At 36.4% G+C, this 72089-nt stretch overlaps 4 protein-coding genes across 5 annotated transcripts in view; 2 read left to right on the top strand and 2 right to left on the bottom strand.

The window, feature by feature from the left end:
- Positions 1 to 12002, bottom strand: part of LOC106651404 (matrix metalloproteinase-14-like) — a 28453-nt gene extending 16451 nt beyond the window's left edge. The window contains exons 1-3 of the mRNA XM_014369882.2: positions 11694 to 12002; positions 5213 to 5336; positions 4035 to 4142 (exon numbers count right to left, since the gene is read on the bottom strand). Coding sequence (XP_014225368.1) covers positions 4035 to 4142; positions 5213 to 5336; positions 11694 to 11795 — 334 coding nt within the window. The 5' untranslated portion in view covers positions 11796 to 12002. The remainder of the gene's footprint in view (positions 1 to 4034; positions 4143 to 5212; positions 5337 to 11693) is intronic.
- Positions 12003 to 18248: 6246 nt separating this feature from the next.
- LOC106651501 lies at positions 18249 to 21577 on the bottom strand. The gene is made up of 2 exons (XM_014370025.2): positions 21000 to 21577; positions 18249 to 18810 (listed from the first exon to the last, which is right to left on the bottom strand). Exons 1-2 carry the CDS (start codon positions 21274 to 21276, stop codon positions 18428 to 18430), a joined length of 660 nt encoding a protein of 219 aa, XP_014225511.1. The 5' UTR covers positions 21277 to 21577; the 3' UTR covers positions 18249 to 18427.
- Positions 21578 to 22884: 1307 nt separating this feature from the next.
- LOC106651474 (protein tyrosine phosphatase type IVA 1) lies at positions 22885 to 48055 on the top strand. 2 transcript variants are annotated; one of them, XM_014369992.2, is made up of 7 exons: positions 22885 to 23083; positions 27734 to 27787; positions 30456 to 30563; positions 35696 to 35834; positions 36829 to 36960; positions 42978 to 43144; positions 47694 to 48055. In XM_014369992.2, exons 4-7 carry the CDS (start codon positions 35718 to 35720, stop codon positions 47803 to 47805), a joined length of 528 nt encoding a protein of 175 aa, XP_014225478.1. In that variant the 5' UTR covers positions 22885 to 23083; positions 27734 to 27787; positions 30456 to 30563; positions 35696 to 35717; the 3' UTR covers positions 47806 to 48055. The 2 variants fall into 2 exon arrangements, with proteins under 2 accessions (XP_014225478.1, XP_023317954.1); XM_023462186.1 differs by lacking the exon at positions 27734 to 27787.
- An 11213-nt stretch (positions 48056 to 59268) lies between these two features.
- The window catches only part of LOC106651337 (protein argonaute-2), a 99641-nt gene continuing 86820 nt past the window's right edge, over positions 59269 to 72089 (top strand). Inside the window, exons 1-2 of the mRNA XM_014369780.2 lie at positions 59269 to 59550; positions 68867 to 69001. Of these exons, the coding sequence (XP_014225266.1) occupies positions 59532 to 59550; positions 68867 to 69001 (154 nt within the window). The 5' untranslated portion in view covers positions 59269 to 59531. The remainder of the gene's footprint in view (positions 59551 to 68866; positions 69002 to 72089) is intronic.

Consider the following 72089-nt stretch of genomic DNA (forward strand, 5'->3'; position numbering starts at 1 on the left):
TGCAATCGGCTGATAAGAGTAAGAACTGCACCATACAAATCCCTCAAATATCGGTGCAACTTAGAAAAATTCATAAACTATAAGACAATTTGTGCGGAAACGAAAAGAAAATTGAAAATTATTAAAAAAAAAAACCTTCCAAAACTTCTACCAATCACTCTCAAAGTTCACTCCGATATCAAGGGTTTTGAACAAGATAAAAATATTCAAGAATGGTCTGAACAGAAAAAACTTCCAGAACGGAAATAGGCAATTTTTTATAGATGCTGAAAATACTTTCATAGAGCTAGGCTCACAGACGGACAAACGGGTTAACACTTTCTACTTGCAACAATACAGTGTTTTGATAAATAGAAACAAAGTATTTCAAACAGATCTCATCAGTTTTGAAGAATTAACCTTAGTCTTAGACGCTGTAAAAGTAACATCCGCACCCCGGATAGATGAAATGAGATATGAGATAATTTGCAGTCTTCCAGAATTTTTACTAAGAACGCTATCAGATGTCTATAGTAATTGTCTGCATACAGGAGTATTCTCACAGACCTGGAGTAATACCTAATAACATTCATACCTAAAGTCAACAACAATTGCAAAGCGAGACCTATCGCTCTATCGTCGTGCTTTCTTAAAGTGTTTGAAAAAATAATCGATAATAGGGTTCTCTGGTATGTCGAAAACCAAATCCTACTATCAGAGTTGGTTTTAGAAAAGGAAAGTCCTGTATTGACAAACTAAGTATTTTAGTGAATCGTGTATAAGAAGCTTTCTCCGAGGGACAGCATATCGACGTCTGCTATTCATACGATGCATGTCCATAGACGCGCACAAAAACATGACGATTAGAAACGGTTTCTTGACAATGAAAGCTCAGAACTCAGTGCAACAAAATGCGATTTCAGCTTTCGGTGCTACAAGATTCGATTCCAGCTTTCGGTGTTACACGATGAAATTTAAGAGTTCGGTGCAACACGATAAGACTTCAGCTTTCGGTGCTACACGCTGAGATTTTAGAATTCGGTCTAATGAGATGCGTTGGAAACGTAGATCAAGAAGATGCTACCTTGAAGTAGCATCGAACTGATCGAAAGTTAATCGATGGGATGCGAGGAAGCGGGATACTTGAATTACAGACGTTTTATGGGCGCGGGCCAGAAGTGAAGCTCGAGATCGATCATCGGCCAAGGAGAGTCCCATACGTCGCTGTTATCGTTGCAACATTCTCGGCAATATGGCACGAGGATGACCCAGCATTGGATATAAACCAAACTGCCAGAGAGCGAACCAACTGAAAGCGCTGATTATCGAGTGACCTCGGGCCTTGGTTGCCTGTGAACTTGTGGAGTTACCACCCAGCGGTAGTAAGAATGAATGGCTAATCGTTTTCATCGATCTGTTCACTCACGGAGTTGGGCTCAAAGTTATGCAGAGCGACACCAGAGAGGCAATTGTAAGCGCGCTCTAAGAGCTTGTGCTGTCTCGTTGCGAGAAGCGTGACTTTTATATAATATAAAAGTGCACGTTTGAGTCATCAGCAAGTAAAAATTCAGTCCTATCGTGCGGCCTAGTTGTAGACGCGCGCGCGCGCGCGTGTGTGTGTGTGTGTCGGTTTCTGTGCGAGAATCGGAGTAGCGACAATAGATCAGATACGGTATGAGTACGTAGAGTTTGGAGCTGTTGCAAGCTTATTATATTATTATGATTAATAATATAAATAGTATCTTTATTTTTAAATGCATAAATAAAGAACGTTATAAATTATCGAATTGAACTCAGTTACACGCGAGCTTGCATAAGTATATAACTAGAAAATAACAAAGTCAATGCCTGCAAGCTTGCAACACTGCATACTAATTGAACAACATTGATTATACATATGGGTCAAAATAATACTTTTTTAGAAAACCGTGCGCACGTATGTCACCGATCTTGACGCGCTTTTGGTATGTTATAGTACATGGTAAAAAGGTCCCAAAAAAAAATTTTTAGACCCCCTCCCCCCTCCTACCCCCCACTTCCGGTATAAACGTCCATTTTCGATCTATATTTTTTTGGAGGACATGAAGCAAGTAAAAAATCTGAAAAAATTCATAAAAATACTTTTCCACAATCCAAACAACCTTGAATTTTTTCAGATTTTTTGAGTGCTTCAGGCCTTCAGATAAAATGATTGAAAATTTCTAAAATCGAGATACGGCGGTATGAGCCGATGTAGTACTCGGAAATTTTTTCAGTTATTTTTCGCATTAAAAAACAGAACCTCAATTTTTTTCAGATTTTTTCAGATTACCTAACGCACCTTTTGAAGCCAAAAACCGATTTTTTTGACGAAAATAATTTTTTTAGGATAGTACGGAGCCTCGAAAAATCTGAAAAAAATTTTTTCTTGTTTTTTTCATCAAAATACGTAATCTCAAATTTTTTCAGATTTTTTAATTGAAGGCGATAGCTTCTAAAGCCGAAAAATGCTATTTTTAACAAAAAATGGTTCCTAGAACGCGATGGTTCCGGTGAAAAAATTTGAAAATATTTTTTTTGAATTCCTTGTCAAATTTTAATAAATTTTGACCGTTTCAAAAGTTCGATTGAAGCTTCCTAGCTCATTTTAGAGCAGGACAAAGATTAGTGCAAAATATCTGAAGACGTTTCCGAAGACATTAAGGAATGATAAAACTCGTTTGATGCTCTAAAATGAGCTAGGAAGCTTCAATCGAACTTTTGAAACGGTCAAAATTTATTAAAATTTGACAAGGAATTCAAAAAAAATATTTTCAAATTTTTTTACCGGAACCATCGGGTTCTAGGAACCATTTTTTGTTAAAAATAGCGTTTTTCGGCCCTAGAAGCTATCGCCTTCAATTAAAAAATCTGAAAAAATTTGAGATTACGTATTTTGATGAAAAAAACAAGAAAAATTTTTTTTCAGATTATTCGAGGCTCCGTACTGTCCTAAAAAAATTATTTTCGTCAAAAAAATCGGTTTTTGGCTTCAAAAGGTGCGTTAGGTAATCTGAAAAAATCTGAAAAAAATTGAGGTTATGTTTTTTAATGCGAAAAATAACTGAAAAAATTTTCGAGTACTACATCGGCTCATACCGCCGTATCTCGATTTTTGAAATTTTCAATGATTTTATCTGAAGGCCTGAAGCACTCAAAAAATCTGAAAAAATTCAAGGTTGTTTGGATTGTGGAAAAGTATTTTTATGAATTTTTTCAGATTTTTTACTTGCTTCAAGTCCTCAGAAAAAATATAGATCGAAAATGGACGTTTATACCGGAAGTGGGGGGTAGGAGGGGGGAGGGGGTCTAAAAATTTTTTTTTGGGACCTTTATACCATGTACTATAACATACCAAAAGCGCGTCAAGATCGGTGACATACGTGCGCACGGTTTTGTAAAAAAGTATTATTTTGACCCATACATATAGTAAAATGTTTGTAGGTAAAAACTAGTTATAGCGCTAACTGGACTTTTTTACTTAAGATATATTTGTAATTTATAACTTATAAATCAAAATTTAATTAGCATGTTAGCCAATTATGTAAAATCTTCTTTATAACTATAGCCTGTTATGTATCTTTTCTTTATTTAAAAAAAAACTTGACAAGTGGATGACGAATCTTCATCCATGAAAATACGATAACAGAATGAAATCTAATTGTATTGATTTCATTCAATTTTATAGCACATGTTTAATTATCTACAGTTGTGTTAAATTTGTCAAGTATACAGTTTTATTATTTCATTTGTTGCAAATTATTGCATATGTAACAATTCCGGATTTTTTACTGAAGGCTATTTTTATTTTGTCAAAAGACAGTCAATTTTGTAATAGATCTATGGACCCTCCCCTCCCGTTCTTTCCACAAAACTCACCGAAAATGAAAACATTGCTTATTTATATTAATATGTTACTAAAGAAAATAAACAACGAAAATTATTTAAAAGGTTAAAAAAACATCGTTCTTATTTTTCAAAAGCAACATTGTTCTTGAAATAATCACTTTATAAGAGAAAATACTTTTAAATTTTACCTTGAAGAGCATAACGCTTGTGTACATGTCCAGAAGTTCGAACAATTTTATCTTTCACGCCACATCTTGGCATTGACATGTACAATGCAGTTTCATCGTCAAGAATACCTAGAAAATGTAATATACATAATTTTCTGATACTAGAATTAATATCTATATTAATGAATTTAAATTCAGCTTTTGTAGCTAAGTTTTTGCCAGCACTCTACCATTAGATCAACTTATTGGCGATCAGAGCTGAAGATCATACAACTGGCGACACAATTAGAAGCCAGCAATGTGATACAGAGATAATTATTAAAGAGTGGCAAGATTAATTAAACCACATGACGAAGAGTAAGTAGACTCACCGATTATTTCCGAAAATTAACTAGTAGAAAGAAAACACAGAGGAGTGAATTACCACGTCACATAATTTCTGACTGTTTAAAGTTATTTCAGGTCATATCCCAGTCAGAGAAAATTTCATGAATTCCACGTGGAAAGCGCATAGATTCCATGTGGAATCTGTGTGGACCATTTTTGTAAAAATCTGCTATGATTTTACGATTATTCCTTGCAGAGGTACATGAACGTGGAATTAAGTTTTAATCCACGTTGATCCCACATGGAATATGTGCACTTTCTACGTGGAATCTATGTACTTTCCAAGCAGAATCTACACGGAATCTGCTGGCGATTTTCGGGTAGTAACTTTTTAACTCAGCATTGAATCTCAAATTCAAGCCTGGATTCTGAAAGGGAAATTCAATTTTACATAAAATTATGTGTATTTAAACATGAAAAAATATCGTTTCGATCGCAAACAAAAAATTTCGTCACTTTGAGCGTTAGTGGATTAACGCATGAAAAATCGAAAAAAAACTTTTCAAAAACTGATCGTAACTATTGCTTCTTATTGTACACATAAAAACCAACCTTCTTTGTATATAAAGTTTTTTTCCACATCCCCTTGAACGCTGTGTACACGCGAATGAACAAAAAGGTCGTTTTCGAGGTACCCGTTGTCAAAAACAATTTATATAGCTTTAAAGTACTTGCAAAAACCTTTCGAATGGCGTATCCCAAATTTCGATCCGACCGACTTTTTTGACTGAGCTACGATACTTTGAAGTTTACTCATTTTTCGCTCAGGTATGGCAAAAGTAATTGACGGGCAGTGTATATTGATACATTACCTGTTACTTTAATTCCAGCAAACGACTGAAAATCGATGATAGCTTGGTTTATGGTATCCTTAGCTATTAAGCCACCACTAACAGAAGTAGCTGACGATAAATATCCATAGCGAGATAAATAATTCTGAAACATGACAAAAGATTTTAAATTATACTTCAAGTAGAATACATTGTCATAAATGCATGCTATTGAATTTTAGATGTGAATATAATACTCGTGTATGAAGTGACGCTCGTAAATCACCTTCATCAATAAAGATCGTCTGAAAAAATCAGAAGTCGATTTACCGCAATAAAATTAATAAAACTAAGCACCCGGTATTAATTAATATCATTTGTCGTCACGTTCTTACAAATAAGTGTAACGTAAATAGTTGTCGGTAAACAATTATTTCGTTTAGTTGGCCTTGATATACCGATCATTTTGACTCTGCCAAATTAAGGGGCTATTCTACTTTGTCGGCCATAAAAAAAGATATTTTCCGCAAATTTTTTTTTAAGCAATCTATGACAGGTATCATTCTAAATCTTTTTGGGGTTGATAAAGGTAGTATTGAAGTATATAAAAAAATTTTTTTTATTAGTTTTACTATACATATATGTGTATAATGCAGTCATGTGTGCAGGCACGAAAAAAAACAGGTGCGCACTGTCCTACTGATTCAGCAATAATGAAACATCTGAAACACAAAATGAAAAAAGCCTTTTATTCAGTGCATGGTTGGCTATAGTTGGGACCAAAATTTTCATTTTTGGGTCAAAAATAACAAAATGGCGGCCGTTTGAGCAAATGGAATAAAAAACGACCTTTTTTTTCTCGGTTTTTCCTTATAAAAAAATAGAAAAAATTTGAATTTTGACAAAATTTTGGTTCCAACCATACGTATATATGTAACAAATAAGTGTTTAAAATTTCAGACGAATCGATCCAGTAGTTTTTGAGAAATCACTGGGACCATATCGAAAAACATCATTTTGAGAAAAATGCGTTCAAAGTTTTTTTTTCGAATAGTTAAAAATTTGATACTTACGATTAATCAGCGATACCGGCGCCATACAGACGACCTTCAGATTCTTCATGAAATTGATTTTCATACATTCTGGTGTCTCTGCGGCTTGCTCTATCTTTCTGAGACAAGTCAGTGCTACGGCGGTTCGCTAAACGTATGCGCTGCTCGTCGCGCTTCTAAGCGTAAGTAGAGGCATAGGCTCTGATTTTTAAGTTTAGCTCATCCATCATTTTTAGCACGGTGCAAAATCCTTCATTGAAGATACAAGCAACTATGTGGGTTGCAATTTCAACAATTACACCACCGGAAAAAATATGTTTTGGTGCCATCATCCACACGCAATGGTTGAAGCTCTCGTTATTATTTTGCGTGTGGCCACCTAAACATCTTTGCAGCTAAACTTTGATTAAAGTTCAAAATCATCTACAAGCACGTGCTCAGCGCTTATAATAAGCCTATACAGTACGTTACAACATCTGATTATATGTATATAATGAGCCAAGATTCGAAAAAAGAGGTGTAGCTGCCAGGCGTATTATACTGGTACAAGCGTACACGCGCACTAAGAGATGCGTGCCGTTGCAAAGAGTATACTTAGAAGGCTTTGATCATTCTGAAATTTTGACACAATATTTTCAAAGACATTTACTTTCGAAAAATGAAATAAAAAAAAAATCGATTTTTTGAAATGGATAAAGTAGAATAGCCCCTTAAGGCACAATAACTCAGGAATTGTTGGTTAGTTCATTATTCTCTTTCATGTGCTTTATAGTAGAGTTGGTAATAGGAATCATTTCATCAGAGGCAAGATTAGAATGTTCATTGCCTCTGAAAGCATGACGAACATTGTGACGAACATTTTATATACAGGGTGCGGCAAAAGTATGGATACACCTGGAAATTTCGCTGAATAAGCGTAGGAAAAAAATCAAAAACCCCATATCCGACGTATTTTTTGATAAGAAATCCAATGGTGACCTTGAATTTGACCTTGAACATAACCTTCAAGCTCCAGTGACCCAAAAATCGATTTTTCGAATAGAACCCTCATTTTTTATTGCAGATTTGAAAAGAGCACAAAATTTTACGTTGAAACATGTATTTTATTTTTTTTTTTCAAGGTCATTTTAAGGGCGTTGTAGACGCAAATAAAACCCCAATTTAACCTAAAATTAAGTTCGAGTAAGGGCTTTTTTTCTAATTGTACTGCCTCCAAAATGACCTTAAAAAAATAATAAAATACATATTTTTACGTAAAATTTTACGCTCTTTTCAATGGTGACCTTTTATTTGACTTTGAACATAACCTATACGCTAGGGTGAACCAAAAATCGATTATTCGCGCGGTGACCTCCATTTTTTATAACAGATTTGAAAAGAGCAAAAAATTTCACGTTCGACTATGTATTTGTTTTTTTTTTTTTTAAGACCATTAAGGAGGCGGTACAATGAGAAAAAAAGCCTTTACTTGAACTCAATTTTAGGTTAAATTAGGGTTTTATTTGCGTCTACAACGCCCTTTAAATAACCTTGAAAAAAAAAACAATATTTACCTTAACTGCTGGTGCTGCGGTGTGGCAGAAAAAAGCGTTTTTCGGAGAGAATAGGCGTACCTTGTACTAAAAACTATGAGTGTAAAATTATTCAAACACTCGAGTTGAGCAGTATCGCGGCAACTGTGAAACAGTCTCGCTTCACCGTGACATGATATTTATTCCTCGAATCGATATTATCAATAATTTGTCCGTCATTCTTTTCGAGTTGACAATCATTATGAAAGTAACATTTAACCAGGAATCTAATGGTGCTATTATTTTTCTGAAATTTTGGATATTAACAGAAATATGTTTGAAAAACAGTAGAACTTCATATAAGCTAACGCTTTACAGTCTCCGAGCGCTTTAGATACCTTGGGGTGCATTTTTCTCCCCTTGGTATCCGGAAGCCCGGGGGTACTTTAGTTCGGGAGTTGGCTAACATCGCCTCGGCTCCTCTAAAGCCCCAGCAGCGTTTAAAGATCTTACGCTGCTTCCTCGTGCCGCGATTTTACCATCAGTTAGTCTTGTCGAGATGCCATCTTCAAACTCTTAAGAGTCTTGACCGGCAAGTACGCGCTGCGGTTCGCAAGTGGTTACGGCTACCAAAAGATGATCCCATTGGATACTTCCAGTTCCACGCACAGTGTTTAGACGGGGGACTCGGAATTTCATCTTTCCGAACAGCTATTCCGGCCTTGGTTCATTCAAGGCTTTCGGATATGGCTGAGTCTTCCTGTGCCGCCGTTAGAGGTGTCTTTTGTCATCGCTCGGTGCAGGCTTCAATCCGATGGGCCGAAACGGCGCTGTCCTTTCATGGGCGGCCCCTTATCGACCAGGAGGCTCGTGGCAAGTACTGGGCTTCGCTACTTCATCAAGCGAATGATGGCAAGAAACTCTCCGAGTGTGCTCGTGTTCGTGCGAGCCACTCGTGGGTAGACCGTAACAGCGCGGCCCTCTCCGGACGAGACTACGTACAATTCCATCACGTACGGGTCAATACTCTCCCAACTCCCGTTCGAACATCATCGCGTGGCAGACGCGTAGTCGGTGGCCCGCCTATCGAGTGTCGAGCGGGCTGTGGTACTACTTAAACCGCAGCTCACGTCATTCAGGGCTGTCACCGCACTCATGGAGGCCGAATACTGCGACACGATGCAATTTGCCATATCGCAGTCAGTAGCCTCCGGCAGTTGGGATGGAGCGTCCGGCAGGAGCCGCACTTTCATAACAGAGAGGGCTTGCGGAAGCCAGGTATCGTCGCTGTAAAGGATCAGGTTGTCAAGGTCATCGATGCGCAAGTCATCAGCGCTTCATCGTCCCTTGACGACTCGCACCGTCGGAAAGTCGCCAAGTATGATACCCCTGACATTCGTCATCAGGTCACCAGTGAGTATGGGGTCGAGAACGATAACATCTCGTTCTCTTCGATCACGATTTCCTGGCGGGATATCTGGTCCGCTGCTTCCGCCGCGAGTCTGTGCAAACTCGGATTGAGCAAATGTTTGGATTCCATCACGTTTAGAGCTCTCCGTGGTTCGTACATGAATTGGCTCCGGTGGAATAAAATGACCACGCACATCAGTGGTTATACAGGTATTAACTCTGCAGGTCAAAGAGAAGGCATAGGGTAGCCTTGACATCATCTCGCGCACATCTTTTGGAGAACGTGGTCTCCCACCATCTAAGACAACACTACGAAATAAAGCCGCGTCCGAGCACTTCCATCGCTTGGGCAGATAAAGTTTTAGTGGGTATTCCCTCACCGACGCAAATCGGTTGAGGGCGAGTCCCACACACGGGGAGGTTCGGGGTTGATTTCAACTCAAACCTCCTTACGGTGCGTAACGCATTTCTCTATCTATAAAAAAAAAAAAAAAAAAATATGCACAGAATAATTGTTGTTCCCATCAATAATATCATCCGCCAACTGACAACACCTGACGTTGTAAACACAAACAACTATCTTCCTTACCGACAGGTGTGCTTGTACCAGCCGATAATCCTCGAGTAGGACAATAATGCCCACGCTGCCGCCGCTCTAGCACGCTTAACTCTACACTTATAACCAAGATAACTCGAAGGTGATCTAAGAGGCTATTGGTTATTGGGCAGTGCCTAGGCCATAAGAAAAAGAGATCCAACGACGTCATTACACTCCTAAAAACGATTTGCCGAAAGGGCTTCGGTCGTTTCCCGCTTTCTTCCCTTGACTGACGCAGATAGCGAATAGAGACACTTTTCGGCCCAGCTATTAGGACCATCGCTGCGCTCGGGCCCTAAACTACGTCGTGCCAAAAAGTGTTACTTATGGCACTCGTATCGTAAATTACTATTATGCGACGGGTGTGAATATGCTTTTTCTACAAAATGAGGAGTTGCAGCACGAGCAAAAGGCCAGAAAGTTTTGCTAAAATAGTTTACTCATACAAGTTGCGTACAATATTTTATAGCACAAGAGCCTAAAACTAACGGCACAGTTGGGATTTATAGTGAATGTATTTGTCATTGCACTGAAACTGTAAATGTGCAGATAATTATCGTAGAGATCTCCTTGGCGTTGTAAAGAGGGCGGCACTTCGCGATAAAGCCGTCTCTGCACCAGCGGCGCGGCTATCTGTGCGAAGGGCCCGTGGCTATCACTACTAGCTTGACGCTCGTGCGACACTGTTTAACTAGCAAGCAGCTTTTTCTACGTGCCTCCGCGTACTTGATTATTTTTGCCTTTTTTTATTGTTAATTCTTAACTAAGTTGTTTTTCAGAGTTACAAGTGATCTTAACCAGAGTCAGGGTTATATTTTTGTACAGTACATTTCTGTGACTTGAGGAAACTATAATAAATTACAATCAGTTTGAGTGAAAATCGCCCCTCTTGTTTTTCTCTTCATCAACCTTCTACTTATTACAAAACTAATATTTCAAATTATGAGGCTAAAGTTTTCTTTCTACTATTACTTATTTATTATGTTATATACACAATGTTCATTACACATAAAAGTACGAACCGATATAAATTAGCATCAATCATCAGCAAAAATTTTGGATTTTTAATGCGTTTAAAAAATATAATTATTAACATTATAATTTTTAATAATTTCTTGACATCCTTTATGTCTAAAAAAATTAACTCACTTAATAATCAAATTTAGTTTAGTAAAATTATATAATTGACCCAGGTGAAAATATCGCTCTAGATCTGATTCTAGATCTAACTCTAGATCTAGTACCAGATCTAGACCAAGATATTGTGCGATAACTTGTTGTAAGTCTTACTCTTGATAATCGACACGAGAACTTGTGCCAGATCTAGTATGAACCGAAACCGCACCCAAAATCGAGACAATTCTAACAAGATTATGCGCTTATTGCATACATTTCAACTAGAATGAAAAAAACACATAATCCGATCTGCAATTTTTTGTGATTAAATACAAATATCTGACCCTCGAATAAAAACGTAATTAGTTTTGTAGTTGTAGAATAAATATGAGTCACCATTGAAATTAAGTTTTCAGATGAATCTAACCAATTTAGTTACTGATTTCTTTACAGCAACTTTAAATACTTTTCACTTTCCAGTTTATTCACAATTATAAATTTTATTTCTTTTAAATTCTAATTTTATTTGGAACAAAATTTGATTAAAATTTTAGGAAAAAAAAAAAATTTTTCAAGTTGTTTTATTTTTCATTATTTGTAACAAGTGAAAAAACCTTAAAAAATTATTGATATATCAAAAAATAGTCCTAAACGATTGTTGAGGCTAATTAAAAATTATTGGTGAAGTTAATAGCCACTATTTGGCGTATATAATCAAATGAGGGCTGAAAAAAAATATCGAGGGTACTATTTTATATTTTTTAATTAATATACATATTCCATTTTTAGCATATAAAGTATTTTAACGATATTATAATAAATAGCAGATATCTTACGATTGCTTCATTCGTAGGATAGTCTGAAATTTCACTTGGGATACCACAAAAACAAAGGTTCACAAGAAGTAATAATTTTGACGATAACCAAAACAACTTCATTTTCTTTAAACCTTCCAAGAAAACTTAATTTTTTTCAAATTATGTTAAGAAGATTAAATGATAATCAAAAAACATTTTTAAACGCGGGTGTGGCTTATACATAAAGCGTTTTTTATAATAAATTAAAATACAATGATATTAATAACATTGTAACAATTAAAGATAACACTTTTATTTGGGTAAACTTATTCCCTGACTCACGGTCACGCTTTGACCATCTGTAATAAAATGCTCCCACCACAATGAGTAATAAACTGCGTCATCTAAAAAACTTCAAGTTCGAATCGTTTTTTGAATTTAGTTTTTATATGTTTAAATATATTAAAACGATCAATTATTATTATAAAATTATAGTATCTATATGCAAATAATATTTAATTTATTTAGAATTTTCGAAAATTTAAGCTGTTGATGAATTCAAAATTTTTCAATGTAACATTTTTAATAATACATATTAATTTTTCAGTATTAGAGATAAAGAAAGTATTGAAGGATTTTAAAGTAAAATTTCAACTGCCGATTTTGTTTCTGCAAACTTGTTTATAAATTAAATAGTAATTTTTTAATACAAACAAATATAAATTTGAATAATCAAAAAATTCTTTTCGTCATTTTCATTAAGTTTTCGATCGATATATGTTATCTATGTGCAGTTCTTCAAATAAGCATTAGTAAATGAAATACAATAATTAATAAATCCGTGTTCATTTGGCATCAATTTTGCAAATAAATGAATTCTTTGATAAAATTGAAAGTACGAAGATTTCAAAATGATTTCAGTGATTTGTATTACATAGCTCTTATAAAAATTTCTTATAGGATCCCGTAAAATTCCTACTGGAGTCCTATATGATTATAAATCCTATAGGATCCTATAGGACTCCAGTAGAAATTTCGAGGGATCCTATAGGACATTTTTATAAGGGAATTTTCAGAAAATTCGGATTGCCGAAATGCTAAAATAGTATTACTTACGTTACATAAATCATTTAAAAATGAAGAATCGTTACAGTATACTTTGTAAAACAAATTCGTCTTGGTCCTAACTATAAGTTTGTGAAGCACGAGATTGTTGGCGACGAGGACAAACTAGGTAAGAACGCGTAGAACTAACGGGAAATGTGATTTTCATCGTTGGGAAAAAATCAGAGGTTATAAACTCAACTAAAAACGCGCAAAAAGCGACTAATCATACAGAGTACGAAACGTACCAAAACCGTAATCGTTGAATATGAGAAATGTTTTGTAATGTATCTGAAGGGCCAAGTAGCATAAAGCTGTGCACTTAAGCAAGGGCCACGCAGCATAATAGCTGAATGGTAAGTAACGATCAAGTAGTTACAAATGAATCATGTTTCAGATAATGCATCCAACAACCTCAATGCCGGTGACGCTGGAGAGCGTCAATTGCGACGGAAACCCTGCATGGGTCAGTGTCCAATGGGAAAAGTGGAAAAGATCTCTGAACATATTTCTCTTGGCTTCAAATGTTAAGAAATCTGTCAAGAAAAGAGCGTGTGTCTCTTACACATAGGAGATCTGAATTTACAAGAAGTATTTTATAACATCCCAGGTGCTAATGTTGACGAAACAGAATACAATGATGTGTATGCAATTGCGATTTGTAAATTGGACGATCATTTTGCTTCAAAACGAAGCAAAGTTTACGAACGTCATATTTTTCGAAAGTTGAGTCAAGAAAACGGTGAAAAATTTGAGCGATTTCTGGTTCGATTACGTGACCAAGCTGAAAATGCCAATTTGTGGATAAGGACGAGAATATTATCGACCAAATAACAAAAAAATGTTACTCTGTTGATTTGAGAAAAAAATTCTGACTCAAGGCGATCAAATAACACTGGATAAAATCAAGAAAGCAAATTCCTTGGAGGCAGTGAATAGACAGATACCCATAGGAAAAAATCGCGAAATTCCTGCAAGAATTTCTGCAGAAATCCCGCATTCCTGCAAAAATAGGAAAAAATCGCGAAATTCCTGCAAGAATTTTGCAAGAATTTCGCGATTTTTTCCTAGGGGTAGACATTTTTACAAATAAGTCACCACATGAAAATAATCAAAATATCATAAACAAAATTCATTCAGTAGATCCTCGTTCAAAACGAGCCAAAGTCGAATACTGTACACGATCATGTGTCAGCAAAAAGCATTTAGAGACGACAAAAAATGTCTAACTATAGATAAAAGGTGCCAATTTTGTTGGCCACTTCAGAGAGCAGTGTCGTTCAAAACGAACCAAAAACAAATTTAAAACAAATCAAGAGCATAGTGCCAGAACATATAAAATAAAGACAATACAGAAGTTGATTATGTGTTTCACTTAGATGATGACGACTCAGTAGTTCAATGCTCAGTTGGAGGTGTAATCATACAAATGCTAATTGATTCAGGTAGTAAGCACAATATAACTACAGACAAAACGTGGGAATATTTGAAATCTCAAAAGGTACAAGCTTTTAATCAGAAAAAAAATCCAAACCAAGTTCTGAAGCCACATGGTAGTAATAAATCATTGACTATCATTGGATCGTTTGAGACAAAAATCTCACTAAATGGGAAAAACCTGTCAACTAAAATATACGTTATTAAAGATGGAAGCCGCAATCTACTTGGGAAAAACACTGTCATCGCTGTAGGAGTACTAAAACTTAGAATTAATGTTAATAATATTTCAACAGAATTCCCTAAATTCAAGAATATATCTGTCGAAATACCTATTGATCGTAAAGAAAAACCAGTCATGCAACCACACAGAAGAATACCAATTCCATTGAAAGAAAAGGTAAATTCTAAGCTGGAAGAATTCCAAAATAGTATCATAGAAGAAGTGAAAGGGACTTCAAAATGGGTTCCACCGATGGTACCAATTCTGAAAGAAAATGACGAGGTGCGTATATGCATAGATATGAGAAGAGCCAATGCTGCAATAAAACGAGAAAATCATCCTCAGCCAACAATGTTATTACCGAATCTACGAGGTGCTAAATATTTTTCAGGCATTAAAAACGCATTCAATCAAATTGACATCCACGAAAATTCTAGATATTACTACATTTTGTACCAGCAAAGGATTATATAGATATAAGCGCTTGATTTTCGGCATCACGTGTGCCCCGGAAATTTTTCAAAAAATCTTAGAAAAGATACTGCTAAAATGCGAAGGAACAATCAATTTTATTGATGATATACTTGTGTATGGCACAAACAAAGAAGAACATGATTTGAGATTAAATCAACTGCAGGAGGTATTGAAGCAAAATGATATACAACTAAACGAAGCGAAGTGCTTATATATACAGAGCTGATTTAGTACAATTTATAGGTCATGAGTTATCAGAACACGGAATTCAACCTCTAAAAAAGTATATAAATAGTATTGTATCCATTCAAATACAATCGAAGAAATCCAAAGTTTCTTAGGACTTGTCAACTTCGTTAGGAAATGGATTCCAAACTTGGCAACACTCACAGAACCTTTTAGGGAACTGCTAAGATTAAAATTACACAAGTTAACCAAAATATCAGATTATCTAACAGATAAACATCAGGATTCGTTCGAAAAACTTAAAGACAGTCTACAAAAAATAAGCACTCTTGGGTATTACAGTCCTCATAACAAAACGCAAGTCATGGCTGACGCTTCGACAGTAGGTTTAGGTGAACTTTTGATTCAAATTGATCAACATGGTCCACGAACGATCGCGTTTGGCAACAAAAGCTTAATAGATTGTGAAAAGAGGTATTGTCAAACTGAAAAAGAAGCTCTTGCTTTGGTATGGGCAGTAGAACATTTCAAGGTATATCTGTTTGGTAAGCCGTTTAAATTAATAAGAGACCATAAACCACGGAAGTAATTTTTGGTGAAAAATCTAAACCATGTGCCAGGATTGAAAGGTGGGTCCTGAGATTACAGGCTTACAAGTATAAAACTATTTACAAACTCGGCCAATCAAACATTGCGGATCCTCTTTCACGTCTGTGCCAAATAAAAACAAAACCGTTTGACGATGAGAATTACATCAATCTCGTCATTGAGTATTCGCCTCGAGCGTTGATTATGATTATTGGTCACGTGGTACCTAGCAGAAAAAACAGGACGCTTATACATTGAGTCAAGTAGAACATGAGTTCAATTTTATGTAATTTTATGTAAACCAAATAAAAGTATCTTTTCGTACAAACAAAACATTATTTCAAATTCTTTATGATTAAACTCGAAGATACATTTTAGTTCAAAACAGTATCAGCCGTTTCTGTTGTGAAAAAGTTGCGCTGAAAGTTTTCGAAAAAGGTTATGTCAATCTTGAGTTTGAAACTGCGCGAACGATTTCTGTGAGCGTAAGTCTGCATATAGGGTGACTGAACCAATACCCGGACAGCTAAGAAGTGATGTTCTATTGCCCGGCCATTTTCTACCCTCAAATATGTCGAAATTCACAAAGAGAGTTTGGAAAAAAAACTGTAAACGTCGTAAATTTAAATTAAAAAGTGGCCGGTAATTAGTCTTAAGAAAAATCACTTTGCGCCAATATCCGTCCACTTTTTAATACTATATGATTCCATTAATTTAATTAAAAATTACTATATAAAACGATAATTTCACTTCGTGAATAATACTTAACTCGATCATACCATTTGTATCATTTTATTATTTGTTCAAATGTTTATATGACTTGAATAAAAGTGTCCGGGTATTGGTGGGTGGCCGGGTATTGGCACAGTTACCCTATTCTATTTGACAGCACTCAAACTTATGAAAATGAGGTTATGTCATACTTATTCCTTCTAACGGTTTTGATCCACTCATTCCGGTGGTTAAGTCTATTTTGGGAATAAGGAAATTAATAAAATTTAATATCAGTGTTTCTCTACGTATTACCGCGGTTGATAACGCAACAATTTACATGAGAAGGCAATTTTTAAATCACTTGTATTGTTTAACTAATGTATAAGCATGTAAAAGCGTCCTGTTTTTTTTCTTGAGTCTGCCACCACGCGAAGCAGCGCTGACATCGTATACCCCCACCATGCTAACTCTCGGTCCGAATAGTAGACCTATAGCAGTATCACTGAATGAAATAAAGCAAGAATCTAAGAAAGATCAAAAAATTTTATTGGTCAAAAAAGTATTGTACGAAAATATATGGGACCAGTCCATCCAAAATTACAAAATATTTCACACAGAATTATGCTTCCAAGAAGGCATGCTTCTGAGAGGAAGGAATATGATCGTCACATTCGAGCCAACAAGAAAGCTAGAGATCTTGCCCAGTGTATGAGGTGACAGGAATTCAGTCATAAAAAAAGTTACTGCTACCAGACGTCAGCTTGCGTCAAATGTGCAGGGGATCACCTCATCTCAGCTTGCACTATTAAATGAAAATCGAAGGATGTAATGAGAAATGCGTCAACTGCAGCGGTAATCATTCAGCCAGCTACAAAGGCTGCCCAAAAAGAAATCCCCTCCCTTCCCCTCTGAGAGAAAAAGATGCACCCGACTAGAAGAAATACCCCAACCAACGTAGCATCATCTAATGGTTCTTCGCCAAGGAATCTGGGCAAATCAAATCTGTCATATGCTGACGCCTTTTCGGGATCAAGCAGGCCAAGCATGGATCAAGAAATCCCGAATATGAGTCATTTCACGTCAAGTCTCCTAGCGCGGCGCCCGCGCGGCATTATTAATCGAAATTGTTCAATTTGTAACTCGCCAGAAAAGCACCTAAATGCACCCAGAAAAAATATGTGCCATATGATTTTGATAGGAAATTTCCTCAGCTTTCCGATGATGAGGTCAGATTTTCCAAAATTTTCCATTTTCCCCGGAAAAACTTGACATAAACTTTCAAACTCAAATTTCTCAAAAACGGCATTTTTAAGATTTTTTTAAATAGTGCCAATCGAAAGCTGAGGAAATTTCCTATCGATATGCAAGTTTTCAGAGAGTACTTTTGATAATTACTCAATGAAATACAGCGACGAACGTGTAAAAACGTGAGATTTTGCGCCGCGCGGGGTACTGCGCGCGGGAACAGCTGCCGCACGGGCCGAAACTCTGAAAACTTGCATATCGATAGGAAATTTCCTCAGCTTTTGATTGGCACTATTTAAAAAAATCTTAAAAATGCCGTTTTTGAGATATTTGAGTTTGAAAGTTTATGTCAAGTTTTTCCGGGGAAAATGGAAAATTTTGGAAAATCTGACCTCATCATCGGAAAGCTGAGGAAATTTCCTATCAAAATCATATGGCACATATTTTTTCTGGGTGCATTTAGGTGCTTTTCTGGCGAGTTACAAATTGAACAATTTCGATTAATAATGCCGCGCGGGCGCCGCGCTAGGAGACTTGACGTGAAATGACTCATATAAATAAGGTAAAGATGTTGAAAGAAAAATAGACAAGATTTTTTAATTACATAATTTTTATTTACCATAAAAGTAAAAAACAATGGACGGATAGTTTTTTATTTTGCGATTTACAATATATAGTTTTTAACTTACAAAATAAGTGAATGGACGGATTAATTTTTTGTACTACACAATTTTTACATTTTACATATAAAATAGAATGTAAAAGGACGAATTTTTTTTCATGATCTCATATTCAATTATAATTATGATTGAAGTGGAAATCTTGATTGAGATTCTTTCAAATGTTTTCTTTTCTTTTTTTGGATGTATAATTCAGCATAGAAGAGGATTCCAGCAATTAAACCAAGAATACTGCCAATTACTCCTAGTGCAAAAGACCAACCAAAATAGTTATTTTCGTGTCCAGGCATCCATCCGCTTTTGTTGCCATTCATTGCAAAAATAATTACTGCAATGCAACCACTAATGCTTCCAAATATTTGTAGTAGAGCGATTATCATAATCAACCTCAAGTAATACTTTTGTTCTGGATCATAGCATGTACTGTACAATATTATAAGGCCGAGTGATATTACACACGCTAAAAAGCAGAGCGTAGCAAAAAACTGTGTTGCAATCATGAATGCTGAAAAATAAAAAATGAAATATTGTAAATCACAAGTTGATGATCGAAAATAGTATATTATGATACGTGTGACTTAAGCAGGCCATTATTGCACGGCACGGTTAGCACCCGAGCGAAGCGAGGGTGCTAGTGCCGTGGTAAGAACATTTTGTAAAAACACTTCTTCAGAACATCTATCATAAACGTAAACTTGGATGAGATAATCCGACCCATAAGTCACCCTGCACAGACATTCGAATGCCATTTATTTTTCATTTTACGTTATTTTTCGTAATGTTCACCATACAACTACTCATCGGAAGCAATCTGTGGACTCGAATGTCTATGTAGGGTGACTTATGGGTCGGATCGTCTCGCCCGAGGTTACGTTTGTGACCATTGAGGTTCTGAAGAAGTGTACGCGACACTGGTGCTGTAGCTAAAGGGGTTCGCTCTGAATCTTGTTCCAAGTGATCAAAAACACGACTCACCAGAAAACAATAGTATATTACTGCCCTAGACCGCGAAAAACAGAAAAGTCACAGAATACGTGTAGTTAGTGGCCAAGGCGAAGCTGAGGCCGATAAATACGTGCTCTGGGGCTTTTTTTTCGCGCCATAGGCCTGTATACTATTTTTCATACACAGTGGCCCGAAAATCGCTCTTCTCTCTTTGCGCAGCGGCAGGGAAGTAGTCACTTTCGGGCCGCTGCTGTGAAAAAAGGTTTACAAAAACGGCTATATTTCAGTTAAAAATGAAAATTTTGGAATTTAGAAAAATGCTGTGAAAAGGCAAGAAAAAATCCTACTCGAAATTACAATTCAATTCTCTTTTTATTTGAAGCTATATGTATTCTCTTAAAAGATCGGCAAGGTATATGTGCAAAATTAAATATCAATTTTCACTTTTTTAAATATGAATGAATAATAAAAATTCTCTTAGACATGCTTAAAGACAACTTGTGGGTGGACATTTTTTAAAAAATTGTTATGACTTTGGCACATTAGCAATCTTCAAATAGAATAAAATTGTAAAATTCTGCGAAAAACGACTAATTTTATCAGAATGTAGTGTAACAAGTCTTTTTCTGTTGTCAGGTAAAAAATAGTTAAAATAATACCCACTCTTCAGTAGTTAAGCATCAGTAAACACAGTAAACTTAAGTTGAATAAGATTTTTAATGGTACAATGGCTATAAGACTTTTTTGTGATTATGCAAATAAAAATGCAAAGTAAAAATACCTGTCAACAAAAGTTTCAGCTTAGAGGATGGCAAAGCCATAGCCCAAGAAGAGAATTTTTAATTCGGTCTGTATGAAACTTTTTCTAAATACTTCCATAATAAGCTCTATTGCGCCCTTCAGAATATCAAAATTAATTTCGCCATCAAGTTTGATAGAAAAATATTTAATGAAAATTTCATAAAAATGATATTGAAATTTTTTTTGGCCGTCTTCAACATCCATCAATATCATTAATTCAAAAATCCTTTTATTGCAGTTATTTAAACAATGTAATATTTTGCATCACAAAAAATCAATTGATTATTAATCTACAATTATCACATCCATATCAAATGCATTTTAAAAGCATAAAAATAATACTTTAATAATCCAATATAAAGTGTTATGATACTTTCTTAAAATTATGATAAACTTTTGAACTTACTATTTTCAAACAACGCGTGGCACAAATGATTAAATGAATGAATGGATGAATGAATCAATGAATGATAATTGAATGATTTTTTTGAAATATTTTATCTTAAAATATAACATATAAAGTTGCAATTAATATTTTTAAAAATATAAGTATAAAATTGTTTTTAATTTTCCTATGATATCAAATTTTATGCATGATAAAGTGTTTTATTATGCCTTTGCTCTCCATTTACATATTTTATATAAAATGTATAGCTTTAGTCCAACTAAAATAACTGTGATAGTAGAGAAAGCTGTCAGAAACTGAGATCCTCACTATTATACTGTTAAGATGAATTGAAAAAATCTTTTAGTCAATTATAGTTATTAATTGAATCAAGTGAACTTAATTTCAAATTTCAAAATTTTCAACAAATAAATATGATATGCTTAATAGCATCGATTTTTAAGTAACATCATGTATTATATTATTTTAATATATAAAAATGAATGTATGCCACACATGACTAATGGATAACTTGAAATTATAAATATTAAAAAAATACTTACGTGGTAATAGAAAGCCTATTAATTCTGAATATCCTGTGGTAAAAGGATCATAAACCCATCTACAACCAGCAAAATATCGTTTTGGTGCATCTGCCCTGACAGGATCTGGCAGTGATTTAAAACATTGTCTCCATAAACCAATTGTTTCAAGTCGAGAGTTAGTAATCCTTGGATCACTGACAACCCAAGATGATGTAAAAAAAGCTACACAAATGCAAATAAATCCAACTGAAAATATCCCTATCCCAACGTTACCAGCTAAAGATCTTTTCTTCATTTTTACAAATTTTCTTAAGATTGGGTATATTTCAGTACTGAAGTTTTACACTTTAAATTACAATCAACTCTGTCACTGCACAAAATTAGTAATTCATTTTTATAACTAAAATGATTCTCGAATTTTATAAAATTACTTTGAGCTCAATTCGGATAGTCTTGCATGACTGTCAACAGTTCAATGGAAGTAATAGTGCACAGAGTTTACCACGCCCAAGATTGAGTTTGTACCAATTAGCCCCTCAGAGCATGTTTACATATTATATAAAAGTCATGACACGAGCAATCCTGAATCTTTATAGTTCAAAAAATGAGGCAACAAACTTGTAGCGAGTCAAGAGGTTTTCTACAATGACTGTTTAGTAAGATTTCGTCTCCTGCATTACAGACCAAATATAGGCGAGCGGGAGGTCGCCGAAAAACGTCAAGATATGAGATGAACCGACCACGAGAGCTTAGATGATAAACGACATGATTGCTTACGTAAATTTGGTCGCACTGCATCCGAATATTACATTTATTTTTCCCTAAAATGACAGCATCATTGAGAAAAACGCAATTTTCATGAAAAATGCGCAAAAAAATTATTTTAATTTTTTCATGTTCAACTTGCTGTATCTTGTAGAGTTTTTGATATCTTTGATCAAACTTTGCTCAATTGTTTTTTTAACATTAAACAGAGTGGGATTTAAAAAATTAAATAGATGAAAATATATGATTTGTCATGTATTTTTCATTTTTACCTTTACCTTAGGTCTAATTGAGTGAACTTTGACTTAGCGAGCTGAATCACGAGTCACGACTGAACGTTCACATTTAAATCTCATGTGGAAAATCGCGCATGCCAAGTGAACCCCGATCAATGTTCCTCATAGACTACCATTGTACTTGCGAGTTACCAAATAAAATGGAGGAAATTTATTTTTCTACCAAAAAAATTTTAGGAAAGATTCGAACTAGACACCTTTAGAATAGAATGTTTCAAGCTTTGCCACAAAATCTTAAAATCGTTTTTCCAGATACAGCGATTTCAAGCAACATAATAATAACGTATACCTACACGAATTTCGTAATTTCAAAGTTGCTTTGAAATATAGTGTATAATTACAAAATTATTTATTAAAAAGTTTTTATTTAATTTTAAGCAAGATTTATAGGAAAAAAAATTCAGCGACAGTGCTGGAAAATCCAGCTAAAAATATAAAGAAAAATAAATAGCTGAAAACACAGCTAACAATTCAGCTTTATATTTGTTACAGGAAGCTTATTTGTTTCGAATTATATTAAGGACTTTTAGCACTTCAAAAACAATTATATGGATTTTCGAGCTTTCTGCTTAACGTGCAGATTCTCCTTGGATTTAACATATATTGATTCGACGTGGATCATACATACACGAATCGATTTCTCATGAATAAAGTCATATAACATTTACATAAGTTGATTTTTTAAATATCAAAACTAATTTTTATTTTAATACTAAAAAGAAAAAATAAATTGGGGGCGTAGCTACTACGGTATCGTATTATCCACACAACTTTATTAAACTCTATAATTCCATGTTTCTCGTTCCTAAGGTCTCAAAGCATTTTACACATATATGGCTCAATGATAGATATTTTGATGGAAATAGAATAGTCTTTTACGTTTAAATTTAGAATTTTAGTGTACATAAAATAAAATATAAATTGGTGTATAAATTTTCGAGCTCTGTGTGATTTACAATAAAATAAAATGTTTATAGTATCTCTGGATGAATCTAGAGCTCTAATATTGTAATTACATGATATAAAATATCTTAAAATAAGGTACTAAATTGAAAGCTTTTGATAACTATTTTTGTAAATAACAAACTATAATTACTTGCATAGAGCATGAATTTTTCAAATATTCCCTGCAACAAATCATTATAAATTGGTGGTTTATTAACTATAATAGTATCTGAGTACAAGGATGTTATTTTTTCTGCATGAAAAATATATCATTTTGTTTTGCTGTCATTTCCATTGATTAAATTTTGTGTTTTGCTTGATTTTTATAATTTTTGAAGTATGCATTTAGTGTTTACTTGAAAAAATGTGTTATCAATAAAATAATATCTTTACTGCAAATAATTTATATTTGTGCTTTTCAAAAATGATACTATCTAATCCAATAATAGATAAAAATATGTGACAAATAAATATGTTAGATTGAATTTTCTTAATTTTAGTACAATTTATGTACCTAGTTAATAGTTACCTGTGCTTGCACATTAATATAAATATTTAAAAAATAAAAAGAAATGACTGCTACAAAGTTAAGTAATTAGCACGGAAATTTTCTATCTATGCCAGATTGACTAGTAATTAAATCATTCATGCTATTTTTAAGAACTACATAATTGTGATAAAATTATTTGCAATAGATGATCATGTTGAAATATTAGTTTTAATTTTTTTTTGACTGGGTCAGTCCTATACAGTACAGTCAACAATTCAATAGTCAATTACTTAATAGCCATAAAATGACTGTAATCTTAATTGTTTATTATTAAAAGTTTATTTATAAAATGTATATAAATTATACTTGGATAGTTTATCAGAATTTCACACAAACTTATCATTCAGGTCCAACATAAAATGCATGTGAATTTTAAATTAAAAGATTAGGTAATTTATGAAGTTTGGTTGTGTACTTAATTTACATTAATTATATAAATAATTTCCAAATTACATTTTTCTTAATTCAAATGAGTATTGAATCATTAAGAGGAAAATTGCTAGTTTTCAGACATTAAAGGAACACTTGAAAAATCATGTAAAAAAGTTAAATGAGGTATATTTTACACAATAAAAAATATTACTAAATATTTTCACTTCATTTAAACAAATTGTGTAAAGCTTCCTATTGTTTATTATTATTTATATCAAGTGAAAAAAATGCATTAATTTTCATAAGAATTATCCTCGCAGAATTCATGAAAACCACGTGAATAGTGCATGGATTACATGTGTAATATGAGTAGACAGTTATTGAAAAAAATCTGCCAAGATTTCCTCCTGAAAAAGGATATGGGCGTGGAATCCATGAACTTTTCGCACGGAATCTGTTTGGATACTATCCAATGGATAGTCCTCGTGGAAACATTTTTTTTCAACTGGCGTAACAATCACAAAAATTACGAAAAAATTGAATTTATTGTAATAAACTGGTTTTAGTTTTCTTAAATGAAATCTTACATGACTTTTTCAGTAGGGATATAAATATATGTACAGAGCAATTTAAATTGAAAATATACAAATTTATTTACTTTTCAATTATCTTGGAATATCAGAATTTAAATTTTCCTCTTGATTCGAAAAATGTGATTAGTATAAATTCAAACAAAAATATGTAGAAGAGATATCAGGAATGGTGTACCGTTTTGACTGCAAGATATGTTCTGCAAAGCATGTTGGAAAACATTTCTTGCAGTGTTTCGTTTATAGCTGTTGGCCTCAAGATTAAGTTGTGTTGATTTGGTTGTCCCAACCGCAAGTTGCGTAGCAGCGGCAAAGAGAGGTTGAAAGAGACCCGAAGGAGAGTAACCGCGTGAAAGAAAAAGTTACAAAGTAAATGCCGAAATGCTGTGATCCACGGGTGATATCTACTGTCGTCGCACATTAAAAATAACGAGGTTCATGATATGTATTGAACCATTGTACAGACTAATTTCGGAAGTGTGACGCTGTACCTCGAATTGATACCTGCCAAGCAAAGCCTAAATGAAGGATTATTTTCTATTTAAACCGCGATTTCTAAATACTTTGGTACGTATTCTCTTAGAAAACTCTCAAAAAATTATTTTCATTATACCTAATCGAATAGAAGTATCGAAACGATGATTTCCTTATTCAATCTTAATTTAACAATGATGTGAGCAAGGATCTCGGTAGCTCAGATGGTTAGAGTACACGCCGGCTAGAGGCGATGTGTCGCCAGTACGACTCCGGCCCGTGCTCATATTTTTCGGTCGGTGTAAAATAATTAGATGCAATTCAGTGTAAAATAAAGATTGAATAAGGAAATAATTGTTCCGATGCTCCTATTCAAGTAGGTATAATAAAAATAATTTTTCGTGAGTTTTCTAAGAGAATAAGTATCAAAGTTTTAAGCAATCGCTGTTCAACCCAGGTGAAAATAGTATGTAAGATCTGACTCCAGATCTGGCATCAGATCTGGTATAAGATCTGACAAATATACACCAGATCTGACATCAGATCTGATACCAGATCTTGTATTCGATAATCGACATCAGAACTTATATCAGATCTGACATCAGATCTAATGTCAGATCTGAAGTGACTGTCATGCCTTCAATTATTTAAACAATAAGTTTATTAAGGCGGTAAACCACCCTAAAATTTTTCAAAAATCTAAAATTTTTTTTTTTTGCTTAAAGAGTCCTTTAACACCTCAAGAATATCCTGTAAAAATTTCAAATGTGGATCTAGTCTCTAATTGCTCGAATTTTGAATGTAGCGCGGGCCTCGTCATCCGTGCGCGCGCCGCTCAGTCGTTCACACCGCGTACTAAGCGCATCGAGAAAGCGGAAAATTCGTTGTCTGAAGCCGTCAAAGAGGCAAGAATAATGTCAAGAAGTACCAGGAAGAACAAAATGGACGAGGACTTCAATCAAAAAAGATCAAAAAAGATATTTCATATTTATCTTTCCTTTCTTCTACTCTAAACTTTAAACGCCTTTTTCTCGAATTCACCTTTTCAAAGTCGGGCGGTAAGATATCTCGAACAATTTTCATCCGATCGACTTGAAATTTTAACAGTCTATTCTTGACTACTTTCTCTACAGAAGTACCTGGGCGTTTTGTAAAATATTAATTTTTTTAAAAGTTATTAACAATTTTTTCGGGAATTTTTAGTGTTTTTTCATACTTTTTGTTAAAAATGACGCCATTTTGTAAAAAAACGATTAAAAAACAAAAGCTCAGGTACTTCTGTTGCTGTTCATGTATACTTTCGAAATTTTCGTGTCTAATGTTCATAACTTTTAAATTACGGGTAAAACGCTACCGCTCCCGAAGCACTCCAAAATAAAGACGACGCAGGGACTATGCTGCCAAGCTGCCATTTTGTTTATTATGGCCACTATAAATGTTGAAAAACATTGTTCAAATGTTGTATAAACAAGAGCTTTTTACCGAATTTGAATATCTAGTATAGTTTTTTTAATATCCGATCCCGAAAATGTCATGAATTTTTTGGTGTTCAGGGTGGTTTACCGCCTTAATAATTAAAATTTTATAATAAATCTTAATAATAAAAGTTGTTGAATCAATTTAAATTCACATTATCAGAAACCTAAATATTGTAGGAATTTTTCTTAAAGATATTATCGATGTGAATATTAAAATATAACTAAATTTGTTATACAATTTTTATTATTAATAAACTTATTGTTTAATTAATTAAAGGCAATACAGTCACTTCAGATCTGACATCAGATCTGATGTCAGATCTGATATAAGTTCTGATGTCGATTATCGAATACAAGATCTGGTATCAGATCTGGCGTACATTTATCAGATCTTATACCAGATCTGATGCCAGATCTGGAGTCAGATCTGACATACTATTTTCACCTGGGAAATAAAAAATGATCCTCCATTGAAGGATGCAGTTCCTTTAAAAATAGATTGTTTCTTATCAGACTAGCCCTTCTGAAAAGCGGACAAAAACACCTCTCAATAGCGGAAACCTCTGTTAACGGACACTTTTTTCGTACATTCAATCATTTTAACAGAAACTGCTCTAAGAAATATTCCGACAAATATACAAAAATTTCGAAAAAATCATTCAAAACATTCGCAATTTTATACGTTATTGATTATTAACACTTATTTTTATTTCATTGTGAAGTAATGAAAGCATAGTGACAATATTTTTAAGTTTATATCATTATTTTTATGTTCATTTTTTGTCCACCTTTCAATAACGGACAAATTCGTGTCCGCTAAAGAGAAGTTTTACTGTACGGGACGAAAATTGAATCAACTTTATAATAGATTTTCTCCGGGAAAATTTATTTTTTTTGGAAAACTGATGCCATTATAAGGAATAATCGATTTAAATCATCCAAATATGCACGAAATAGCATAGCCAGATGAAAAGTTACTCTAAATTAAAAATTTTCCCATATGAGTCCTCTATCTGATCGATCAAATCGGTCAGAAGGACTTACAACTAAGATACTATCAGTTTTGTAGTGATATTATAAAATAGAATCGAATCAAATCATAAATCTTATGTATATTTTTAAATCCTTTTGTCCCCATTTAGTGATAATAAAAATTTTTTTATACTTGACATAACTTATCTTTGACTTGCATAGTTATAGTAATAGTTTAAACATTTTTTAATAATCTTTTCAATCGACGAAAAAGGTTGAAATCATTATTTATAAATTTTAAATGTTTCAGAAATTGGATCTAATCAGACATGATTTAAATATTGAAAATAACATCACGATGAAGGTAAATTATTCATTGGAATTTTTAATTTATTTTTTTTTCTTTTCATTTGTGTACATGAAATTCTAATATTGGTTAACCAAAAATCTAAAAACTACTGTGTACAGTCGAGATTCTTTCCTTGCGTTCGAATCTTGTAATTATGAAGATGGAAAATGCAAGAAAATAAGTACACACAGTTTTAAGAGAAAAAATAAATAAAAAAAACCTTTCTTTATTGAATGTCGGATGTCGTATATGTGTGTTAGCTCTGAGTTAATGAACGACAGTGACGGCCGGCAACGACGCGCACGTGGAGTCCAGCGTGCGCTGCACGCGCCCTCTAGCACGATACCTTTCAGCAGCGACTACGTGTGGACGTGTCGATATAACGGCAATAAACAATAAAACCCGCAAAATACGTGCGTGCCGGCCGGTGGTTTGAATAAAATAAAAATCCGTCAATAATATTACGTGAATCGCCGTGTATCGCACCCACCGACGCGTTGTATAGCATTAAGTATTGCTAGCTGACTTCACGTGCATGCATATATTTTCAGGAAAACAATTTGTATGGTCCCGGTTGCAAAAAAATGCATATATATTATCCACGTGGATTAGCTATTCATGAGGATTAGACATGGATACCACGCAGATCGGACAACGATTCCGCGTGGATCACGCATAGATACCACGTGGATTATACATAGATTGACAAAAATTCTAAATCGGTGGTTCTCCAACCCTTTGAGGATTTTAGACTTGTTTCGCGAGTCGGCTCGAAGTACCCGCAAAGAGTTGGAGAACCTCCGACTTCCAGAGTTGGAGATCCAGGCGGAATCTTTGTTCGATCTGCGTGGTATCCATGTCTAATCCTTGTGTATAGCTAATCCACGCGGATATCCATGCAATTTTTTTACAAGTGGGCGTGAGCGATTTCATCAGTTCCTGGGTGAATTTCTATGACTCTTCCTAATTTCCACTGCATGCAAGGAGTATTTTTTTCGATGATTATCACTACGCTGTTGATCTTGAGCTCTACTGAGCTTGAATACGATTTTTGGCGTTTTTGTAATTTGCTCAAATATTCCACATACCATCGTTCCCAAAAATGTCGACAATATGTCATATTTTCTCAAGAAGCAAAATTGGTAACATCGTCACGAAATTGTTTCGAATTTAGCCAAACATGAAGCTGAACAATCTCTATGTGAATTGCCTTTGTTGACATACAAACAAAAACGCTTCCATATACGTTCAATCCAGTGCGATTTCTGAATTTTCTTTCCTTGATGTAAACTGGTCCCAAATCGTCTACGCCAGTGTTCTCAAAGGCGTAAACTTGTCGAACTATAGATGAAGGCAATCTTCCCATTTGAGCTTGTAATGGTACAGGATGTCGAATAGAAGTCACGCAATGATGAATAATTTTTCGCACTTGGTTTTTTCCATTAAGCAGCCAAAATCGATGACGAAGTTTACTAAATGTTGTTTGAATAACTGCATGATGCAGCCGATTGTAGTAATCTCTTATAATTAAATCTGTGACGGGATGATACGACGCCAAAAATATTGGATGTCCCTTATCCTCTTCTATTGTTGCGTTGTGCAATCGTCCATCTAAAGTTAGAAAATAAAACCCCGATTTAACCTAAAATTAAGCTTAAGTAAGAACTTTATTTGAGCCTGTAGCGCCCTTAAAATGACCTTGGAAAAAAGCGAAATACATGTTTCAACGTAAAATTTTTCGCTCTTTTTAAATTTGCAATGAAAAATAGGGGTTTCCAGTTGAAAAATTGATTATTGTGTCGCTGTAGTTTTGAGGTTATGTTCAAGGTCAAATCCAAAGTCACTATTGGATTCCGTATCAAAAAATATGTCGGCCATGAGGTTTTAGATTTTTTTCTCCGCATATTATGCCCGCTTTTGGGAGGTTTCCATACTTTTGTGACACCCTGTATAAAAGTAGTTCAAATTCAACTTATGTTTAGCTTGAGGTTGCATTGGTGGCCAATTGTGTATCGAACAAAATAAGACCTTATGGGTGTATTTTCTGTCGTTCTATAACTTTTTATCTTACAGCAAAAGCTTATTGTTGAAGGTTTCTAGAATTAAATCAGTCTATTTGACTGTTTGCAAGTATCTAAGTAGACAAGGTATTTTCAAATAAGGTATTGAAAAAGGCTGTTTTCCAAAAATAATTTCTTTTCATTTTTACAGCCTAATACTGTAAATAGAATATTATAAATAATTAAGCCCCCTTTGAGCCCAACTATATATCACTATGTGATAGATAAGAGACGTACTTAACTGAAAATATTGACGTAGCCAAAATGTACTACCTACGGTCCTAATCAAAGTAATGTCTAAATGACGGTCCGTGTGAGCTCCCAAAAATGGGAGTAGAAAAAAAATAAAAAAGATAACATGTGTGACTTGTGGGTTCGATTTTTCAGCAGGATTTTTGCGATGAAAAGGTAGGAATTTCAGTCAAATTATAGAACGAGAAAATTGAGTTTAAAAATTCCGCAAAAAGTTGATTTGGAAATTCTAATCAAATAGTCCTGTCCAAAACCGAGCTCAAAAGTCGTGATAAAAATGTAACTGGAATTCTACCAGGTAGTTCAGCTAACATGTTGAATAAGGTAACTTATTTATATTCGTGTTTTTAATACCTGTGATATTTTTACAGCTTGTGTATCAAAAACTATCAGAATTTTCAAAGATATTGATTGATAATGCACAGTACTGTCAGGCACAACACAAATAATCACATTGCAAACGGAAGTATCTGTTAGAGGTAAGTCATTCATTAATCTCATCATAAATGTGTCAGATAAATTTTACAGAAAAAATAACGTTTACATAAAGTGCATATAATTTTATGATTAAAAAATTGTCATTATATATATATATTATAGTTTTATGTCTGTTGAAAACTCAAGTATTGAGTTAAAAAGTATGAATCGAATATTTTATTTTTTTATTAAGTAAAATAAAGTACGTCAAACACAAAGTTACCTGTGGACCCAGAAACAATCTTTTCGAGAAAATCAAAACTTATTTTTCGATTTTCGGACTAGGGTTTTCGCTAGGTGCATCAGGTTGATATATATTCTCGAAGATGATTTCTTCGAGAAAGTCGAGGTTTCTTTCACTCGATTACTACATCAGGTTGACCACTCGATGCATCTGGTTGAACTCTGAACTCAAAAACGATCTCTTTAAGTAAGTCGACTGCTTTATGCACCAGGTTGGAACATATTATTGTCGATGATTTTTTAGAAGAAATGAAGGTTTTTTTCTTAAACCAACTTACACACTCGAAAAACTTGAAAGAAAACTGTACTTAAGGGGACACACTTGTATTTATGCCTATAACTGAAAAACATGAAAATTAAGGATTACTATTAAAATATTTTGTTTCTGATGTTAAAATATGTTTTTATAGGTCCTTTTACAACAAAAAAGATGTCTCTAGTTCCTCTTAATATTAAAAATCATCCATTATTCATGTATATTGTTATGTACCGGGGCGTCGATTGCTCGCTGGGGCCAATGCGCAAGTACGCAGACAACGTAGACGGAGTCGGTACGGTGGCGATGGTCCTGACCGGCCGTGGGAGTAGGTTCGATTCTTAATGAACACGTTGAAACGTGAAGAAGACACACGCGCACTCCTGGTGGTGGTGATGCGTGCGACGATGAAAAAAATGACCTCAAAGAGGTGGGCAAAGACGTCGGGGGAGATCACGTCGACGAAGTACAACGGGCTCGTTGCTACTCGTCGCGCACGTGCTCCGCTCGTTCGAACAGCAAGTCGGAGCTTGCAAGGACAGGTCGACGACCTGGGGGTCGTGAGACTCCGGTAACGCGACCCTTTCCTCTGGACGATCTTGCCCGTGCGAGAGTCAAAAGGACATCCGCCCAAGTTGATACCCGAACACGAGGTTGACCGAAGAGAGGGGAAGAGGGAGTATTGGCACTCGATCGTCAAAGCCTCAGACCAGGATATTCTCCCGTGTACGATGCTATGGTGATGAGCGACTGTGATACTCTCGTTCGAAGGACTATGTCCAGTAATTAGCTCAGAGGCTAAGTTTTCTTAACACTTCAGAGACTGAGTTCGCTAAGTAACTCAGAAACTAAGATCGCAAAATAACTCAGAGACTAAGTTCGCTAGGTAACTCAGAAGCTAAATTCGCCAATTACTCTCGAGGCTAAGTCCATTAACTAGCTCTGCGGCTGAATCCTTCACGGATATGCTCCTAACAAAGTTCAAGTCCAATAGAGGTTCGTCAATGTAATCGGTTCGCAAGTCAATTAGCAAGAGCTGTGATAGTGCTCGGGTGGTCGTTAAAGAATGAATGATACTGCAGCAAAGAACCGCGCTCAATATATACTTGTCAGAAAATCGGCGGCGCGAGGGAGGAGGGAAGGGATAGCCGCCGGTTCAGATAGCTTAAACGCACTGTGGCTGTAGGTTTCGAGAGAGTAAGGGAAGGAGAGCGCCAATGGTCGTGCAGTAGGCGGAACAACGACTGCGTCGGTGCCGCTGCGGAGTTCGGTTTGCGCGTCTGAACCTGCATCGGCAGTGCCGTTTTATCTATTAATGACCCTACGGTTCGTGCGAGCTTGCGGGGATACGCGGTCGTCGGTCGCGCTGGTGCTTGCGGTGCTCTTTCATCTGAGCGTCTGCGCGTCGGCGGTCCTCTTTCATCTACCTGCGCGTCCAAGCGTGGTCGAGACGGTTGGTTATGCTAGTGTTCTTTGACGTGTGCCGGTGGTGTGGTGCGCATCTACTCAAGTGGTATATTTCCACGTGCTTGCTCCCTACTATCTCGACTCTCGGTCTTTACCCACGGTCGGTAAGGCAGGTTGCGTGTGCGTATTCGAGGTCGTTGTTTCTCGCCCATGTGTCGTGCTGATGGGGCGGTCAGTACATTACAATATTGACTTGTGATTTCTAAGTCATTCACCGCATGATTTTGTATGCAATCTTTCACCAATCCTGATCCTTGGGGTCTCAAAAGTTTTGTAATAAAATTCTTTTCCACTTCAGTGTAACAGAATTTAAACAGAAGGCTTAGAAAATTTTTTTAATACTAAAGTACAAAAAAAAAGACAAAAATAGCTATTTTAATAACGCTTATTACTATATTTGGAGATTTGTAGATTAAAAAAATAACTAAATAAAAAATCTGCTACACTTGAGTGGAAAAGAATTTTATTACAAAACTTTTGAGACGCCAAGGATCAGGATTGGTCAAAGATTGCATTCAAAATCGTGCGGTCAATGGCTTAGAAATCACAAGTCAATATACATGAATAATGGATGATTTTTAACAATAAGAGGAAGTAGAAACATATTTTTTGTTGTGAAAGGACCTATAAAAACATATTTTAACGTCAGAAACAAAAAATTTTGATAGTAATACTTAATTTTAATGATTTTCATTTATAGGCATAAACACAGGTGTGTCCCCTCAAGGAAGTTTATTTTCAGAAATCAAGGTGTACTAATGTCTCGAAGCATTGCTCTTATGGCAATTAGAGGGTTACGTTCCGGGTGGACGAAAAAATTAACATAAAAGACTTTTCGCGAGAAAATAATAATTTTTTGGTATCGAATATAAAGTATTACAAACTGTTACGTGGGTGGAAGGTAGTAAATAAGATTAAGACAATGAATTAGACTTGAGTTGCTGAGAGGAGAGGGGCCGAAGTCCGGCGATGCGCTGCTCTTCAACGTAAAACTACTACTAATGATCCGTGCTCATTACTCCCATTAATGCACCTCATCACAAGTGGGGACCTTGGCGGTAAAACGAACACTATGTTATGAAAATCGCTCCTTGAAACGGCCACACCAACCGGTACTCGCATTGAATGACTCTTCTGCACAAGATTCACAAGTTTCCTTTACACGTCAATAGAAAGTTACCCAGGTGAAAATAGTATGTAAGATCTGGAGTCAGACCTTACATACTATTTTCATCTGGGTAAAGTTATGGTGCCATTTTAATAATAAAGATAAATATAAAATACTACAAACTCAACTGATTTTGAAAAAATATAATAACAACAAACAAACAAATGTCAACACCTTCAAGTCAACATGAACCTAACCGCAGATAACCAGATTTCGTACCGCAGATATTGAAAATTGGTCACAAAACATAAGACCGCAGATAACGAATCCGCAGATATCGAATGCGCAGATATCGGGGTTTAGCTGTAGCACGAAGTCATAAAATTGAGTAGAATACTTTTGCAATAGTGGATTTTTTCTGACATGACTATTAGGACCCTCACTGCGCTTAAGCTCTAAGCCATGCCGCATCATGTAGGGTAAAGGGGGTATTACTGCGCACGTTTCGAATCTCTGATTCTCAAGAAAATTTAACAAAAAATAAAATTGATTTTGACACCGGTAATTATTTTTATAACAGATGAGAGCTTCACTAATGCATAGAAAACATTTCTTTATGGCTTTGGGGTATAAAAGTTGTGAGAGATTTTGGGGTGAATGAATAAATAAAGTATTAATGCAATGGGTTAATAAAGAAATAAATATAAATCATATATTGTTTGGTTCAAGATAAGTCAATGTACAAGATGCTCGGGACGCCACAGCATGTAGAGCATGCAGACTCAACGATTATAATCTCGGGGACGCGAGTTCATGTCGATGGCGAAAGAATCCGATTAGCTGAGAAATGATTTTACTACGCGAATACCGATATGGCTCGAGAGATAGTTAATGTGTTTTGTGTACTTAAATTATCGCTGGCCAGCCTCTTCGGCGATGACGGTTCCAGATCCACCCGATGTTGGTTGGCATGGTGGCAGGATGGCAAGTGACACCTTGAGTTGGAGATCTTCTCCAGAGACACTACGAGTATGAGCGATGTGGGCTAGTCAAAGGCCTAATTGCGAGAGAGTGCCGAGTCCGAGGTGACTCTCCGAAGGCACGAATTCGAATGTGTTCTGCCGCTTGCGAATTACGTTCGTGCGCATGTGTCGTTATCGATAAATTAGGAGTATCGACGTATCGACTTGCCAAAGTGTCTTGGCTATGCCATGCTCTCTTGATGATCTTGTCTATGTGTGTGTGTGTGTGTGTGTGTGAATGTGTGTACGTTAGTCGCGATCTCTCGAGCCAGACGAGTATCGAAGGTATCGTTGTGTCGGGGAATATATGTGATATATTTCCCGTCACAAAGTATTTAAAAAATAATAAACTGTAAAAAACCTGATGCACCTATTACTGCGTGGGTGTATGATTTTCATCGCAGGCATGTTTCTATTACTGCGCACTGAATTTTACATGATTACTAAGTATTCACTAAGTAATAATCATTTTCGCCTACGGATAGGTAACCCTCACGCTATATGTGAAAAGCGTAATGACAATGAGATACCGCGCCGACCAAGCGAGTAGCATGTATTTCGAATAGGTACTTTAAGGCCAAGAAATAGTGCAGCTGAGCAGCAGAGCCGAGACCAAGATCAACAATGGGTATCACGAGTCAGCGGCATGATCGCGACACGACAATGCGACGGTATGCGAAAGTAGACCACCTGCCGTCATCTCGCGAGCGCTGGCAGACACGTGCTGGGCTTAATTTAGTAAATTCCTGTGACTCTTTAATTGAATAAATTTTGAGTAAAATATGCATTTCATGCCAAGTTCAGACGAAACTAACTGTTTCGTCCTTATTTCCAAAACGAAAAAGTTAATTTTTGCTGAAGTACAAAGAAAAGTCGGCTTCGCCTCGGCTGATAATTACACATAATAATGTATTATAATGGCACTGTAAATTCACATTAATGGCACATGTAATCTACTATTAAATATCATTCATAAAATTAAATGATTTATGAACAGTATTTTTTTTAGTGATTTCTAATCAATTGAACATTTTTTAGATTCACTTTTACTTTTGAGAAAATGAATAATTCAAGAGCAAAGGATATAAGACCAGCGCCAGCTGAAATTGAATTCAAAAACATGAAATTTCTCATCACTGATCGTCCCAATGATCAAACGATCCATTCGTTTATTCAAGTAAGTATGCTATAATTAATTTGAGCATTATATTATGTTTAAATACAGTATACATATATTGGTTAACAAACACTTTATAAGATAAAAAAAAGTTATTTTTAATTCATTATTACTTAAAATGTGAAAATAAGTGAATAGATTCTTGACATTTGTATTTTCGTAGATTTAATGTCATTATTTTACAAATAACTAAGCTACTTCAAAAATGTACATCGAAGAGGTCGTTTGACTCTGTTTGGGATATAGCTGAAATGATGTCTTTAGAAGAAAGGGTTTTTTTTTGATTTTTATGATTTTCACATAGTTTTCATACTTGTAGTGCTAAAAGTATTCATTAAGAGTTTGGTAAAATTATGCACTCAAAAGCAGTATTTCGGATTCCAAATAGATGTGTTTTCAAAGTATTTTAGCAATTTAATTCGATTTGCTCCTGCAATTGATGCAAATTTTAGGTACAAACGAGTCTTTCCAAAATCAGAAAATTAGTTCGCGCTAGCATAGAGCCTTATAAAGAAATTGACGCGATATTTCACTATTGTTCTCGTATTTTAGTAATAGTATTTAATTCGAAAGAGTGCGAGACGAATTATAATGTATTGCTGATGAGAGTTTTTGCGAAGCAACACTAAAAATTGCTTAAATAACCTTAAAATAAATTAATAAAAGTTTAAAACAGTTTTGTTAGTTATTAATCTTAACATTAATACATTGTTACATGCTCATGAATTGATCGTAAAAATTATATCTATTAAAAGATTTCGTCGAATAATAAACTCGTCTCGTTTTTGAGTGACAATTGATCTCAAGCTCTTCTTGTTTCGTGTATATTCAAAGTTCTTGGCAGTAGAATTTGTACATACCCATTACATTAGTAAAATTGTAGTTGCAGATTAAGCTTCAATGCAAAATTTACATAAAAACTTCATTATTCAATTGAATTTTCGTTCACTTTCAAATACTAAAAACACATTTTCTAATTATTAATTTTTTGTAGGAGTTGAAAAATCATAAGGTCAAGGAGGTCGTTCGAGTTTGTGAACCAACTTATGAAACTGGGGAACTCAAATCAGAAGGTATAAATGTGATTGATTTATTATTCGAAGATGGGACGTACCCTCCAAACGAGGTAAATATAACAAAGTCATAATTAATTAATGTAATAAATAAGCAGCATTCTTGATTAGATAAAATACCCGTATCTACCAAAATATCTAAATTGCATCGATTCTTGTACTGATTCCTCAAAGAGTTTTTCTGAAGTTATTGAAAAACAGTTGTTGCTATAACATTTAAAAGTCGTCGCCTCTGCGCCAAAACCGCCTTAATAAACTCGAGTGGCAAAAACTGGTGTTTATTTGAGCTCGGTGTCAAGAAGACGCCTTGTTGAATCTTTTGCACTTCGAATTTTAATTTAATCTCTCTTGTAGCTCAAAATGTTGTAGGCACATATGCTTTTAGATTTCACTTCGTGAAAATGTTGTAACGAATATAGTATTCGTTACTCTCTCTCCCGCTTATAAGGCAAAACAGCCTATACATTATATTACATAATATTTAACAGGTCCGCAAGACTAAATGTAGCTTGCCGTACGATGAGCCGCAACGGGATGCGCGCGCGCCGATGATGAGGGAGAGGGAGACACGAGGCCCGCTGCCTGTCGGTCCAGGAGAGAGCACTGATTGTTATTTCGGCTATTAACGCGTGCACACCTTGAAAATTACATTGGCCTCACGAACTAAAATTATTACTGCGAGTGCCTTCAGCCTCCTTTCATTCCGAAGTGGGATTGTTAAACAATTGTGCATTTGGAAGCCTAGCGAATCCGCCTTGAAGGACGCAGGCCCGCAGCCGAAATAACTCTCGACTTACAGCTGGTGAGTATCTGTTCGTCGAACAGCCGATCGTTATCTCTCTCTCCCTCGAGCGCCAGCCCGTCCACGTTTCGGTTTGACGGAAGCAGCGGACCATGGTGTAAAGGGCTAAGCGGCCCAATTCTCTCTTATAATCCAAATTATTAACTATCTGGAATAAATCCATCCACTTTACTTTCAAACAAGATACTGCCTTGATCATTTCCGCCTAGCCAACCACTTGCCCTAGTGTGTGTGAATGCGACTACTTTTTGTGATTGTGAATGCGTGGCCTCACCACGAACCTCCACTTCCCCACGAATCATAGTATTACAATGTATAATTTTGTGAAATTTGACCTTGTCATCGGAAAGCTGGTATTTTTCATGGAACTTCATGTCATATATTAAAAAAAAAAAAAAAAAAAAAAAACAGTGGTTATGTTGTTGCTACTGCTATACTGCTATTGAACAACGCCTCTTCTTGCCGCTGGGCGCGAATAAGACACGTTTGTGCCGTTGAAGTTTAGGCGACTTTGGCGCTGGGGCAATGAAATAGTTGCTTATTCTTACGAATTGTCATCTGTGATAGTTCAACACAAGTTCCATTAATTAGAGCTGTTGAAGATAAACAGGCTATACAATGCACGATTTCATATTTTCATATATACCGCGCTGAATCATCCTATTCACTAATATTCAAACGTATCAACATTTATTATTAACCCATGTCTGATTATGTGTTAGTCCTTTTCCTATTTCAATAAGAGCAGTAATATACTATAAATCTATCGAGTTAACTAGTTTCAATGCTCAGATATTCAAGGGTCATAAGATGATTATAGGTCCTATAACAGAATATGTAGCAAAAGAAAATTGTTCAGAAGCAATCATGATTATGGATATTCGTATGATAGCTTAAATTAGATGTTTTGCCATCATATGACTATTGACAGGCAAAATCTTGGTTTATTGTATAAGGAATAGAAAGTATAGAACATGTGAAATGGAAATATGTACAGGATCAAAATAAGCATGATTGTATTTTGAATTTTTATGGCAGTGTTAAAGCCATGGAAGCGGATGGTGCTGTTGAGCTGGTTGTAAACAGCGAAATTCTAAAAATAGCAAACATTCAAAAATGGGTTTTCGATGGCGATAATGATGTGATAGCAGTTCACTATCTGCTATTCAAAAAACAATCGATTATGATATCACAAAACAAGCTGACATGAATCATTCTAGAAATTTGATTGAAAATAATGATACGCAACCGCGAATTGATCGTAAATGCGCTAGTGGGAAAAATTTTGATTTTTTTCAATGCTGATCTTATTGATCAAACAACTTTGACCAATTATGAAACGAATAGCAGATAATCGTTGATCAATCAAGTTATTAAATTCACTCATTTTTAATAAAAAATTATTGACTTTTTAAAAAAAAGTCATACAATACACAGTATTTAAATTTGTTCAAAGAATACGTGTGAATTTTTTCAGAATTTTTTTAGAATTTTTCCAGAATTTTTTTGGAACACTTTGGATTTTTGCGACAGGTCTCAGAAATTCTGAAAAATATTCACGCGTACTCTCTAAACGATTTCAAATACTGTTTTGCCCTCAAAATTGTCTTTTTTAGTTGATATTTAGAGCATGTGAAATAGTTTTCGGGTAAAAAATAAGTGAATTTCTACATCGCTGCTCGGTATAAATCTGCCATTTTAGAAATACAAGGGCTGGATGGAAATCGCACCAATGCGTTTCTTGAAGGTTTAGAGAAAAAGTGCATGAACCTTTTCTAGGATTTTTTTACAATGGAAAATTCATGCGCAAAATTGCACTTTTGCGAGTTAGTTGCGAGAAAATATAAAACATTAAATGAACCAGTCAATTTGACCCATGCGTAGCCACCAAGTAAATATTTTTAAATCATCGTTCTTCAGTTTTTCCACAATAATTGACCAGCGAAGAATCGGCAATCAGTAATATATCCGCTGCATGAAAGGATCCAGTGCCCACCTCTTGAAAAATTCCCTCCATATGTACAGATGTATAGCACAAGCATGTGCTGCCTGAAGAGAGTCATACACCAATTCACTCTTCTTTGGTATTTTTGTCAATGTTGTGTTGAAAATGTAGACTGACATTAAACTGTGATTGACAAAAATGCCAGAGAGAATTGAATTAGTGTATGACTCCCTTTACAGGAAACTGCCATGATCTGGGAAAGTATGTGAAGTTGTGATAGTCTGTACATGTGAGTAGTTTCTTCACCTCTTCGGGTAGGAGCTGGATCAGGTCGTAAAGCGACAGATCCGACTTTGCTATTATTTTTTTCGCTTTGCTCACAAAATCCTTATCATCATACCAATTATTGTCAATATCCGTCGACTTCTCTAACAATTTGATTCCGTTGAATAATTTCACGATTTGTGTGGCGTCGCTTCGGTTTAATTCATGTCCTCATTTCTTGAGTTGTTAACGACGACCAGAGCTCCAGAATTTAGAATCAATTTTTTTAATTTAGGAAAAAGTCTATTGAACCACGTCACGAATGCCTCGCCAGAAAGGCTCTTGGTGGGAAAAACGAAGCTGGAAAGGTCAGCGCCACGATTCAAGAGTACATCAACCACATGTAGCAAAATATTTGTTACAGCTAATTGCAACGGTGTAAGACCAAACTTATTTCGTGCATCGACCTGCACCATCCTGTGGATGTTGTGGAGGATCTCGAAGAATTTCTCCACGAAGTCATGAATGTCAAGTGGCAAGTTATTAGAGATAAGCTGTCTTCTCTTGCAAATAATGTGCAGTGTGTCAGTAGAAATTCAGTAATTAATAGTTTGCAGGCAAAAGCCAAATGTAGCGGTGTGTTACCCAACTTGTCGCGGGCGTCGATATGTAACGCATGATAAATGTCGTCACTGATCTCAAATAATATCTTCGCTATATTATCATCGAACTTTTCGTAGCGTATAGTGTGCAAAGGTGTCGATTCGTCCTTATTGGCCAAATTCGGGTTACGTCAGTTCTCAAAAGCAGTTTCATCACCTCCTTATTTTTGTTCCTCACAGTCAAGTGTAGCGACGAGACACCCGTTCTTTCCACAAGGAGATTGGGATCCTGTCAAAGCTCGAGAAATTTTATGACAATATCGTCGAGGCGACGTGGAAATGCGTTAATCCATCTTCGTCGGTGTAGTTCACGTCGAACTGATTATAAATTTCGAATATAGTATCTAGACGGCTGCACCCGTGTCTAGCCGCATAATGTACTAGTGCAGTGCGACATAACGATGGCTTACCGTCTTCATCGATATTGGGCTCATCTTTTTAGCCGGTGTTATCTGCTACAAACTCGATGAAGTGCTGCCCTCCATAATAATTTTCGTTTTATATAATTATATTCGTCTTCGTACATTGTGGACTCCGTAATTTGGAAGTTGGCTTGCCCCGTCTAGGCGATTTGGAAGTTGGCGCTTCCAATTTTCCAAGAGATGTAGTTTACTCAGAAATTCACGTCGCTCTTCTCTGATCTCCAAATTTACCTCTGCTCTTAAAGTTTTCGATAAAGTAAAACAATCTTGATATTTTTGGGTCATCGTTTGCCACACTCACAATTGAACTTGAGGTGATCAAACTCATAGGTCACTTTCAATCAGTAGATTCATGAAGGAGGTCACAAAAAAAAACGTAAAATGAAAAAAAAATTGTGCATAAGTGTTTGTGCAGGGTGACTTAAGGGTCAGATCGGCACGCCCGAGGTTGTGACCGTAACCATTGATGTTCTGAAGAAGTGTACGCGACCCTGGTGCTGTAACTCAATCCGTACGCTCTGAATGTTACGACAACTGAGATGCACTTTATAAAAACGTAAAACGTCAGAAAACGGAAAAGAAGAAAAAATTCAACACGTAAAGTATACGAAAATAGCTCACGGAAACAGCTGTATCTCACTGAATGATCAAATTTTTGAAGTTTCAAAAAATGCAATAAAAAGGGGATTAAAAATCCTACTCGAAAATAAAATAAGACCCCGTAGCGTGAATAGCACAGCAGTGAGAGATCGGCTCAACTGCAGGAAGTGATTTTTGCGTGACTAGTTAAAACATTACAATTTTATACAAAGTTCAATTGTCACACGGAGTATTTGGATGGTGCTATCACTTTGTCTGAGGTAGCGACCATAGACATTATTGCAACAAACAAATAGAGCCCTCCAGGAACTTGAGAAGGTTATTGGTTTAACTTGAATGTTACGATACATAGACATACAATTTAATTTGAATTTTTTAAGTTCAGGGGACTTTCGGTCTATTTTTTTTAATATGAAATAAAAAATATTTTAAGTTGTATTCGTCCCCGTAAAGTGTACTGTCCATATGTGCCTTACACGATTCATAGCAAAGCTTTCAAAAAATAGAGGATTCAATGCGTGTACTTTTTTTTTTTTTTTTTATATTAAAGTGTTTGTGACCTCGTGCGAGGTATAAACACTATGTATACTTTATTAATGCGTGTACAATGGGGGTGCTCATATTGCGAGCTCTGAGTGTACTGCTCGTCGTAGCGCAGCGCGTATGCTTTTGCCTTTACAGATATCTGACTAAGTCCGATCCAAATTTTTCTATTACCCACGTTCCAATGGTAAATGAGAGAGTACAGTCTCATCTCCAAGAAGGTATAAAGTCTGAGAACATAGTCAGGCTCTTGCTGTAGAACGAGGAGAAGTGGAAGGCCGTTTCTTTCTTGCCTTCCTCCTCGGTCATAACAAAACTAAAATCTTAAGAGATGATTAGAAAAAAATAACAATGCAGACGTTGAAATATAAGAGAACACTCGGGAAATGCTGCTGCACCTGCTCCCCTCCCCATAATATAATGTAGAACGGCAGGCCCGTGGAGAACAAACAGAGGCATTAGAAGAGGATGGTGGTTATTCGCAGATAAACTGAAAATCACACCAAATTGGAAAGTTTTCTTGGAGTATCGATAAAAAACACATAGTTCGATGCTTTGATAGTCTCTCGTTGATAAGAAAATGAATTATTTGGCTTTATCATGAAAATTATAAAAAAGCAGTCAAATGTTTGAAAACAAAAAGTAGATTAGACAAAGTATAATATCGTATAGAAAGAATCATTATCAATATGCATAAAATTGTGAAAAATAATTTATTGCTTTTTGTGTATAATCAATTTTTTATCAACTAAACTTTACATAAATAAGATCCTTAAAAATTTTTAAGTGTCATGTTGACCATTTTTTAAATAGTTTCTTTTAATACTTTTAGGTGATTGATGACTGGTTTGAACTTATAAAAACACGTTTTCAAAAGTCTCTTGATGGATGCATTGCTGTACACTGTGTTGCTGGTCTTGGTAGAGCACCTGTCTTAGTCGCTTTAGCATTAATCGAACTTGGACTAAAATATGAAGACGCTGTTGCCTTAATAAGAGAGTAAGATTTAGTATTTTAACTCATTAGCTTTATAAACAAGAAATCAGTTAAGAAAATTTTTGTTAGTGTGATCCAATCCTTTTTTAAAATTTGAAAATTATGATTTTCAATAGAAATATGTGAGGGGAAAAGAGAGTGCTACTTTTATTCTATTAATATGAAAACCTCAACAGTTATTTAGCAATTAAATTTGTATTCTTTTCAATTAATTTTCATTATAGGGTTCTAAAAATTTTGTTTATTTTTAAAGAGTGAATTGGTAACACTATATTGACACTGAAAGTTCGAGTTTCGCCAACCGTTATAGTATATTAATATCCTAGGCTGGAAAAAACTTGAAAGTTCCCGGATACGTGTAACTAGCCGCTGTGCCTAATTCAAGATTTATAAATACGAATACTCGAAATTTTTTTCCGCTGTCTAATTTGGTATGCTAAAGAATGAATCCGAATTTTATTTGCTTTCCGAATCTTAATACCGTATGCGAAACACTGTCCAGCTTTGACAAAGATTCTACTTTAAACTTGTTTACAGGATTCTTAAAAAGCTTCTTAGTGATTGGAAAATGTTCCAAAATGTTATATAAAAAAATCCACCGTGATTCAACCTCCTTAGAAACAAGAAAAGTTCATAAAAAACTAGGTTTTTCAGTACTTTGTATGCTGTCAAATTGTTCCTATTGATTTCCCCATTATGCCATTATGCATTGAGGTTAGTTTAAGATTCAGAAATAGTAAGTTTTCAAACGTGCTTCGCGCGCGTCAATTTTTTCATTCGTGTTTTGAGGTTACTTAAGTACTAACTGTCTTGTGACAGTTAGCAGCGCAGATACTCGTATCGAGTCGGCTCTGTCGGGCGTCGTCTTCAGTGAAGGCCAATCAGAGGTCGTTTTACGCGGCTTCACTTTCCGGCTGTTCTCTTTTTTATAAAGTAATATAACTGTCTTGTGACAGTTAGCAGCGCAGATACTCGTATCGAGTCGGCTCGCGTCGGGCGTCGTCTTCAGTGAAGGCCTATCAGAGGTCGTTTTACGCGGCTTCACTTTCCGGCTGTTCTCTTTTTTATAAGTAGAGAGAGAAGATAGAGAAATAGCTATACCAATATGGCGGCGTACCACCGGAGATTAACATGCCATTGATACAAATAATCTCGATTAAACGTATTCTCGTCGTATTAATGGTCCGCGAGTGGACTGTGACAACTTAAATTCATGTAAAATTCAACAAAAAATCCGAATATCGAATTATTTTTCACCTAAGCCTCCGTAAAAACCGTGAAAATGGAAAATTAAAGTGTTTTTTGCTCATATCTCGCGATCTAAGCAAGATACGGGAAAAATAATTACACCATTCGATTCCTTGCCAAATTTTACATCGACAAGCACTAACATTCCCAAAAATTCTGAAAAAATTCAAGCAGATTATTTGAAAAATTTTAAAACTTTTGATCGTCCCATTTTTTCGTTTAACCCATTAACGACCAAACTGCTTGATTTTTTTGTTGGTTTTCGCAGCGATTTTTTTTGTAGTTTGAGGCCTCCAAAAAGCTTCGTATGGACCTATTTCGATGTAAAATTTAATCCTTTCAACAACTGAGCTCAAAATTTCGATTCTTTGCATAATAAAAAAGTTATGGCTACTTATACGAAAAAAAAGCGTAAAATTTTTTGCAAAAAATCAAGTTTTGGATTTTTTTTCACCGTTTTACTGTTAGGGAATCACGATATAAATATGATCAGGAGTGATCACGACTATCAAAATATCTCGGAATTTTTATGGAATTTTCGAACCACTACTTCAAACAAAAAATAACTTATATTCATATAAAACATAACTCATTTTTACTCGAAAACTACTGAATGTAGAGAAAAAGTGCGAAAAACAAAAGTTTGAAAAGAAGTTCAAAAATTCCATAAAAATTCTCTGAGATACTGTGTTATTCGTGATCACCCCTGATCATATTTATATCGTGATTCCCTATCGGTAACATGGTGAAAAAAAATCAAAAACTTGATTTTTTGCAAAAAATTTTACGTTTTTTTTCGTATAAGTAGCCATTACTTTTTTATTACGCAAAGAATCGAAATTTTGAGCTCAGTTTCTGAAAGGGCATTAAATTTTACATCGAAATGGGTCCATTCAAAACTTTTTGGAGGCCTCAAACTACAAAAAAAATCGCTGCGAAAACCAACAAAAAAATCGAGCATTTTGGTCGTTAATGGGTTAAGTACTTCTATTTCGATATAGAAAATAACAAAGATTTTTTTATAATGTGGAAAATCCTCTACGAAATGGGCCCTAAGGCCCATTGGATCAAACTAAGCACAGGGAGCTTCAGTATTGGGTACCAAGAGACTGCAAACAAATTTTGAAGCAAATCCATGACCCAAACCTGAAAAGCTCTTCTTGTAAGTAAAAAGTAAGTAAATTTCAAAGTGTCATATCTCAGTCAATAAAGATCGGATCAGAATTTTAAAAATACCATTTAAAAGGTCTTTACAAGCACTTTACAACTATATAAATTATATTAGAATCCAATTATTTATTCACCAATAGTTTTTAACAAATAAACAATCGAAAAAATCAGTTTTTGTCGTCATTGATATTTCATTCGCCATTTTAGTAGGTCTTGTAGAATCATTCGGAGCCCATGAATTTATAGGTTTTGATTAGACCTTCAAGTCTGTGAAACTTAAATTCTTCTACGTGCATTTTTAACGAAGGTACGGTGGTTTAACTTTAGAGAAATAATTGATATCATTTTCCCACTTTTTTTTCATTCATACGTGCACGGCTTCGTAAATAAAACGGAAAAAATCTTATGTACAAAAATGTTTGTTTTTGTATGTAGAATATGAAGTAAAATGTATGGATTAGATTTTTAGAATATTCATGGTTCTGATTCATCAAAATTTTAGAATTTCAAAAAATATCAGGTCCCTGTAAACGCTCGTATCTTCGTGAAAAATGCACGTAGGACAATTTAAGGAGGCTCGATCGGTGTAAGGTTATGTACAATTGAATGCTCTGTGCATGTATTGCGCAACGCACAATGCATGACGCTATGTGCGACGCCCGCACTTTTGACATATGAAATAATCACAGAAAACAAGATGGCGGCTAAATTCAAATTAAATATAACAACTCATTAGAACAATTTTTTTCTAATATTTTTCTAATAGAATAATTTTAATAATGATAAAAAATTTAGGAATATGCAAAGCGAAATAAAATATAACTATTAAAATACATTGATTATTGCTGTTACAATGTAACTATGTATACATTTATTATACATTGATTATTATTTATAAAAAATATTTACGAGCTGCTATTTTATAAATGATCTGAATTACCGTCATTACGCTTGCGTCATGTGACATGTCGCAGCGTACAGTTCAGTTCAACCGTTTAACGTAACGTTTCAACCCTTCATATCTTTCGAAAATGCTCGGCGACCCCCATTGATAATTATATCATTGGAAAACTTATAAAATTTACTTTCAATGATATAAATTTCAAAAAGATGGTAAATGTTTGAAGCTTAGGGTGAACGAAAGACTGCGATTCCCCATAACAGCCCATGTTAAATGTGCTAAACTTTGAATGTGATTATCTCTCGCATTTGTTCGGCAACCCATAATTTTTTTTACCAATAAATTTTTTACCATAATAACTATCATGTGTTAAAATTTCACGAGGATGGTAAATGAATTACGTTTTCGATCGAGCCTCCTAAAATGAATAGATTTGAAGGTCTTATCAAAACCCACAGATTGATGGGCTCCGAATGTTTCTACAAGACCTACTAAAATGGCAAGTGAAATATCAATGACGACAAAAACTGATTTTTTCGATTCTTCATTTGTTGAAAACAATTGGTGAATAAATGATTGGAATCTCACATAATTTATATAGTTGTAAAGTGCTTGTAAAGATCTTTTAAACGGTATTTTTAAAATCTTGCTCCGATCTTTATTGACCGAGATATGACACTTTGAAGTTTATCCACTACTTACTTGGTTACGGCAAAAGTGATTGCAGGGCAGTGTATGTGGGATGGAATCAAAAAAATTTATTTGACTACAAAAATGTCACAAAAACGTTTTGAATATTAATTGTATAAATCTTTAATTTTATTTCGCAGGTTTTAATTAAATAATTAATGATGAGTTTTCTTATGGCTTTTAACATCTTTCGTAATTGAAAGCAATATATAGTAGAATCCATTTATTATGTCCACTGTTAATATTGCTAACCATTTAATATGGCCAAAAACCTCGGTTACAGTCTCATCCTACGTAAATGCATATAAAATAAGCCGGTTACTATAAACATTCTGCCGGTTAATGTGTCCGAAACCCTTGGTCTCGGCGTGGCCATAATGAGCGGATTTTGCTTATTTAATAATTTTAATGTTCAGAAGCTTAGTAGATTGCTTAAAGAAGAGATTGAAGATTGATTGAGATGAAATTCATATAGTTTTAATTCATATTCAATTAAATTTGAAAAAAAAATTTCAAAACATATAATATCTCTAATTTTTTCAGGAAAAGGCGAGGAGCAATTAATGCAAAACAACTGGCTTATTTAGAAAAATATCGCCCAAAATCACGTCTCAAATTCAAAAATGGACAAAAAAATTCTTGTAATTTACAATAAACAATCTGAATGTTTTTTGACGTTCAATAGTTTCATTTTAATGTTTTTATTCATACTAATGAATATTGATATAAGATGTTTAATTAAACGCATATTTACATGATTCTTGTTGTCTATAGATACCTGGTTAATTCTCTTACTATTAATGTGTTTGTTTTCATTTACACCTTTACATTATTGGGTGTTTTTGTAATAAAATATCCTAAAAAATAACATATATTCAAAAGTACTTCAAGTCTACAAAAGACAATGAAAATTGTTTTATTTAAAATATATTATAATAATTTTCTATAATTACATTCTGTTCGCCTCAGCATAAAACCGTGAGCGTGAATTAGGCGCAAAATAACTTGCGAGGCTCGCAGTACGTAAAGTACGATGAGCAGTCAATAATATTAATTGCGTGATCTACAAGCTATTGTCGCAGCGTGCGAATTGTCAGATTGTTGTTTGTTTATATAATCGTTAATTTGGCGTTCGAGTGAACTATAAAAGATCCATATTGAGTGACTTCCCTGTACAATTAAATACGACGAACAGATTTGCCCATCATCGACGAGTGAGCTATTTTTATCATTGTGAACGCGTGTGAGGACCTAGTATAATCAACTTTTTGTTTATTACTTTATCACAAATAAATTGTTTTACTATTAATTTATTAATTTTCGACTTACTCATTAAACATCAACTGCTCCTCCAGGCTCTTACATAGTGCAATGACACAATAATAAATGTATTTCTTCTATGACATCATATTGGTATTGTCACAGATACTTTATTCCTGCAGTAGGGGATATAATAGTCACGCATTGGAGTAATGTCGTGTATTTCGCGTACATAAAATGTGCCACCAGCCATATCGATGGATCTTTCGTTCCAGACTATTTAGAAAAATCTTAAAAATAAAGTTTTAGAGATAATTATCTTTATAGTTTTTCCAGAGACTTTTCCAGGTAAAACGGAAAATTTTTGAAAATCTGATCTCATCAACGGAGAGCTAAGGCAATTTCCTATCAAAATGATGGGTTACTTTTTTCTTTCACGCATATTTAAGTACTTTTACAGCGAATTACAAATTTAGCGATTCGACTAAATAATGTCTCGCTGTGCGGCCCTGGGATAAATGATGTGAAATGCCACATATGTTACAGTAATTTTTTTGCCCAAATTAGTTGAAGCGTTATTCTTTTCTTGGAGAGCGGCGATATATTCTCATAGCATTTTAAAAGTGGAGAGAAATCTACATAGACGGTTAATTTGTAGTCTTTATCAATTGACGCACGCAGAGTTTACAGCGAAGACCCTTGCGTGGTCATGATGAAAGTGCAGATTGCAATGAAAAAGGATTGTTTCTCGAAGTTGTTCATTTATTGAAAAAATACGATATTGAATTAAAAGAATATATAGGTAGGAACCAAAAAATTGCACATACCTCAGGAATCGCATCCGAAATGATATTTTGACCGCACTACGAAATGTCATTTTGCAATATATTCAAGAGTAGCTTCAAGGACAGCCTGTGGCTCTGAGTGCTGATGAGACGTCAGATGTCAGTCTACATGATCAGATATCTGGGGTATTAAGGTATACCAAAAAGTAAATTACTTCCTGTAGAAAGGTTTATTTCAATGAATCGTGTAACAAAACTGATGCAAAGACTATCTATAAATTACGCGTTGAATGAATCTCGCGCTAAAATTCTGGCCTTCCCAAAAAATCTGGAAAATCGATTTAAAAAAAAAATAAATAAATTCATTATATATATACCTTGTATTTACAATGTATACATGGTATATACCTTGCAAAAACTTATTTTATATTTTTTGCTTTCTTAAAAATTCTTACAAAACTCTGACAAAATCGCTATAGTATTCAATAATTTAACAACAACACTGCAATTTTTGGGTCTGGCATGAAGCCTCGAATATATCTAGAGAATCTTCTAGTATTCAGGCAAATGCAAATCAATGAATAAATCGATACTCTATGTTCATTATTTGGGACCCTGTTTGAATCTTGTTTTAGTAGATGCTTGTGCAAACCATAAAGACAATCCAAAGTTATTTGATTTTTTTTGGAACAATTCAACTTATTGATAGTTTTATTTAAGGTCATCCACACAGTCATACTCACATAGCACGAAATACACTCGGCAACAAAATTATCGCAACAAAAAAATTCATCGAAATTTCGTCGATTTTCAAATGCTTCTATCTTGGGCTAGATTTATCGTATTGACGCCCTTTTTTTTTAATTTCTTGGAAATTTTGTCCTCTTTAAATCCATATAAATTAAGATAAGATTCAAGTTAATGTTGAGTTACCAGTAGTATTTGAGCGCGACACTAAAAATTACTGAAAAAAAATGACTGTTTGAACGTGTACCAGTACCAAACGCCCTAAGCGCTCGCTGGTTTCTACGCGCTAGTTCAGAAGGCTGTAACTTGGCACCTACTGGACCGATTTCCTTTCTAAACCCCTAAAAATTTTGGTTTTTTGATGTACTTTCATTTGAACTCAGTTACCACGTTGATTTACTAATTTATCTCAGCAAAAAACGCGTATAAACAAATTGAAAGTACGTCAGAGCCATAAAATTACGTATATACACGTCTACAGATTGCATTATAAACAATTTTACCTACATAAAAATTATGTTACATCATTCTGTAGGTTATTACCTTTAAAATGAGACGTCCAGGAGCTCGATCGCACTAATATGAGCAAAGTTACAGAGGTTGAAAGGTGAAAAAAGACGTATTTTACACTAATTATTGCATAACTTTTTTTCTAGTGGACGGATTTTCAATTAATTTAATGGAATTTCTTTGTTTTTCAAAGACAAATAAAATAAAAACAAAATTGTTTTAATCTATCTTCAATATTTTTCAAGATATGGCTGTTTAAACAATTAATTTGTTTATAACAAAAAATTGACCAGGAATTCGGCCTGGCGACCTTCAAATTCGGTTTCAGCGACCCAAAAAACATAGAAATCCATCAACTCGCCGAGGGGATCTCGCAAGTTCACTCAAATGTCACCAGCGCCCGGACTACTTTAAATGGTATCTTCAAAACGACCTACAGGGCGTTAAAAAAATCGTAGAGAGGTCCTTTTTTTTTAAATTACTCGTTGAAAAGAGCACTTTGCGATGGTGTATGTTAAATTTCCATAGAAAAATTACTGTGGTACTGGTACACGTTCAAACAGTCATTTTTTTTCAGTAATTTTTAGTGTCGCGCTCAAATACTACTGGTAACTCAACATTAGCTCGAATCTTATCTTAATTTATATGGATTTAAAGAAGACAAAATTTCCAAGAAATTAAAAAAAAAAGCGTGTCGATACAATAAATCTAGCCCAAGATAGAAGCATTTGTAAATCGACAAAATTTCGATGAATTTTTTTGTTGCGATAATTTTGTTGCCGATTGTATTTCAGAAAGTTTACAGAAAGCTTTCAATGACAAGTTTTCAGTCAAACCTTTCAGAAAAGTACCCTATGTCCGCTTATTTTTTGCTCATGTAGATTGACGACGGAGAAGTCACGGTGGTTCCCTTCGCCTTAATTTTCTTGTCGGTCGTCGGCTCTAGTGATGATATCAGCGTGAACGTTAGTGAGTCTCCTTCCTTCATGTACTTTACCGAGTCGTGATCTGTGAAAGTGCGACCGATCAACATATCCGTCGAGAGAAATTTGTCCGGGACCACGTCGTGACATTTTACTTTATCCACTCTTGTCTCGTCAACTTGGATCAACACCGTGACATATCCAGGCGCCACGACTCGGAAATCTTGGGGTCCGAAGCTCTTTAATTCGCTCGTCTCGTATTTTATTAGAATTTGATTGACGACCGCTGCATTGATGCTCAGGATACAAGCAGCACTTTCCGGGTCGATGAACGTGCTCATTGCTTTATCGTTGATCAAGGCTGTCTTGTAATATTTTACTGCGGTAGATTTTGTAGCTTCTTCGCGCCTGTTTGAAATTTCATTCACCGCGTTCTGACAATCTCTTTTGTAGTGTCCCGCTGTCCTGCACCGAACGCAGTACGGCTCCTTTCGAGGCTGTGTGCACTTTGCAGTGCACTGATTCACTTTGCAAAAATTTTCGAACGTGCCTTTAGAAATTATATTTTTAGAAAATTCAAGTCCTAACATGGTAAAAGCTGTTTTCAGAATATCGAAAAAGTTACTCGTTGCTTGTCGATAGATTTTTAAAATTTAAAAACGTGGTCTGAACATCGGGCCAAAATAGTCGATATTAAATGTATTACCTGTTTCGTTTTAGCTGAAAATTGAAATGGTAGACACTGTTCTTTGTGTATTTTTGTCTGTAGAATCAAATGGCGTTCTCAGATGAAAGATTGGATGATAACTTTTTTCAGCAAATTGATTTTTGTGCGTCGAAAAAGCAAACTTTTTGACTTTTACCCGCTTTCGCCTTGCAGGAAATAAGGAGAAAAAATCTCGGAGAAATTTTGAGAATGGATTCACTTAGCATTTTTCCCGTAGAATAAAACGATATAACTAATGATATACTTTAAATTCACGTACGAGCGTGGAATTGTATTTTTCGGCAATTTTTTCGACGATTATAATTGAAAAACTTCGCTATACGGTATTTTACACAATTAACGTTAATGTAATGATGAGAAAAGCTGTTATGAACAAGTTCATCATAGTTTGAGTCATATTATTATTTACTTTCGAATTTTGAAAGAATTTAAATTGAAGCAATGAATATTGCTGTATCAAAAAAATATTTAAGAGACAATGCGTAAATTTTCTTCTGTTGGTGTACACGGGGAGCAAAGTATTTTGCCATTAATCAGATAATTTTGTTATCTTATTGGAGAATTCATTGCACATAGCTACGGCCCTCTCAGTTGCATCATTAGTTACTTGAAGACGGTGGCAAATTTTTCTTCCATGTAAGTAAGATTTATCGCTTTTTTTTTTTTTTTTTTTTTAAATGGAGTGATGGGCTCAGTTTATTAAATCAAATGTATTTCGGTACATTTTTGAGTTTCCGTTGTAACATATTTTATATAAGGCGGGTGGAGTTATAAAAGAAAAAAGATATAAAAACATATAGATGTTGTGGGGCCCATCGACTTCTCCTTCTGCCCCTGTTTAACCCCCGCGGAACCGCCGTTGGGCACTACTTCGCGGGGAGAGGCTGGGCTGGTGCAGCAAGCTCATCACGTTTGCGCTGGTTATTGTTGCGTCTTCTTCATGCCGCATCGTCCGGTCATCTTCTTGTGGCCATCTCTTCGGCTCTCAGACTTGCTATGACTGAGTGAGCGAAGGAGGCTACCGCCAACCAGTTTTTTTCGTCTGCCAGCATGAGCTGGACTATGTTTTCAGGCCTGGCAACTTCTTGGAGCTGGCGATGGAGCCTCTCTCTTTCCTCCTCGAATCGAGGGCAGTTGAAGAAAACGTGCTCCGCGTTTTCGACCGTGTGGGAACAGGCTGGGCAATCTGCGCTAGCGTTGTGATCGTAGCGTTGGCTGTGGTGTTTGAAATAGTCGTGGCCTGTCAGGAGCTGCGTAAGGTGGTAGTCCACCTCTCCGTGTCTCCTGTCTATCCACAATCCGATGTTCGGAATCGGCTTGTGCGTCCATCGTCCCTTTGTCGAGCGATCCCACTGGCTCTGCCATCTTCTCAGCGTCTCCTGGCGTTTTTCGGCTTTCGCGTCCTCGTGGCGGCGCTTACAGAGCCGGCTACGCTCGTCTGCTAGCAGCGCTAGCGGTGGTATACTGGCGAGGACGTAGGTAACCTCATACAAGAGGTGCGGGCGCGACCACTGATGACGCGTAGGCAGGCTCGCCGATGGATCGCTTCTGCCCGACGCATGCCGACCTGTGCTCCGGTACCGCGACCCCAGATGGGGGCGCCGTAGAGGAGGATTGAGTCGATGACGTTGGCGTAAAGCCGCCTCCGGCTGCTCCTGGGGCCACCGATGATCGGCATGATCTGCGAGAGGGCTCCCGCCACCCTCGAAGTCTTCTCGCTGGCCGCTCTGAGGTGGTCGTTGTATGTCAACCTCGCGTCCAGTTGTAGGCCCAGGTAGCGGATGCAAGGAGAGGGGGCAATGAAGCAGTTGCCTACTTCAATGGTGATGGTCTCCAACCTTCTCTTCCTTGATATTAGCAGGGCCTCCGTCTTATGGTCTGCCGTCTCGAGGCCCAGCCCCCACAGCGCGTCGCGTACCCTTGCGATGGCGCAGCTGAGGAGATCCTCGACCTCCTACGTCGTCCCTGCCACGGCGACCACGGCGATGTCATCCGCGAAGCCGACCACGCGCACCCCTTTATCCAGTCTCAGGCGCAAGATGATATCGTACATTACGTTCCACAGGATCGGGCTGAGGACCGAGCCTTGCAGAACGCCAGATGTGATGCTGCAGGACCCTGGACCATCATCAGTATCATATTCCAGCTCTCTGGCTTGAAAATAGCTATAAATGATCCTCTGCAGGTACTCAGGCGTGCGGATTCGCTCGAACGCGGCGAGGATATTGTTCCACTGCACCGAGTTGAACGCGTTCCGGACATCGAGGGTGACGACGGCGCAGTACTTGCGGCTGCCCCTCGCGGCTCCAACCACCTCACGGGCCGCAGCGGTGACGGACTCAATGGCGCCGATGGTCGACCTTCCCCTCCGGAATCCATGGTGGTCTGAGAGGCCGCCCGGGGCCTCCGTGTATACCTCCAGGCGTCTGCATATGATGCTCTCGAGGATCTAGCCCGCCGTGTCGAGCATACACAGTGGGCGGTACAATGAAGGAGCATCAGGCGGCTTGCCCGGCTTCGGCAGCAGTACGAGCTTTTGCCTCTTCCATGGGCTCGGGAAGACACCACCGCTCAGGCACGCCGAGTACACCTGCAAGAAGGCATCCGGGCGCCGCGCGACGGCGAGCTTGAGGGCCCTATTTGGCACACCATCTGGTCCGGGTGCTGCACCATGCCGAATCCTGACGCAGGCTCCTCGAAGCTCATCAAGGATGACGCCAGGGGCAACGGCTCCTACCGGTCCCGCAGGAGGCCGGATCAGCGCCTTAGTCACCGTCGGGAACAGCGCCGCGACCGTCCGTCGCACCAGTGATGGCTCTCGCGAGGGTGTCGCCCTGGGACCCCTCAGACGCGCCATGACCGTTCCGTATGGGCGGCCCCACACGTCCCGGTCGACCTCGTCGCAGAGGGCACTCCAGCAGCGTCGCTTGCTGTCCTCGATGGCAGCGCGCAGTCGGTCTCTCGCGACGGCAAAATCAGCGCGATGAGCGTCCTCCATGGCCCGTCCCCACGCTCTTTGAGCGAGTCTTCTTGCTCGCAGACACTGCCAGCGGAGAGTGGCGATCTTCTCCGTCCACCAGTAGACGGGCTCATGACGGTGACGGTGCTGGCCCCCTCTGCTCGACATCGACGCGCTGCAGGCTCCGGTGATGGCGGAGATGAGAGAAGGCGCCATGTCCTCCGGGTGCTCAGGGGTCGTGTGCGGGATCCTCACACCGGACAGCCGCTCGGAGAAGGTCTCCTCATCCAGCGTGCGGTGAATGTCGGCGTGCGTCCGGTGTTCAGCAGCACGACGTCTAGAGCAGAGAGCGCGTGAAGAGTGACGCCGCAAGGTTTCGTCTCACTGCTGCCCCACTCCATCGACCAGGCATTGAAATCGCCTGCTATGATGAGGGGCCTCTTGCCCTGGGCCTCCTCGACTACGTTGGCCAGCAGAGCAGAAAACTCTGCAGTAGAGAGCCTTGGAGGGGTGTATACACTAAAAATGTATACATCGCTGACTCGGGCCCACGTGAAGAAGGGGTGGGGTCTCGATGGGCGGCCCTGCACCCGCAGGCCTCCGAGGACCCAGATGGCAGCTTGCTTGTTGGAGTCGGCTATCCACGTGTAGTGTGGACAAGGGTTTTTGTATTGGTCACACACGATGGCCACGTTGATGCCTAGCTCTCGCACAGTCTGACACAAGAGGTTTTGGGCCGACCTGCAGTGGTTGAGGTTAAGTTGTAGTATCCTCATCGTCGGCTGCTGAGAAACTTCTTGGCCAAAGGGCAGCTGGGGCTGATAGTGGCGTGACCGCTGGCATCCGGACCGTGGCAGAGCAGGCACACCGGTGCGCTTCTGCACGTCTTGGCTCGGTGACCGTCCTGTCCACATCGATAGCAGAGCTTCGAACGGTCGGGACCTGTACAGCGCGCAGCGACGTGGTCGAACTCCCAACAACGGAAACAGCGCGAGGCCTCAGCGCGCTCGCGCACACGACAGCTGACCCAACCAACTCTCAAGTGACCAAGCCTGATCGCCTTGGCCGCAAGCTCGTCGGGTAGGTCGATGACGGCGGTCTGCGTGCCGGCGTATGCCTTCCGCAGGGATCTCACGACGTCTGGATTCAGTTTGGCTACGCCAAGCTGGTGACTGAGTGCAGCGCAGATCTCCTCCCTGGTGGCGCACTCGTCGAGATCCCTGATCTCGAGCGCGGTCTTGTGGCTGAGGGCGCTAGCAGTGGTCATCTCCTAGGATGCCATCGAGCTCCGTGCCCAGGGCAGACGCATTTTGTACACCCTTTTTTAGCTGCAGCACCATGGCGCCGGATGTGCTGCGTCTGATGCTTTGCACAGCTTTGCCCACTGTCTCCTGGATTGCTGACTCCGCGTAGAGCCTTCGTAGGATGTCGGCATACGTCGTTGTCCCGGCAGCCTTGACGACTATGGCGTCAGGCCTCAGGCGGACTCTGCGCTGCCGCGGCCTCGGGGTCTGAGAGCCACGTTCGACCTCCTTAGCCTGAGCAGCGTCATGGCGCCGGCCACGTCGACCTTTCACAACCGTGAAGGTCTCCTCGCTGCGTACGGCGTTGTTGTTGCCGTCGACGACCTGTTCGTGTGGGTTCCAGTGGCGCGCTTCTCCGCAGCAGTGACCTCTGGTGGCGATGCTGCGGGTCGCTTGTTTCTCTTCGAGGAAGGAGTGGAGGCAGCCATCACGGCCTCCTGTGAGGGGTGTACCTCGGTGCACTCCGTGGTCCTCTTCAAAGCCTCGAAGGCCCGGGTGAGGCAGGAGAAAAATCTCTGCAGCTGGATAGCAGGTTTCCTCTTCTCCTTGACGTAGACAGCGAGACCCCGGACGAGGCCCTCCAGCCTGTCCAACTTCTCGCCCTGCCTTCCGGAGGAGAACTCCTGTAGAGAGGGGATCGAGGCGTCCTTGGCCATTCGAGGAGCCTCCACTATCCTTTTGGTGATAGTCGCCGCTGAGAGCGGCGGCACCACCGTTGCCGAAGACGACGGCTGCGAGGAGCGCAGCCACGTTGACATCGGTGTGTTCTGCATCGGCTCACTGCTCTTGGAGAGCGCCTGCAGGTCCAGCAGCCCTGCCGACATGGCCGTCATGCCTGTCGCCGCAGGCTGCGCGAGGATCGTGTGAGCGTTACCGATCAGTCTATCGGCGATCGACTCACATACACTAGCGTACACCACACACCGATAGGCCGAACGCGGGAAAAATCACCTCAGCTGTCGCCAGCGATCAGGAAAAAAGGCGATTTCCTGCTATTCGGCTGCACTGGAACAGCTAAAGGGCACTCACAGGCTGGTGCGGCACCACACTGTGCACGTATGGTGCAGCGGTTTACACCAAAAAACACAGAAATCTGTCACTAACAATACAACTGGTACGAGACACAGCTACGCACGTCTGTAGCAGAACGCTTCCGAACTCGGAATCTCAAGATTTATCGCTTGGCCAATCGCTCGGGTCAGTATTACGAAATGATGTTGATATTCCAGTGATCTTAAAAAAATCCAAGCTTTTCTCAGTGACAAAATTAGATAAAGATAAATCTTTTATTGGGGTTAATTTAATTTTGGCATTGAGTTCTCTCTCTCCTGAATCTTGAGTTTTTAACTTCTTTAACATTTCTCTCTTCTCACTTGCGTTAACAAATTCATTAAAAAGCGCCAGGCACACAAGTTCTTTAGATAGGCAGCACAAATGATTTGAGAATTTTTCAAGAAAAGCTGCACATAATTTTGGCTCATATCTTTTGAAATCATCCAATTCTTTGAGTAGCTTTAAATGTGTGCTTCGGCTTCTAATGGAAATCTTGCACGAAACCAATAAGGTACATAAAAAAAACAATAAAACTACTCATTTTCCAAAGATTTTCACTTTCTTCCCGACTCAATTTCAGCTGCTTTCTGAATAAATACATTTTCAATGTATAAATTGCTTTCGCCAACCATCGAGCTGTATGGATCGGTCCGAGTTTGTAAAATGTTGTGATCTTGGCTCCAAGAAAAGTTTGTGAAAGCAGCAGAAGCTCTTTGTAGTCATCTCTTGACTGTGTTTCTTTATTTAAACACATACTTATAAACTCTGCTGCTACGTTTTTTTATTTAATATGAGCCATTGTAGAGTCTTGTGCCTATCACCGGCAGCAGTATTGTGCTTTTCTTTATTTACTAATTCATTCCACTTGTTCTTGAAATCTTTAAACATTTCAATGTCAGGACTTGTGGATAAGGTAGGAAAACACTCGTTAAATGCTGCTCCAAGTAATAATTCAGCCACATTATGTCTGCAGTTACAATTGAGCAAATTCTTACTTAATTTTGTTTCTAAAAGCTTACAAGCACCTACGCGACGACGTGACGTATAAGTCGCACTTTCTGGTACTGAGGTTGGCGCACGAGCGCAGCGAGTGTGATGCGAACACCACGGTGCGAGAATGGGCGACTTATGCCACCGAAAAGCGTGCCATAAATGTGAACTTATGCCACACAGTACTATGAAATTTTGTATGCAACTCGTGCCCAGCTATTTGGGCACAGTGTGCGGAAAAAGGACACGAGTGGGCAAAAAGGACTTTTGGGCATTTGTTGCATAAATAAGTATTTTCGAAAAAAGACAACAAAACCTTTTCTTAATGCCCAATCTAAGACTAATTTATCCAGTTTGATACTTCGAAGCATTTAAATACTTTGATATAAGTCTGTAAAGCTTTTATACTATAATAGGCATTGGACACATTTAAGCTACTTTTCGTAAGATTCAAAGAAATCGAAAAAATTAAAATAGTTCTGTGTGGTTTAATTTTGTTCGATGGACATGGTCACCACCTCAAATTAAGCGTATGATGAACTTGAATTACTTGCAAGGATAATAAATTAAATAAATATTCTAATTGATTGTACACAGAAGTAGTTTACCATGGCAAATAGTTTGCCATCGAACAAAATTAAACCTTATAAAATTATTTTAATTCATCTCATTACTTGAAAACCTAATGGTAAAAGTACCAAACTTACAATTTTACTGTGGAGCTACAATTCAATATACGTGGTCAGATCATAGTGTATTATGATCTGTATGGAATAGAGCCTACTACCTCAAAAAGAAAGAACGCTCTTTTATCAACCCGACTCGTATGCGATCAATGCGAATAATTTTCATCTATGTACGTAGCATTGTCATTCCGTATCATGATTCTATTAATCGAACTCGAAAGTTAGTTTTGTTTACGTAGTATGAGCGTTGATTGTCTTAAAAAGTGTCGTAAAGTCGATAAGATATCACACCTAAACAGCTTCAAAATGTATATTATGTTTATATTTGAAATGAAGGAAGATATTTGGTACAATAAAGTATTCCAACCATGTCTAATGAGATTTGCTTTACACTTCTGAATTTATTGCTATAGTGTTATTTGTGATCAACAATAAAAATGTATCCAATATCACCACGTAAGTTCTCTTTCATCATATGCACGTTTTAGAAAATAATAAGAGAATTAATGTAATTATTCATTAATTATAACTAGTGTGAACTATGCACTGAAAACTGAAACTGTCAAAAAATTTACTATTTTGTTCCATAAGAATATAAAGACTGCAGAAACTCACATTTTCGTTGTGTTAAAACGTTCTCATAATTAAAATTCTTTTTATAATTATATTGACTTATCTATTTCCTGAGTACCATTTCTAATGATACAAAACTGTAAATCTTATATCTAACTAAATAAGATCTCTGCAATAAAAGATAAGAATTTAGATTACTTTTTGCCTCATGACATATATTTATATTTTTTTAACCTTACTATTCCAAAACTTTTGTGATGAAAATTTTAGTATCAAGAATATGAGCTATGTTAACAGTAAAATATAGTTTTTTTCAGAACTTTAATTTTACCACAAAAATGGATGCACTTGAAAATTAAATTAAGTATATCTAAACATTTAATGATGAAATTAATAACTTTTGTATCCAAACTGACACACTAAAAAATTAAGTAAATGATTTTAAGTAAAATCACATTTTATCAGTATATTTAATCAGTCTTTCATAAAAAATCACAATCTTAATCTGAGCACAAACAATTATGTATAAAATATAAAAATGTAACTTATTTGATCAAAAGTATTAGCTTAGAAATTATTTAGAAATACAGTCGCTTATTGAAAGTTTCAGTAATTGTAGACCATAAAATTAATTCGAAATAAATTTTTATTTACGAATATCAAATCATTTTAACTAAGTAATAATCGTAATAGTAATACAAAAATTAAACAGAAAATGAAATGTTTTATCCTGAAGTGATTTACAAATTCAAGATAAACTCATTGTGCTTGTATTGAATAATTTAGACCATTTAAATATATGAACTTGACTTAATTATTGTATTAAAAAAATCGTAAATATTCATAACTATAAAAAAAGGGTACTCACTGAACAAACAATAATTATACAATCAAATCAATTTGGCATCACATTAACATATATAAGTATATAAAAAGTTTACTAAAATTTACCTGCAGACTGAAAAAAAAGGATAGAAGAATTTATCACTATCAAGAATATTACAAAATATAAATAAAGCATTGAAAAAATTTACGAATTATACACAAATATGTTATTCCTTTTTTAGTATTATCTACTAACCTTACAATAATTTTGAATAAACATACTTTTTTTTCTTTTTTTTTAGAGATACAATGAGTTTTTATTTTCCCTTTCTTTTTCCTTTTTTGTTCCTACTCTATTTTAATTTAAAACAGAATAAATGTAAAAACATAATAAATTAAAATTATTGTTATGAAAATAATAAAGTCTTCAATATATTTTTAAAGTTTATAAGATATCGATTTCAGATCTGCTTGATACTTTTTGTGAAATAAACAAAATAAACCTCAATTTTCTAAAGTCAGTCTTTGAAACTGATATAGCGGTTGTAAGCTTATTTTAATACAACCATACAGAAAACAATCGGTTCACTTCTTTCTCTTATGCTTCATAAAATATTATGCTTATAATAATGCTGTATGAACCACAATTTTTCATAAATATGTAAGTCAAATAAGCTAAAATATGCCTTATTTTTGACAATTTTGACAAAAAGTTGTACAAGAAATAAACAACACCATTGCGAAAAAGGTGTTCTAAGGAAATGAAAAATTACGGAACCTGCCTTTTATGTTTTCCATTAGTTTCTTAAACAGATTTTTCGTTACCAATCAAATCCATTTTTTACATTTTTATTTTTATTTTGAGAACTCTACGAGATTGAACAATTTCCTATGAGGCAGTCTCATAGGACTCGAAAACCCTTATTGCAACAACTTCGGTTACAATTTTTGACTTGGAAACACTAATGCGATAGGCCTATAATACCTTATCATTAAAAATATACATACTTAGTCTTTTTATTGTTCAATTGTAACTGCCGTGCATTCTTCAAGAAGCGAGTACGGTGAATTTTCGGAAGTGAGTTTTTATTTTTTATATCAATTAATATAAAATTTTCGGCATAATTTTGAAGACCAAAATCCGTGAAAATTGACTCCGTTTTGGGAAAATCACTCTTTTTAAACTTCTCATTGAAAAAAATATTTCAAATAACTGAAATATTGAATGCTGAAGGTCGTGGTAAAAATTTATTTAAAACTTCAAAAAGTATGGTCCAACCCCGATTGAAATTTTTCTCATGAGAAAGTTTTATAAAGTCTGTAAAAGTCTCAAAAAGTCTTACAAATGTTCGGATTTCGTACACCTTATTAATGCTTTTAAAGAGTTGATAATTAGTTTTTAAAAATCCATAAAACCTAGTGGATACACAATAGCAAGAATGTTAGGTTTTTTTCCATTTTTTTCATTTTTTCTAGATTGTTCATAAAGTTACTTGTATAGTTTTTTCACTATGACTTTTGGTGAGCGTTGATACTGATCGAAAAAGCCTTTAAAAATATTGAAAACTTTTATCAACACTTAATAACTCTTTATTACTCCTAATAACTCCTTATAACAATTATTGTCACATATAAACATTTTTTTAAATTAAATAAGCGATTGCTTATTTATCCATCTGAATATTTCGGAAACCAAATATCAGGTTTCACAGAAATTTTTAAAATTTATTTATATCATTTAAAACTCTTATAAGGTTTTATTAACTCTTAAAAATCATGGTACGCAATCCGACCATTTATAAGAATTTTTAAGTCTTATTCAGACTTTTAAAGAGTTTTTCAGTTAGAGTTTTAAAGAATCAGAGTGATGATGAATTTCCCTAGGGGAATGATTATGAGTTAAGTTTTTCTTTATCTTGGGAAATGACGGTGTAAGTACGTAAATCTTAATAGTTAATGAAAAGATACCGAAATTAAAAGGTCAATATTAATATCTATTTAACTCTGATAATTTAAATGAAATTTTTACAAGATATTTTTGACAAGATATGAATTTGAACGAAGAGCCGTACGGCCTCACATTAAAAAAAAAGAGTTTCTTCGAAGACATTTTTTAATAGAATAAAATAATACTTTATAAACCTTACACTACATCGAAAATTGTTGGCTTTATTTTTGTAACCTCATGTCATCGGCTACAATTATTTAAAAAAAAACGTGAACAAACTGTGGTTCGAGCAATAACTAACTAACGCAGCCTCGACTCACTTAATATATGTGACATTCCATGTCAACCGGACCACCGCTGAGTCGTGAAATATCGAGTCAGGGCTTAAAATTTTCGTAAAAACAAGGGCTTTCGGAATTTACGTGACGTTTTCCTCGAAACCCAATACTCAACCCAATATGGCCCGTGAGCCAACTGTTTGCATTGTTCTATTTATTATAAAACCCGCATCGTGTGCCCGACTGTGGTCTACGATGAACCAAATGAAAGGGTTTGAACTCTAATTTCAAAAAACATATGATAAAATAATTTTCAGGAAATGTAACGTGCCGTATGGCGGACAAAACCGCAGGACACGTATTTAAGCCCTTTTTTTTATCTCGAAAACCATTGAGTCAAAGAAAAAAGTTTATTGAACAAAGAAGTCTTAGAATTAATCAAAGATCACTCTCAAATTTTTTCAGAATTTTTTGGGTCGTTTTTTAAGATTCGTAAACTAAGAGAAATCGAATTTTCTAAAAATTTTGAAAATATGTGAGGACCTTCTTCGATCAATTCTAAGACTTTTTTGCTCAATAAACATTTCCTCTAAACTCAATAGCATTCGAGTAAAAAAATACTTATTATCTGTACTTGAAAACCAAAAACTATATGAAATGAATATAGTGCAATAAAAAAGTATGATATATGCAACTTTTTTCATGTCAATTATCTCTATAAATAAGGTTTTTTTTTCTTTATTTTTATGACCCATCAAAAATTGATAACCCCATAACTCTATCACCATATATCCCCATAGTCTTATAAACCCCCAAAATCGAAACAATCGCATTTTTACTATCTTTCTACATCTCGGTAGGATTCCGGTACAAAAAGGTCAAAACAAAAAGGTCAGACCGCAAGGTTCAAACCCCTGGAAGGTCAAACACCAAAAAGGTCAAAAACCTTAAAAGATCAAAAGCCTAAAAAGGTAAAAAAAAATACTCAATTATAAAAAAGAAGGTTTAATTGTCGACGAGTCGTCTAATCTAAAGGTGCATCTAATGTCCGAGATCCTTGATGCTATAGATTACACTTTGCGAAGACAGTTTAAAACTTACCCGGTTTAATCTTTAAAGATGTTTTTATTAATGTTCAACAATCAAGCTATCATTAAAATCATTAAACGAAGAGTATCTGTCGGAAACAAACTTGAGAATCGATATTTCAGACTTTTCAAAGTGAACGAATTGCAGTATCTATCTACCCGAGTTTATAACAGCAATTAAGACATTTTTATCGACTTTTTCAAATTATAAATATTGGATATTAAAATTAAAATTAGAATAATTAAAAATTAGGAGAAATTAGAAATCACTGTAATTGAGGATCGGAAACAAAATCACGGAAAGACACCAAGGCACTGTGTTGTACTCACTGTACTTTGAAAAACTGTGTTCATGCGAAAAGCGTCAAATTTTGGACTATCAGCTGTGTACAGATAAGTCTTATGTGTCACATGTAATGCTATGGAATCCACGACAAAATACCGTGTCAGGCCAACGTGGAGGGCATGCATGCCATGCACGATATTAACAAAACAAATCGAGCACAAATCTACGTTCTTATCTAGTATTAACGTGATGGTATATAATCGTAGGCTACTCATTGGCAAAATAGTGCTTTAGCTCTATGTATTGCCCGCAATGCCTACAATTTTTTAGGCAAAACCCGCAATGCCTAAAAAATCTTAGGCATTACTGTGAGCTAATAATTTTAAGTAAAAAATTAATGTAAAGTGAAAAAATACACATTTATTTAAGTACAAAAGTCCAAGCTCACTTTAAGTTAAGCTTTGTCAAAGCAGTTAAATAATTAGTTGTCATTTTTTACAGCAACTTAAACTATTGTGGCATTTGGAATTGCATAAAACGTTATTTTTTCGGCACATGCATATCTTTGTCTTGCAAGCGGTTTTGCAAGTGCATTTGAAAAAGCCTTGTCCTCCACTCGTAGATTGCTTATTCGCAATTGTACGCAAGGATAAAATTTCTTGTAGTGGTACATCAGATTTAGCCAAAAAATGTTTTCGGCACACATCGAATTCAGATCTACGAATAAAAAAATTAATGAAATGAAGCAATTACGGACGAACGTAGTACGATTTACCTGCAAAATTGCTTGTTGATAATCCCATGTTTTGATCCGATTTTATAAAGGCCATAATTTTTTCCAAAACCACACCAATCACATTGCGTAAATCGCTTTTAACTCGATCTACATCAGGAATCGGTATCATTACACAATCGCCTACTTCGATTTCTGTATGTGCCTTGTCAGATCTTGTTTTCATTCGCTTGGCCTGGTGTTCTAGAGCGTCCGCAGCTCTTTTTCTGGATACAATAATATTGTGATTTTGAGAAGCGGTCGGTTCGTCCCATTGTTGATCACATACGGCTGGTTCTGTGTCAAGTTGCTCTGTACGTTCGTCTCCTAATGATGTACTATGCACAGGAATGTCATCCTGTCTAATGTTCTCAATCACATTGAAAAGCTCATCCTCATCGTGTATTTTTTTAGCAACATCACTAGGAAGACTAGAACTAGACAAGCCAATTTTCGGATCCATACCGAACATGGCTTTATAGGGCGATTGCTTAATACCAGAATGGTATGCTCTATTTTTCATAAATTGTATAAAAGGTAGAGCATCGACCCATCTGCTAGTATTGTTATCTATTAACCACGTTGATATCATATTTTCTATATTCTGGTTTGCTCTCTCGACAGAGCCTTGTGATTGACTGTGTCGAGGTTTTCCGTGGACTAATATCAGTTCAGGCCACAATATTTTCAACTCACTGATAATAGAGTTTACGAATTCTCTTCCATTATCGGAATGCAACAAGCACGGTGCACCAAAGGTCAAAAATATCCGAACTATATTATGTGCTATCTGCATTAATAAATAAATATTCAAGTCAATTCGTAATTGTAATTTTTATAATTTCACTTACCTCTTCTGCGCGTTTTGTTTTTAATGCATTTAGAACGACAAATTTCGTCAAGTGATCCTGGTATACCATTATCCACTTAAGGGGACACATACACCTTAAACTCGAAAATTTTTTTATTGCTTTATTGAGTTGGATTTTTCCGTCCCTTTCCATTGCTTTTTTCGAAATTCCAAAATTTTGATTTTGAACCCTTTTACCCAGTAGTGTTTTTGGCCCTCTATCGTAACTTTCAGAGGGTACCGATTGAGCTTCAGCACCAGGGTCGCGTACACTTCTTCAGAACATCAATGGTTACGGTCCCTACCTCGGATGAGACGATCGAACGGGCAGATTGCTCTGCATGAACAGTTAAGCACACATTTTTTTCTATTTTTCGTATTTACCGAAATTTAAGTCATAAAAGTACTGTTTGAGAGTGACCTACTGGTTCGATCGTCTCATCCGAGATAGTGACCGTAACCATTCTCTTGAACAAGTGTACGCGACCCTGGTGCTGAAGCTCAATCGATACCCTCTAAAAGTTATGATAGATGATCAAAAACACTACTCGCCAGAAAACGCAAAAGAAAAAAAAATTTAACACGTATAGTATAGGAAAAGGGTTCACGGAAACAGCTGTATCTCAGGGCAAAATCAAAATTTTGGAATTTCGAAAAAAGCAATGGAAAGGGACGGAAAAATCCTACTCAATAAGGCAATAAAAATTTTTTTGAGTTTAAGGTGTATGTATCCCCTTAAACCCATCGACACTTAATGATTGAAAATTAAGTCCACCTGACATCTACTATTGATTTCTGCATGCAAAATTGGCTTGGATACCAGCCCCCTCCTTCTCTTTATTTTTTTCTGGTGACAGACTTCACACATGTTTAAATATAACTCAATCAATTCTCTTGTAACGTTAGCATACTTGATCGAAGTTTCTTTCAAAAGCCTATCGCGCCCACCATGTCCGGTCGCAATATGCGCGGCTTGAATGATATCAAAGACATCTTCAAGCGGTACATAGTACTTAATGCTACTACCGGGTTTGATCTTGGCGATAAGTTGGTTCACACCATCTACTTCTAATACATCGAATCGTTTTGCACGTCTTATTTGCTAAAAGATTTTTTTGACGTGATTTTTCCGTTTAGCATGTCTTTAATAATTTCTTCAATCTCTGCCATTGAAAGAACTTTATAGTGCTCTTTTTTTCTAGCCTCGGCGAGGAACTGCTCTTTCCAATTATTGGTTGCAGTTTCCATTTTTTCTTTCAACTAGTGAGAGTATACGCTTGTATCCGTATTGAGTTATATACAAAACAAAACTAACAAATACGTCCGGCTTAGATGCTGACTAGCCGTATACTAACGTGTTAATGTTTACAGTAATGCCTAAAACTATTTAGGCATTGCGGGTTTTACCTAAGAAATTTAGGAATTTCCTATACTTTTTTAGGCATTGCGGTTTCTGCCTAAAATTTTAGGCATTTTTATTTTTGCCTAGGCATAAGTCACTTTTGCCTAAAAGCGGGTTTTGCCGGTAACACAGTCAGTACGACCTAAAAACAACGAATGTTCTCGAAGAAGCCTTCACCGGGGCCAGATCGGCAACCTGGTGCACCAGGTCGACGAAATGTAGTTTAATGCTTTTTACACGGCCAGTACGATCTTATAATATCGAATGTTCTTGAAGAAGCCTTCACCGGGGCCAGATCGGCAACCTGGTGCACCAGGTCGACGGACGTGGCAATCAGACCTTCGGCTGACCGCCCTCAACAACCCTTGAAAATTTCATAACATTCCGTGGCGTCGTTCTCTAGAAACCGTTGACACAAAATGTGCCAAAATCCATTGAGCTGAAAGGATAAACGACTTCGCTTCGCTCAGCATTAATTATCACTTTTCTTTCCAAGTCGATGCAATTAATTAAATCAACTACAACATAATGGGTCTAAACACGAAAATTTTTAACTTTTTTTGCTCGATTTCGAGAATCACATTTTAAGAATGCTTTAACAATAGTTAACTTCATTGTTATCTATTAATTTTCAACTCAGAGGATGAGAAAAACTTACTATAAATACTGATAAAGTTAAGTTACAGTCATATACATTTAGAAAATCATAATATTAGTTTATTCATTTTTTGACGTTTATTATAGTTTATGTAGTTATTATAGTATAGTTTATTCATTTATACCACATTTACCCTAATGTCGGTTCGTTTAATTTCTCGTCAGAAGTTTTTATGCAGATCTTCATAAACTTATAGATCTAAGTCACATTTCTTTTGGAACATCCGCGCATAGCCAGTCAAAAATCTGCTTATAGCGAGGATCTTCACAATTGGTCAAGCGCGTATAGGCCAAATCCGCATGTAACAAAACCGCGTATAACGAGAGATGACGGTATCAATTACCATATTTTTTTTAATGAACTTCAATCGTGAATATTGAAATGAGTGAATGGGGGGTAGGGGTTGTGCATGATAATAATTAATAATTTACGATACAATGGCCATAGGTAACACTTTTTGGCACGACGTGGGGCCAAAATACCTACCTTTCATACCTTTAGGGCTGAATGGCACGAGTATTGTACGCAATTTTTATAGTGCTGTGCTACTTACTTACTTCCCAGTTGAAAAAAATTGCGTAGATTTCTATGTTGATTATCCACGCAGATTCCGCGTGGAAAGTACGTGGATTCTACAAGAAAAGTGCATTGATTCCACGTGGAATCTGCGTGGATCATTTTTGTAAAAATCTGCCAAGATTTTTCGGTTATCTCTTGAAAACTTAATTCCACGCTCGTATCCTTTTTCAAGGAATAATCGAAAAATCTTGGCAGATTTTTACAAAAATGATCCACACAGATTCCACATGGAATCAATGCACTTTCCTTGTGGAATCCACGTACTTTCCACACGGAATCTGCTTAGATAATCCACGTAGAAATCCACTTAATTTTTTTCAACTGGGTTATCTAACAGAGTTGTAGCTTTTAGTATAAATTACCGTAAGAGAAACAGTAAAAGATTTGCCTTTATATTTAAAAGTTGTCAATCTATTATGTATAATATATTATAAATGTATAATGTATTATTTAAACAATAAATAAAATTTTAATGGAATTTTATGCAAAAATTTATCATTATATTTATTACAGCTGCTGCTCCAGGCTCAACAGCAAGTACCGCTGTTGGAGCGACTGGGGCAACTTCAGGGAACATCGTATCATCGAATACTCTTGGAGTTGTATCTTCACAAACCCATACGCCTCCTCAACCACCTGATTTGCCAAGTAATTACATTTTTTCATTTCTATTATAACATTTTTGCAATTTTCTAGATAAATTTTGTAACAATTTTTATTGGTTTATATTTTGAGAAATAATTTAGAATTATTGCTGACAAAAATAAGGTGTTAGATTACTAGTTTTTTCTGAATGCGGTTAATAGAAAAACTTTGTCGCTGCCACATTAGCTACAATAACCATTCAATGTATTTCATAAATATTTATTCACGATACAAGTACCTGAAGTAAAACTTTTTAGCTCGAGTATCGTTCGTCATTTATAGTTCTGTGCTAAGTTCACATTTATGCTTCTTTTCCGATTTATAAATCGCTCTTCCTTGTGAAGCGAAGTGAGGGTAGCCCACGAATGCAGCGAGTGCAATGCGAATGACATAGTGCCAGAGAGTGTGAAAATGGTTGTCGTGATAGCAGATTCGGGAAAGTGGGAGGTAACCAAAACATTTACTAAAAATTTCAAGAGCTCAATGTCTAAATGGATCGAAAATTGCATTCAGATTCATTTTTGCGGGCTCCAGAAGCTTGAGCCTTAGGATCCTGTCGTACATGACGTTCCAAAGAATGGGGCCAAGTACGGATCCCTGTGGCATGCCAGCCGTAACATCGTAGGTCTCTGCTCCATCATCCGTGGTGAACTCTAACACTGTCGCAGAAGTAGTTGGCCACTATCCGCAATAGATAAGCTGGGACCTCCATTTGGCTCAGGCCGATGAGAATTTCGGTCCACCACACCGAGTTGTTGTCGAAACATTCCTCCACCGCTGCCTTGAGGGTGGTGTTAGGGATCCCGTCGTGTGTTTTTTTTGGAAGGAGGGAAATCCTGCTTACGGTATTTCTCTTCCACATCAGTGTCTTTTCCGTACATCCTCCGTCCAGCTTGCAGTGATTAGGGGTTCGGGAATCAGAAGCGTCGTCTTCTTCTTGCTGCATCGTCCGGATCGTTTTTAAATCTCTTGCGCTTCTTGTCTCAGTTTGGAGACGACTGATTGCGCAAAAGACGGTACCGCCATCCAATTGCCTACGGTCTCGAGCATAAGCCTGAAGATGTTTTTCGGCTCGATTACTTCTTGGAGGACTTGTTGAAGTCTCTCCCTCTCTTCGTGGAATTGCGGGCAGCGAAAGAACACATGCTCCGCGTCTTTTATCGTGCTTGGGCAGGCTGGGCAGAGTGCGCTGAGGTTGTTATCATAGTGCTGGCTATGACTTTTGAAGTAGCCGTGCCCGGACAGGAATTGCGTGAGGTAGTAGTCCACTTCTCCGTGTCCCCTCTCTCCGCATTTTGTGATGTTTGGAATTAGCCGGTGTGTCCATCGGCCCTTTCAGGCCCGGTCCCACCGGTCCTGCCACTTGCTCAATGTCTCTCTTCTCTCTTCTTCCTTGACATCCTCAGGGCGGTGCTGTTATATGCGCGCTTGCTCATCAACTTGTAGGGCCAGCGGAGGGTGTGTGTGTTTCTGTGTGTGTCGATCGCCGGTATACCGACCGGTAACTCGCACACGATCTCTGCGCAGCCTGCGGCGTCAGGCACGACGGCCATGTTTGCTGGGATGCTGAACTTGCAGATTCGTCTGGTATAGATGCTCGATGCGGTGGGCAAAATCCTGGAGAGGATTATATGCGGACGCGTAGAGGTAAGGGTGGATCGAAAAACCACTTTTTTCACGGATCGCTTTGTAACAGCAAAAAATCGTCACTATTTAGTAAAAAAGTAAGAAATCCGAAGCCTGGGTGCGGGCAAGCGATGCCTTCCGATTCATTTAAAATTTTCAGGGCTTATTGTACATATAAAAAGGAAGTTTTCTGTAAAATTTTAGCCCGCTAGGTGATCTAGAAGTGAAGATAATCATAAATGAAGTTGATGAATTAACGTAATTTTGGAAATTTTTTGCATTTTTCTCAACTTTGAATGTCTCTACGTGGCCCAATTTTGTAGCCATTAAGACGTTTCAAACAAGAAATTTTTGTCTTTTTAAGAAGTTTACAACCATATAGCTTAGTATAGGGGTTTTATAAGTACTACTCAAACTACAGTGCAAAACGTGCGAACTCTCTTATACGGCACTGTTTTCAGGTAAAAAATTTCTTTTCAGCAAGCCCTATGAAACTCTTGGTAAAAGTTTGAACAAACCACAGCAGACAGGCATGGATATAAATAAAAAGCTCAAATTTATTGATTTAGAAATTAATTTTATTCAAAAGTCCTTGGTATATCTGTACTCATAGAATCAATACTAATATTATAAACATCTAAAATTCAACGAAATTTAATTTAATTGATTCATGAAAATGGGAATGACTGCTGTCCTTTTTTGGTACTCAAATCTGAAGATGCTTGCCTTGACGCTGTAGTAGCTCTAATACTGGCATCTCTTCTTTCGTCAGAACTATGAGCAAGCGATGATTCTGTCACTAGTTTGATGCAACGTTTAACAGCTTGGGTGTGGCATGGTATTTGAGTAATATCTTCAGAAACGAGACCAACGTTTTCTACGAGCTCTTTTAACTTATCTTCACTATAATTGTGTAAGAGAGGAGGTTCGGTGATACATATATCGTCTAAATTAACCAAATCTGTGTAGTTCTCAGCTCTGAAATTCAAACCCTTTAGTCGAACGAATTTTCGAAGTCCTTTTGTTTCACTTCGAGCTTTCATTATGTAACTACGAGCTGTAACCTTGGTTTCTTTTTTTTCATCGAACATCATTGAAAGTAATAAATTTCCTGGGCGAGAAAAATATGAATTTCTTAATAATACTGGATCAATGATTTTGATTAGTTCACTACTCAAATATCTTGAGCTTTTCACAATAAAATGAAAATTTCTTGCGCTGTCAATTACTGAGTGATTTTGTTTTATGTTAAACCATGATGAAAATTACACTTTCATTAAAAAAAATGTTAACGTTTTCAGGGCATGCGATGGTTCTTTCGTTGAAATGTAGAGTCGTAATAATCGATTAGCTAAAGTTAACCAGCGCGCATGGTTAATTTTTCCTGGATTGCAACGTTCTAATTTTTTTGTACATTTACCGTTAATCACAGATAAAAATATATCGTGTAGATATTGTTGATCTA

This window comes from Trichogramma pretiosum, unplaced genomic scaffold (genome assembly GCF_000599845.2).
Source record: "Trichogramma pretiosum strain Unisexual culture from Peru unplaced genomic scaffold, Tpre_2.0 scaffold9, whole genome shotgun sequence".
Classification (NCBI taxonomy): domain Eukaryota; kingdom Metazoa; phylum Arthropoda; class Insecta; order Hymenoptera; family Trichogrammatidae; genus Trichogramma; species Trichogramma pretiosum.

Excerpts from the sequence above, each read along its gene's own strand:
- LOC106651501 (XM_014370025.2), bottom strand. The coding sequence starts at position 21,276 with ATGAAGAAAAGATCTTTAGCTGGTAACGTTGGGATAGGGATATTTTCA. Across the intron at positions 18,811-20,999 it reads AATAGGCTTTCTATTACCAC|CATTCATGATTGCAACACAG; the intron begins GTAAGTATTTTT and ends TTTATTTTTCAG.
- LOC106651474 (XM_014369992.2), top strand. The coding sequence starts at position 35,718 with ATGAATAATTCAAGAGCAAAGGATATAAGACCAGCGCCAGCTGAAATT. Across the intron at positions 35,835-36,828 it reads CGATCCATTCGTTTATTCAA|GAGTTGAAAAATCATAAGGT; the intron begins GTAAGTATGCTA and ends AATTTTTTGTAG. Across the intron at positions 36,961-42,977 it reads GGACGTACCCTCCAAACGAG|GTGATTGATGACTGGTTTGA; the intron begins GTAAATATAACA and ends TAATACTTTTAG.